This window comes from Heloderma suspectum, chromosome 7, assembly GCF_057233095.1.
Source record: "Heloderma suspectum isolate Gila_16-S chromosome 7, 16-S_ref, whole genome shotgun sequence".
Taxonomy (NCBI): domain Eukaryota; kingdom Metazoa; phylum Chordata; class Lepidosauria; order Squamata; family Helodermatidae; genus Heloderma; species Heloderma suspectum.
In genome coordinates, this window is record NC_139464.1 from 124,223,802 (window position 1) to 124,295,890 (window position 72,089).

Sequence of the window (72,089 nt, forward strand, 5' to 3'; positions counted from 1 at the left end):
GACAAGCCAGCCTAGGATTGGGGGTGCAGCCTATTCTTGGGAGGATGGCACTTCCTATGAAGAGATCCGTTTCTCAGAGTGGAGGTTCCTCTGGATCCAGCATTGTTCCTGGAGGGTCAGGTGGCTTCGGTGGGCAGGAGTGCCTTTGTACAGCTTTGGCTGGCACACCAGTCGCACTCCTTCCTGGAGAAGGTGGTTCTGGCCACAGTGATCCATGCTTTAATCACCTCCCATTTAGACTACTGCAATGTGGTCTATGTGGGGCTGCCCTTGAAGACTGCTTGGAAACTGCAGCTAGTGCAAAATGCAGTGGCCAAACTGTTTTCTGGCATGTGCTTTGCTCCCTGTATTACATCAGTCTGATACCAAAAGCACTGGCTTTAAATCTGTTTCTAGGTGCAATCCAAAATGCCAGTGCTTACCTATAAAGCCCTAAAATATTTGGTACCAGGATATCTGAAGGATTGCCTTTTCCAATATAAGCCTGCATATAGTAAAAGATTGGTTTTGGAGGCCTATTACAGGAGAGATTAGGTTGATGGGAACATGGGATTGAGCCTTTTCTGTGGCAGCACCCTGATTGTGGAAGTCCTTCCATAGAGATGTTAGATTGGCTCCTTCCTTGTTTAGTTTTAGCTGGGCTGTTAATGTTTTTTTTGTTCCACCTGGTGTTTGAATTATTTTAAATTCAATTCTGCTCTTTATTTGAAAGATTTTCCTCTCCTGGTTTAATGTGTTTATTATGTTATTTGCTTATTATAATGTTTTATATGTTTTAATTTATATGTGGCCTGGGGTGGCGGCTTTGGGCTGAAAAGCAACTAAAAAATAATTGTATAAATAAATAAATTCATTTAACATTTCCTCTCCTTACTCTTCCTCTAAACTAACACACCCTGATTTCTCTGGTCTGTAGTTGTAAAAAACAAAACAAATGGTCTGACCTCTTGAGCCAGTATCTTTCCCAACAGCCAGATTTTTCAGGCGTGGCTGAACCACAGTTTTATATAGTGGCATTACATACTGGCTGTTTTATTTCAAATCCCTTCCCTGGGATTGAAATTGCCCTTTACACTCCTGAGCCTGCCTGGCTCTGAGTGCTGCAAGGTCTCTGCAGTCACTTGAAGCTGACTCCAAATAGAAGTAACGCAGGACGTTGCTTTCCTGTGTGTGACTTCTTAACAAAGGGGCATTGCACAGTGGAACTGAAGCGTTTAGCTGGGTCACCTTCCAGACAGATCCCATTGAGCCAACCACAACTGGACATTTTAAAAGGGAATCCATAACTCTTAATATACATTTCCAAACTCTCAACTTGTGCCAAAGACTTGGGGCTTCCCTAAATTGCAACTGCTATTGATACTGATGCAAGGAAACTGGTTGCCCATTCTGACCATGATATTCCTGCATTTGAAAAAGCAGTCTTTCCATAAAGGACTGTCCTCAGTTCACTTTAGTGCTGAATTTCTGCACACCTCATAATCCTTTCCCACACCACAGAATATCAAAGCAGCAAGGGAATTTTGGAACACTATTCAAATCTTCCCTTCTTCAAGATTTCTGTAGCTCTTTGAACAGATGGTGGGTGTGAATGGGAAGAAGTTTCACTGAAAAGCAATGTTTGAAATAAACTTGGACACCAGTGAGTATGCTCAGTGGGTTTTCAATAATTTAATCTTGTTCAGCCATTGTTTTTTTAAGGCAACACCCATCATGTTTAAACATCTGCCACTTTCCTTTTGTCTGAAAAGAAAAATTCAATTCTAAGTGAAAGGAAATGTTTGAAGCTTCCCAAATATCTCAAGTGACTCAAGTATCCTGTTTGGATAGTGATCAAACCTAATGAACTGAGACTCCAAAATACGAACAAAATAGACTATGTAGACAGAAGTGGAGCAGTGGTCCAACGTTGACCTTTAACATTTGACACTGACTGTACTAAGCAGGAGATCATAGAATCATAGAATAGTAGGGTTGGAAGGGGCCTGCAAGACCATCAAGTCCAATCCCCTGCTCAGTGCAGGAACCCAAGTCAGAGCATCCCTGACAGATGGCTGTCCAGCCTCGTCTTGAATGTCTCCAGTGTGGGAGAGCCCACCGCCTCCCTAGGTCATTGGTTCCATTGGCATATTGCTCTAACAGTCAGGAAGGTTTTCCTGATGTTCAGCCAGAATCTGGCTTCCTGTAACTTGAGCCCATTATTCCGTGTCCTGCACTCTACCTACATGCAAGTAATCCCATTCCAAGAATTCCTAAGGGGCATTATTATGAACTATTTAAAGTTTATCCAGACCCATTACATCAGTAATTTCAAGAGTGTGTGCTTTGAGGGAGTTACTAGTCTGCTGCAAGAAATCAGTCGATGAATCATTTAAAAGCTCCTATGAGCCCAATGTGAAGGCTGCCCAGGAGGACATCTCTGTATGTCTCTCTGTTCTGGTCTTGTCTCCTTCCTGTCAACCTTGGCTGGAAGCAGATAATTCTGTCTCTGCATTAGGTGTGATTGGATTACTGTCTTATTGCTCCTGGTGTAGAATTACCTGTCCTCAGCGGAGGCTGTCCTTCTGGTCTTTGCAATGCTCTGGACTAGCTTCCTTCTCAGCAGAAGATATGCCCAGATCAGTGGCTCATGTATGACTGCCGTGAGTGGGCGCCTTTGAGGGTTGGTCATTCTTTTTTGTAGGTGCAAGAGGCTAGTAGTATGCCTTTAACTATTTTCAGAAAAAAGGGAGCCTTTTCTTCTATCACAAGTTTAGAAACACTAAAGTCAACTATTTGTCAAATTATTTTAATAAATAATCCTACCATTACTGTTCCTGTTGCAGTAAAAGTGACTTTCCCACCACCTCACAGTGGATGTTTAGATGATCTGGGACTTTGACCAAGTAGTCCCAGATTAAACTCTAACTCATCTCCTTGAATAGTTTGCATTTTGGAAAAGTACTTCAGTTTCACATCTTGAAATAAAATATTAAATATTGTTCCGAAGTTCTCATTTCCAGAGTAATTTCCCAGGGACATTTCAAAACCGACAATCAGACAATACCTTGATTAGGACCAACCAAGATGTCACAAAAGAGTGATCAAGCTTTCGAGTTCATAGAATTTTTTTCATCAGGCAAAATGAAAGTGGAGATTGAAAGAGAGAGAGAGAACGAAACAGTTGCTTTGATCTTGAAGCCACAAAGTCTGCATTCCAAGTCTTCAGCAGAGGGAGTGAAGGAGATTGCAGTTAATTGGATTAGGCTACACTTGGTGCTATGCAGATCGCTGGTTGAACGTAGGGCTGCTGGGAGAAATAAGCAAATAATGGCTGCTAGGATGGGGCCATAGCTCAGTGGTAGAGCACCTGCTTTGCATACAGAAGGTCCCAGGTTCATTCCCTGGCATCTCCAGGTAGAGCTGGAAAAAACCCTGCCGGAAACCCTGGATTGCTGCTGCTAGTCAGTGTCTAGAGTACTGGGATAGATGGACGGATGGTCTGACTTAGTATAAGACTGCTTCCTATGTTCTTGATCACACATTTTTGAAAATATAAAATCCAGACGTTACTCAGATACATCTCCGACCCTAAGCAAAACATACAGGATCCTTTTGAGGTAGAGGACAGAAATAAAGAAAAACACAGAGGTTTTTATATTAGCAAAGCTGGAGGTTAATTTTAGGTGGTGCCTCAGCTCACACCTACGAGCAGGATGGGTGTCGAAAGTCTTCCACTTCTGTGTATGGCAGAAGTAGAATTTTGTTGGCAGTTGTACTAAGCAATTGTACTCTGCAGCTGGCTTGCGAGAAGCAGCCAAGTGTACATCTAAAGTGCAAGGATAAGCTCTGCTTGAGAGAACTGATGGTCTTTTAAAGACGAGCACCATTGACCTGGGCATCTCTTGGCTCTGTTGCTGCCCCAAACTACTGTCTTGTCTCCAGTCTAAGACTGCAATACTACAGCAAGACTGTACTTGGGATTAAACCTCAGTGAGGTCAGTGGAACTTGCATGGGATTGTGCTGCATGGATCTTTGAAATATCAACAGTCAACTTGTTTCTCAACTATGATTTACCCAGAAGAGGCAATGCAAACTATACTACCAGTCTACAAGTTCTAATCCAGGGGTAGGCAGCTTTTTGAGCCCATGGGCACATTTGGAAATTTGAGATAGTCCTGGGCATGACCACAAAATGGCTGCCATGGGTGGGCTTGGCTACTCACAAAGGACAAGTAAACTGCCCAGAGGCATTCATGGGAAATTAAGATGGCAGCAGCTATAGGCTCCCACTTTGCTTTGAAGCAATCCCAGCTGCCAGTAAGAAAACATGTATTTTTAAAATAAAAATTGGGAGGAGTACTTTGGTGGGCACCATGGACGGTGGCTGGAGGCATATTGGTGCCCATGGGCATCACATTACCTACCTGTTCGAATCCTTTTCTTTGGAAGTAGAGGCATTATTGTGTGTGAATTACTAACAGACATGACAGATGATGTTTGAATCCTTGCATAATCCTTAGTTCCAAATTGGGCTTAGAATAACTGATCTGCCCAAGTTGGACCATTGTCCAACTATTTCACACACTTCCCCGTGCATTTAGACACTCCTGTGGCTAATACAAAGATATGACACCATACCTGGAAAGACAAGGTACCTTCAAAGATAGACGCAGCCTAAAATAGATCTACACATTCAGAAGAACAGCATGTCATGCAGCAATCTGGGTCCTGTGCTATTTCACAAGGAGAGGCGGGGGTGAGATCTCAGATAGGCAATCCCTTTCCAGGCACTTGGCAAAGCTTCACATCAGGAAGACGGTTTCTAATTAAGGAGCAGGGCTTCCTTCCAGGGCCCAGATCCCACACAGGCCTGAGGCCTGGAACCTGGAACCTTTCCCTTTAGTGATTAAAAATAGCCCTCACTTCCCTTGACAACATGCTGAGAACATCAACTCAAAATGTGCTTGAAACTTCTGAAGCTCATAGTTCACCACGGATTGAATGCATCATTGCTGCAGTACACACCTGAGCATGCCCCCTCATGCCCACCACTGTCTGCAGGGAGAGAGAGATTTTATTGGGCATTCTAGCTTATTCCTGTGTAATAGAAGTAGCAGCATCTGGAAATAACCTTGGAATGAGGTGGGAAACTCTCTCTCTAATGGACGATCTGAACAAGCCCCAGTCCATATGTTCTAAGGCAGCAATCAGTTCCTGGCTCACATGACCCATTTGTCTCCTCTATATATCTTCAGCCAAGTTTTTGTTGCTGGATGAACACTGGGGAGCTACAACTTCCTCCCCCGCCCAACCTGTCTCCATCCCTTGTGCTCTGCCTTGGGAAACGCTGGACTAACACTCTTTGAGATTGGTTTGTAGTCCAATGAAAGGCTGGAGCATTTCCTTCCATGCAGAGAGTTCTGTTCCACGAGGAATAGACATCAGTTCAGCTTCTCCACTGTCTTAGCGCCAAACACTGGAGCTCGATTATACTGTAAGTGATTTTTAACTAAAAGCTAATGTGAAAATGGAACTGAAACCAATGTAAACATATTAAGTTTAAGGACTATTTTCAGATGTTGTAAAGGGGAAAATGATTGTTCCTTGTCCTTAAAGTCCTAGAGGACACATTTCTCCCTCTGAGTCATAATATGATTGTAATTAGATTATATTTTATTGGATTTTATTTTTTTTTACAAATTGTAAAAATACTGCCTTTTTATACATGCATAGAAGAAAATCATTTTTGAACAATTGTACTTGGGCAACTCATTAAAACTGATCCAAAACCAGGAATAGTTTATTTATGTCTTATCAGCATAAGACATAATGTATATCTAAAGTGCAATATGTTACCAAAAAATATAGAAAGTCAGCAGCACCAAGATAAAAGTTCATGGAAATAAATACATCATTCAACAAAATAAATTATAGTAAATGTGACAAGAATTCTCTTAGCACAAAAAATTCTCCCAATATTCACAAAGTTCAAATGTGCAGTTTTGGAGAGCATCTGCAGCCAAGGTTTTATTTTGATACATTTACAATATTTACAGATAATAAATACTTCTTTCCATATGTTCAGTATTACAGAATTCTGCAATGTGTTTTCCAAAGATTTAAGCTAAAGATGTCAACGCCTCCTGCAAAGAAAGGCAAGAGAAAAGGGGAAAGTTAATTTTTTTCCATACAAAATAACTGGGCACATTAGTAGTCTCACAGATTGGGTGTGCCTGTTGGAAGAGAGGATGAACAACACTCGATATTCAAGCATTTTTTGTGTTCAGTCTCTACTGTACATGGCTTTCAGTACAATGAATTTAGCAATGCAAACTATTGCAGACCAGTTGCAAGTAGCTAATCCTTTGCAGCTGGGTCCTCCCCCACCCACCACGACCACTGTCATTAGCAAAGCATCACATTTTAAACACCGTTTAGTATAGTTCCACTGAAACCATTCTAAAACTAGGTGTGGGCTGAAGAAGCTCGATCAAGGCCATAATTTGGAAAAGCAACAAATTAACCTGAAAATACACTGTTAAGTCTACCAGCTGGCGAGAACAGCAGGAAAGCTGCAAAGTTGAAAAATTAATCTTCAAATAGGCTGGGCAGCCAAGTTCCATGCATGCCTGTTGAGCTTTGTTTCCTGTCTTTGCATGCATATACGACACCCTGTTCCAGATCTGTTCCATCTTTGTTGCATTATTCTATATTTCCTGTTGAGGGTGGCCACTGGGAATAGATTTATTCAGCTCTGAGCTGCATTGCCTAGTCTGCCTTGGCTCTTATAAGGTGTCTTTGAGAACACCGTAGGATGGCCATGTTTCCTCTTTTACAGAGGACAGTCCCTTATTTGAGAGGCCATCCTGTCCAGTTCTGGTCTGAAGGTCAAGCACCTAAGAACGACTGCCCACCAACAATTCACAGCAGACAGAACAGGCAGACACAGGTCACCTGATCATAGTCTTCTGCCCTATGGTGAGATGTACTGTATTTCTATTTACATTATAATAATTTTCAAATTTGCATCTATGCACACGAATCATCATATGCAATTTTAATGTAAACCATCCTCTTTTATCCTCTTTTTGGGTGAGACATTTCCTCCTTTCTGGCAATTTGTAAGTAGCCACCTTCAGAGACATGTCCCCACCCCACCTGCCGTAGCATTTCTCCTAGCGCTAGTTGATCTGTGATTGGGCTACAACTCGAGAAATGAGGAAGAAGTTCTGAGAAAGAACCAAAACAACCAGATGAGAAGCATTTTCAAAGGATTAGGGGCAGGTTATAGTTGACCATTTACCCAAATGTTAATTTATCACAACATGCATACAACCGCCTTGTTTTCTGTGTCAATAAAGATGAACAAGCAACCTATGGGCCTAGTTGTCTGTGTCAGCCTGCCAAGTGGTAACGAGGATTTTCACACATCAGCCCTCAAATGGTTGTTGGCATCCACCCTTGATTCTGACCTGAGACACACATCCCTGGGAAACAGCAGTGATCCCAGCAGGTTGCAAGCTTTCAGATTACTCTCGAGGCCCCTGTCCTCAGCTTGTTTTTGGGCAGTGAGGTAGTTTTCACTGACTTGACTAGAGCCAGGATTTCATGTGGTACATGCCAACATGATTTCTACATTAAACCTACAGCGTACCCTCCGGATGATACCAGCATGTTATTTTATTTTTGGCAAATGGAAGAGATTAGCAAATATACTTGGCCTATATAACAAGGGCGTATTCCAGAGTGCCGTCTGGAATTCCAGGTAGCTGTTACATTAATGAAATTCTCTTTCTGCTGGAAACTCTCAAAAGCCTTAGCAGCAATTTCCATAAACATCCTGTTTGGTGTGGAATTGACTAACCGTAAATGAGTTGGCATTAGGTGCTCTTGGCTCATACTAATAACTAAGCTAAAATGCATTGTAGCCATGCTGGGGTGATTACATCTGGCTCCCATAACATGTGGGAGCTGCCTGCCTCACCGTCACCCCCATTGTGCAGAACAGTTGTGTGCCAGCACTACACATTTCTGGAGGTGGTTGGCACGAAAAATTCTCCACCCCAGCCCTCGAGCCCTTGAGATAGGCGAGCAATGCTCTGAAATATTTGTTAGACTAACGTATGGGAATCAGTGGTTTATTAATATACATTTTTAAATAACGTGTCTATTTGTGTTCAGTGTGTTCTATTTGTGCTGCAGAACATTCTTAACAGTGGAAGATCCCCCCTTTGCTTCTTTGTGGTTCTCCAGAACTAAAGAGCAGAATTAAATTAGCCATCTGTTGATGCATATTAAGTCACACTGGACTAAAGTGTACAGGAGTGTGACGTTGTTGGCAATGTGTTTTCTTTTTAATAAAAGAAAGGCATCCCCTTTAAATAGCGTCATGAAATTATGCTCTAATGATCTAATTTCACCAACATGGGAATAGATGTCACAGTGGCATGTGTGTGTTTTATATGATTCAGACTGGCACTGCAGTAATTTTGGTTGTATATTATACAATGTATAAAGTTAGCCGGGACATCTGCTGTTTAGATTGTTATTCTATTTGACCTTCAGGTTCAAGGGTGATCCACCACTTGGCAGGAGGTTCCACTTCAACATGTCAGGTACCAGTGCCAGTCAAGACTGGGTAGCTTCCTGAGTGCCCCAATATGCTTAAAGGGCTCACTGAGCGCCAGATCTGATGTAATCCATAAACCACCCTCCCTGCTGTGGCCCCTGCATTTGGGGGTGGGAGCAGGGTGGATTAAGGACTGCAGAAGTACCACACTCCTGCTGGGGAGATAACTAGAAAATGCTGGAGCTGGACTTTTGCACCTAAACCGTTCCAGTGTAGCAGAGCAATACCCTCCCCAGAAAGCTATATAAATGGGGAGATACGTTTTGCAGGCTTGTCTTCCTACTGAACACATCACCATCGGACTCAAACAGGTTCATTCTTGATCCTGATTTGAATCCAGAATCAAAGGTGGTGGCTAGAAGTAACTTGGATCCTTAGAGTTCAAGTCAGGATAAAGCAAACTTGCTGCAGCAGAAGTGAGGGTACAGAAGAGAATGCCAAAGGGGTCTATTGTCCTCCCCTCATTCTGGCACTGTTTCCAACAAGACGCTCTGGCCTTGGGAGCAAGGGGGATGTGGTTGTTGAAGGAAAAAGTTTATTGCCTGATCTAACTGGAAACTGGTGGCTGCTTCAAATCATTAATACATTAATATGTGGCTTAAGTGCATCTGAGCCATCAAATCTCACCTGCCTGCCTGCCTGGGCCTAATTTTTGTTCATCGGGCCTTGCAATCGTTCAAGGTAGACCGGCACCACAACCAATGTGATTGTTTCTTTAAACATTCCAGTCTTGTTCATGCCAAGAGAAGAGGGAAGGAAACCTCAGAAAGGTGCACTGAAAACAGATGGTTGAGGCCTAACCCATTTTGAGTTGGATGGATGACTCTTCTTCGGTGGCAACTGAAGCAGCTTCAGCAAGACAACTAAGACATGTCTGTATGTTATCTAAGAAGACAGTGCAAAGAATTGTATTTAGCCGTCTTGATGAAACTGTTTCAGTGGCCGCTGGAGAAGAGAAAACTGACTCAGAATGCTTCGGGCCTCCATCATCTCTTATAAGCGCACCTATTAAGGCTTCCTCTTCTCTTCATTCCTATGCTGGTGCTTTCTCCTTCTTCTTTCAGTGTGTTTAAAGAACAAGAATTCATGAAGATTTGACCAGTTCTGTCATAGAGATAATGACCTGCTGCGTGGTTGCTCTGTGGATATGCCCCACGTGGCAGCTCAAACCACACACGAGAGCCTGTACCTGCAGGCTTTGCCCACACAGGAACCAAGGCCCCCAGTTTCATCGCATTTCCAAACCATGACAGGAGACTCATCCGGCTTGGCTTGTTGTGTGGCAGAGCATGCAGACAAATGGCACCCCGTGTGCTTAAGGGCTGCCTGTATCCAAAGGATTTAGCCAGAACTTACAAATCCATCGAGCAGGGGAATCATATAGGACAGTGAGAGCAGGGAGCAAAATATCCCATCCCTGTGTTTCATGCCAGATGCTGTGGCTATTCCTCAGGAGCTCCTCCTGCATCCCTGGACAAGTAATTGTTTCTGCAAATGGAGTGATTATTGTTACAAAGTGGGTCTATATAGTAACTCAGGCACAAATCCCTTAAAACGGGTAGGGACAGCTTGACTTCTGTTGATGCTGTTGTTGATACTGTTCTTTAAGTTTGACTTCACCCCTGCTGTGAAGGTACCCCCCCCATTGACATCTTTGCTCCTGCTCCTACTGAAATCCCAAATGGTCCTAAATTGCTTTCTTAGTGCCTAGACAAGGATGGATGCTGAGGTGGCCCAGTGCCTAGAATGAACTTGAACTGGGACAAACTGGGGTTGAAATCGTTGTTCAGCTATGTTCCAAGTTCATTCTAGACACCGGGCCACCTGGCTATGGGCACCTTCAGCATCCATCCTTGTCTAGGCACTAAGAAAGCAATTTAGGACTGTTTTGGATTTCAGTGGGAGTAACTGAGGGATTGCACCTTCAGTGACATTAGCCAGGTCACGTTCTCACATGCTAACATACCTCACAGGGTCATTGTGAGGCTTAAATGGGATAATTCTTATGTTCTTTGCTCTGAGCTTCTTGGAGGAGGGGTAGGATGCAAATGTAATAAAATAAGATATAATCCCAAGAAGCACACTTACTAGGGAACAAGCACCATTGAATTAAGTGGGACTTACATCTGAGTAAATATGCTTAGGATTCCAGTGTTAGAATGTCTGTTCCAAGAATCTGCTATGAAATTTGTACTTGCACTATTTTCCTTCTGATCCAAAAGTGAATGAAAGGATAAGAGCTTTCACAAGTATTTCAGAAAATGATCATATGGAGTCTGTGCAAAGTTGCAGTTCTTAAGCTGTTAACTCTTTTTTCTTTCCTTTTTTTTAAAGCTCTTCCTTGTCATACATGAGAGAAACATGTTTCTCTACCCCCAGGGTAATGCTCAACATTTTTCAGCAGCAATGTAATCGTTTGACAAGCTGGCAGCAAAATTGGAACTGAACTAACAAGTCCTAATGGCAGGGAAAATATTATGGCAGAAGGCTGGCCAGTTTAAGAAGATATTACTAAGAGAAAATTTCCATGTTCTCCCCTAAAGTTAAAAACAGGGTGTAAATTGTTAAAGACAAAAGAGAAAGCATAGCTGATTTTTTCTACACGTGCAAAATTCAAGCAAGGCTGTTATTTTATAATCTTAAACCTCAAACATCTCTCATGTTAGAAAAATCCTGTAGAATTTTTTAATAAGTGTAGTGGATTTGAAATGCTTTTTTTTTTTTTAAGCACAAAGTATTTATCTTGGTAAATTATGTTAAAGCAGGGGGAGTTAGTGCTAGTGCACAAGAGAAACTATTTTCCTTTCTCTATATACAACACAGAGAAAATGTGAAGGGAAGAGATCCGTACTGTGAAGAAAGGTGTGACTGCGTCAAGCAGCAGATTCTGGATGCCCTTAACTTCTCCTTGTGTAAAGCCTCATCCACCCAAGAACCAGAGGCTGCACCTGCACGGTTCTCATTCACTTCAATGGTGCGTGTACGGGAGAACCCCCCAGTGGATTCTCCCCCATGTTGACTACCGTCTGAGCTTCCCATGTTAGGCATCGTATTGCCTTGAGCTGGCACAGGAAATAGAAAATTTTGCCTTTTCCGCAGAGGCTGAAGAATTACCTTGTATTGACATGTGTAGTACTAAAGATGTCCAAGAGGGGGATCCGTGCCATTCCACTGCCGGACCCTCTTTGGCTGAGCCAAGTTGAGCGAACTCTCCTCTTTTTCTTCTCTTGCTCCTTACGTTTCCCGGGCTTCCCTTTTTTTTTCTTTCCTGGTGTCTTAATGGGCTGTTCCTTGTATGTCTGAGCTTTGTTGGTCTCCTGAGTCAGGTACTTGCCTTCGTCGTCACTGCCAAACCGGACAGCGTAGTTCTTTGCGATGGTGGCAGGTTTAGGGTTAGGTGATACTTCTGACACAGCCCGGATCTCGGCTGTGTTTACCCCTTCAATTAGGTTTTGCAGGAAGTTTCGTCTTCGTATATCTTGCAAAGACTTTCCTTTGTCATGCAACAGCTGGTATTCGGATACTGTCCTTTTGCTGCTTAAAAAAAGCAAACCCACATGTCATTAAATCAACAAACACTGTTGTTGAGCCAGTTTGGCAAAACCCATCCCTCCTCTTTTGGTAGGAGTAATGAGCCCAGAGAAACAACCCAATGGAGAAAATTGGGCCTCTGTGGGGTAGAACTAATACACCTCCTTGAGTACTACAGAAACAGAACATCCAAACATGAAATAATTAGCTAATTATCTTACACTCGACCCATTGAGCTGTGTTAAATATCAAAGTCAACCATCAAAGATTGCTAAAGACACTGGGAAAAGGGATACAACTTTTATAATTACTCCTAATTCATGGGAGCAAATCTCTCCAACACAATATCCCAAAAGGAGTCTTACGTTAGGGCTGCTTCTGACATTTGCTTTGTGGCATCAGAACCAGTGTAACTTGTCTCCTATCTGTACCACTCTGGTAACATCAGAAGCCCAAAAGAAGATGGGAGGAGCCCACAACATGGTTCCTTCCCAATTTCCAGGAGGGGGAATGCTGGAATGAGGGTAAGCTGTGTCATGGACTCTGCCCATGCGGCCTGAAGCTTCTGATGGTAGCAGAGCAGCCCAGGGAGGGAGCACACGTCAGCAGCTTCCCCACCTCGAAGGTAAAATCAGAATGGGCCCTAAGACGCACAAACTATTAATTGAAAATGTAATCATGCCTGGATATCAGAGATGAGCTGTTTCCTTTAGGTTCTAAGACACTTACGGAGCAATCCTACTGGGATAGGCGGCCGCCTCTGGACTCGGAGGTGGCCACCTAACCAATGCAGGGCAGGAGAAGCACGGAGGGGATTTTGTCCCCCCCCCCACGCTTCAGCCACCCTGCATTTGCGGCTAGACAGCTGATTTTACTTGTCTAGTTGTGGGAAGGCAGAGCGGGGGAAGCGGCTGCTGGATGACACGTTGGATGTGTCGTACCGGCATTTCTGCCTTCCCCGCCCCAGAAGGCCCCCCCCGGAACCCCCCGTTTTCACTGCTCCGCTCTCTTCTTCCAGCGGGGCCATTCTGAGCTGCCTGCTAGGTGGCGTGGGAGGGGGGAAGGTTGGTTCTCAGGGAACCGACCTCGGTGCACAGGCTCCGAGGTCGGTTCCCGGAAACTGACGTATCCTATGGCCATCTGGCTGCTGACTAGCAGCCATAGGATTGCTCCCTTAGTGATTAAACATCATAACATTCTACATCTTTTATGGCCAGGTTAGTTATGGCCTTGGAGGACGAGGTGTTTGTTTTCTTGATGGAGATGTTGGACTGACTTACAGTTTGAAGAAGCACTAAATTACTGCAAAGTGCAGAGCAAGGCACTCCCCTTCCTCTGTAAAGGGAAGCTGCGTGTTATTGGATAGAATAAATTGCAAATACTTGGTGGAGAACAGGGATGCCACAAGAAGAGTGACAGCAACAAAACTTGAGGCAAGGGAGACTACAAGGTGCAAAGAATGTATCGATCCCATTTAGTTTAGGATTCTGGATGAGTAGAACATGTATGGCTGTCTCTTATGTTCCCTGGGGACCCTCTACTTTCCAGATAGTGGTCTGGGGTTTCAAAGCGTATTTTGCCAAACAAGCTGTCCTAATAGTCAGTCAGGCCTCATGATAAAGCTATGGAGTATCATAAAGTGTTTTGTTTCTAGATTACACGTACCCAGCTACAGCTAGGGCACTACATAAAAATCCTACATAACAGAGAGAATTATCACATGGATTAGATCTCTCTCACAGCTTGAAAATAAACTTTTTCTTTTCCTTATAAGTGAAACCATGAGCAAACCTATTAGTGCACCTTGGTTAAAATATGGCAGGATGTTTGAAGTATGGCAGGGCTACCAAGGGCCAAATAAAGTTGTTTTGGAGGATGGGTATTTTGAAGGCAAAATTTGGCTTGCTGTTCACCAGTTGTCCTGGAAGACACGTTCTGGGCTAGGAGCCTAGCTGCTGGGCTGCTTTCTTGATGCCTCACTTTCACATCTTCTATTAACCACATTGCCTCTGCAGCACTCACCCTCTCATGTACCCTCCCTGCATCTTTTTCTATGTAAACCTAATACTTTCCTAACTTTCTTGAGGCAGCACTAGTTGCCTATATCACATCACGGATGTGTTTGGCTCACCGGAGATTTCTCAGTGTTAGGATAGTTTAGCAATGGCTTAGCCAGGCATTTTGCAAGCAGTTCATACTGGAATAACAAGGGAGGAAGGGAAACGTGGTCCACAGAAACCATTTTGTGGTCCAACAGGTGATCTGAGAGCTGCCTGAGAAATAATTAACTATGGGAAACTGTGTGCTTTTCCCTCAGGGTAAGGTGGATGCACTCTTAACTGCAGGAAAAAATGGGAGGTGGGATTTCAGGTTGGTTCGAATGGATGCCACAAACAGCTGTCCTTCCAGTCTGCTTTCAGTTGAATATGCTGAGGTGTTCATACAGCCTCCTTCATTGCATGAATGTAGTATAAATGGGGGAACACCTGCTGGTCAAGGAAACGGATCTTTCAGCTCTGTTTGCTTGCAGCTCATGAGCCATTTCATAATAAGGTGGGCATGTTGACTTACTGCATTGAAGGCCATTAAAATATGTCAGTGATGGAAACCACGTATCAAGTCATTGCTTGTCACATTCATCTCCTTAGCAACTATTCTGAATTTGGTATTAGAACTATATAGAGACTGGCAATTATCTGTGTAACTGTGTAACTGTCTATGTAATCCTAGACAGTTTGTTTGTTTGTTTGTTTATTTATTTATTAAATTTATTAATTGCCCATCAGGCTGGTCACGCAGCCACTCTGGGCGATGCACAACAGTGAAAACAGTTCATACAATAAAATTCAACATTAAAAACATCACCTTTCTAAAATTACCCTAGCCCACGCCAAATGCCTGCCTGAACAACCACATTTTTAATGTGTGGAGGAAGCTTGTTGAAGAGGGGGCATGGCGGAGTTCCCTAGGGAGGGAGTTCCACAGAGTGGGGGCCACCACAGAGAAGGCCCTCTCCCTCATCCTCACCAGCCTAGCTGTCCTGGCTGATGGGACAGAGAGAAGGCCATCTGAGGCTGATCTTGTTGATCGGCCTGTCTGGTGTTGCTGGAGGCACTCGAGATGGGCTGGGCTGGAACCGTATATGGTTTTAAAGGTCAAAACCAACACCTTGACTTTGGCCCAGAAAACAACTGGTAACCAGTGCAGCTCCTTCAGCACTGGAGTGATGTGATCTCGCCGGCGGCTGACTTTAATCAGGCGAGCCGCCGCGTTCTGTACCAGCTGCAGCTTCCGAACCGTCTTTAAGGGTAACCCCACGTAGCACGCATTACAGTAGTCTAAACGAGAGGAGACCAGGGCATGTACTACTGATGGGAGCAGATGGTCGGGAAGGTAGGGACGCAGCCGCCGTATCAGATGGCGTTGGTACAGCGCTGTCCAGCTCACAGCTGACACCTGAGCCTCCATGGACAGCTGGGAGTCTAAGATGACCCCCAAGCTGCAGACCTGGTCTTTCAAGGGTAACCATACCCCATTCAATGCCAGGTCAATATCCCCCAGCCTCCTCTTGTCTTCCACCAAAAGTACCTCAGTCTTGTCAGGGTTTAGCTTCAGCTTGTTCCTCCCCATCCAGCCACTCACCGTCTCCAGACATTTGGACAGAGATTCTACGGCCAACCTTGGTGAGGATTTGAATGAGAGGTAGAGCTGCGTGTCATCCGCATATTGATGACACCGCACCCCAAACCTCCTGATGATAGCCCCCAGCGGCTTCACATAGATGTTAAATAGCATCGGGGAGAGGATGGAACCCTGTGGCACCCCACAAGTAAGTGGCCACGGGTCCGAAACCTCCTCTCCCAGTGCTACCCTCTGGTACCTGCCAGAGAGGAAGGACTGGAACCACTGCAATACGGTGTCTCCAATGCCCAACCCCTCCAGGCGGTCCAGGAGGATACCGTGGTCAACGGTATCAAAAGCCACTGAGAGGTTGAGGAGAACAAGGAAGGGGCATTCGCCCCTATCCAGAGCCCTCCTCATATCATCCACCAAGGTGACGAAGGCCGTTTCTGTCCCATGCCCAGGCCTGAAGCCTGACTGAAATGGATCTAGATAATTGGCTTCTTCCAAGTGTGCCTTCAACTGCATTGCCACCGCCCGCTCAATCACCTTGCCCCAAAACAGCCGATTCGAGACTGGGTGAAAGTTGTTCAGGACCTGGGGATCCAAGGAGGGCTTCTTTAAGAGCGATCTTATCACTGCCTCCTTGAGGGCTGATGGCATCACTCCCTCCTCAAGGGAGACGTTACCACTGCCCTTATCCCCTCACTCAGCCTCTCTCTGCAGCTCATAATGAGCCAAGGTGGGCAAGGATCAAGTAAGCAGGTGGTCGGCCTTACAGATGAAAGCACCTTGTCCACTTCATCAGAAGGAAGAAGCTGGAACCGATCCCACAAAACCGCCTCTTGCTCACTAACTGTATCCACAGCGCACGGAGTAACACTCCTAATCCAATCAATTTTATCTGCAAAGTGCCTTGCCGAGGCCTCACAGGAGGCCTTAGAATGCTCCAGCGGTTCCGGAGCAACTGGACCGACCAGGCTCTGGACCACTTGGAACAGCGTCCTGGGACAGCACTCTGCAGACGCAACAGAGAAATCCAGGGTATTACTACCCCAAGCACCTTGTGGCTCATATAAAGAGCTGGGGACTCATTCATTACTTTCTCATTGCTTACTTACTCAGCACTTGATGGCTTGCGTGTGTGAAGTGCCTATTGAAAAGTATTATGTTTGAGGCTACATCAAGGGTTAAAAAACCCTGTCTGTGGTGTGTGATCTGCAATGTTCCTTAAAACAGGTTTGGTGTTAGTGGCCAAGAGACTGAGTTACAAACTAGGAAGTCCCCACTTTGAATCTCACCTCTGCCCTGAACTTAGGTGGCCTTAGGTGGCCCTTCTCTCCCTCTTAGCCTCATTTCCTCTCTGCAATAATAATATACACCTGTCTTTCAGAGTTGTAACAGTTACTGAGATAATATACAGAAATGTCTTAGAACTTTAAGTGCTACATAAATGACAAGTGTTTCTGTTGTTACAATTAGTGGCTTGTTCATCCATGGAAGTTATCATGACGTTATAGTCATCAAGTGAAAAACAAGCATGTGTAAATCAGTGTTTTAGACACTGGGATCAATCGTCAATGCAGTGCAATGCCATCAACCTAAACAGAAGGCAGGCCTATGGGCCCTGAGACAGCCTGGGGAGCTGATCCTTGTTAATGTTGGCAGTATAGAGCTAGATAAGAAGCCTTGCTGTGAAGAAGGCGCCTTCATACCCTTCCAGTGAAAATGCTGGCAATCCACTTGGCTTTGTGTGAACATATGCTATAATGTCTGGTGTTCCCACTGATATGATCAGTTTAACATTTTTGTGGAAGTTCTGTGTACTGCTAGATACCTTGTTAAAGATGGCAGCAAAGCACCCCCCCCACACACACACACAATAAAGCAATTTATATTGGCTGAGGTTAATTCCAGTAAAACTGTCTGTGCTTTCTAGCTCAAAAATGGTAATAGTAATATTTATACTGTGGGAAACCCTTAATTCAAGCACCGCGTTATGTACATTCCATTCCAGAATATTAATATTAGAAATACATGCATGTCCTTTAAAACAAAAACAAAAAACATTTATGTACATCATGGAAATGCAAAGAGACTGAAGAAAAGACATGTATGTACTTAAAACATACATATTTTGGTCAATGCACAATGCAGGTTTCTAACCTGTATCGTATTAAAATTGCAATATTAAAGTGAGTCATAAAGGTGAGGTTCTTAGGACAGCCATTCTGACATTCTGTTTGTGTCTCTCCATCACAGTCACCTGTTGTGTTCTCAGAACAGGCCCCTTGACAAACCTAGTACTTTGCTGCCATGTTAGTCTAGCCTACATTTATCATGTTTATCAATCTGCCCATGGTGACTCATCTTACAGTCCTATTTGTTTTTCCCAGGATGCTTCTATCAGAAATCTTCTCCTGACTTAACATTCCAAATTCTTAGTTTTATTTAATGTAAAATACTACCCCCAAAAGTCTGGCTGTCACTTTCAAATAATTGCGCAATGTCACTTCACCTTGTTCTCTCCAACTCTCACCTCCCTCTCCCTCTCCCTCCCTCTCCCTCTTTCTCCTCTTGCCTCCTCCCCCTGCCCCACCCACACACAATATCCTGCCACTAGGCTCTGTTTTTCTCCCCATTGTCTTTGATCCTTTACTTCCCTTACAGAAGTTGCACCGTGTGTCAGTATTCTATTACTCCACATTATTCCTTCAGCAATCAGTTTGTGATCATGACCTCACAGCAGTTCAGCCAATGGGCTGGTGGGCACTTTTTAGGCCATTATATAATGTAGTATAATGCTTAATTTGAGAGAGGCTCTCCTGCTTTCCTCTCCATTAAGTGTTTTTGCCACAGATTCAAAACTACCTTAATCCCATGGACCTTCTCTTAATCATGTTATTCAAAAAACATCAAATCTAAAAAAGGGTATTGATGGATCAGAGAGAGAAAACTGTTCTGTTCATACATAGGTAGTATAAGCCTACACATATGTTTCCTGCTACACAGAATACAGTCAGCCTCTAATATGCAGCTGTATCAATATTCAGCATATATTTCCAAAACAATTTATCAGAAGATGTGACATTTTCATGTGCTAGCATGGAGTAGATTTCAGTTCAAACATCTATCTGATATTTAGCATGCAAACCTGGGCCCATTTTATGAGACTGTATAACATTACCTGACGTTACTCTGCAGACATAAGGATACCATTTTGCATAAATATTTCCTGCGCACATTATGAAACCAAAATCTTTTCAAGTGAAAAATTTGGTAGATTGAAAATGCTTTAGTGTAGCAATTGTAGTGATTTCCCTGTTTATCAGGCTGAAGACATGTGTCAAACACAGACACACTCTGAGTCAAGCTGAGGTCGCTGCCTCAAGGATGTGGATTTGGGGTGCTATTTAAGGGTAGCAGAGTAGGAGGTAGACAGATTTGACCCATGTGGCACAATCTACAGGGATGCTCTCCTGGGCCAGCCTCATGGAGCACAGTTGTGCTCTTGTATCGTTCCCATTCATTGCCACAAGGGTTGCACAGGATGACTTCCCAGTGAATTGTGCTTCATGTTAATGAGGTTGAAGAGGGTACCATTTGGGTTTTCCACCTCATCATTCCAGCCTTCAGGTGGGAGAAGACAAGGCTATTAGCAAGGTTTGGCTACGGATTGGATATAGATTCAGTATTACAGATTCAATATTAAATTGTTAATAAATCCAACATATGCTTTAAGATATTGTGCTGCAGCTACCTTCTATACTTCACAGTAGCGACAGTATCAGCCCATGTTAAATAGTCACACACCTACACATACATTTTTAAAGTGAAACATGTGTGCCTTTGGCATGCACAGCTTTCCTCTCTACATCTTACATGGACCTTTATGTACACTGACATAGTTCAAAGACCCAGTAAAAAGTTTAAAAATAGCCATTCTGTGTGTTCAACTAGTAAGTTGGCCACAAATATAGACACTTCTGAGGAACACTCATCTGTGACTTAAAGGGAGGGGGACAGCCCCTTCTACAGTCTCTAAATGCCCCAACACCCTCAATGTCAGGCACCAAATAATCTGTTGAAACATTTTTTAAAAAATACTGGAACTGAAACACTGACTATAAACAATGTAGTTAAGAAATCCATCTTCCAGCATTATTTCTCCCATCCCATGTAACTGTATGGAGTGAGAAAGGATTAAACTTGGTTAGGTGTGCCTAAGCCCTGGGGTGGATTAATTGTTGAGAAATAATCCCTAAAAAAGAGTGCCAGGAAGATTAAAGATTTGGGAATTGTTAGGATAACCCACTAGAGGTCCCTTCCAGCCTGCAAGCTTAACTTGTTAAGTGAAAAGAAGTCTGACCCCAAACCAGATGCAGCTAATGCAATGCTAACATGCGGTAAGCAATTTTGAGAGAAAGGTTGAGAGCTTATGGTTTCTCGCTGCCCAAACGTACCCACACCAATTGCTGTATACATTGTATGCTGCATTCACAGAGCTATCCTTCTAACTCATGCAAATGACTCTGACTGCTATGCATTCAGTATCATAAACATGCTGGTTGGGTTAAACTGCTAATCCCCAAAGGAAAATGGTTAACCAAGTCATCATCAGGAAAGTTTCCACTTTTGATGTCTTGATCACCATAACTTCAAACAGTCCTTCTGGCCCTTGTCTTCTTTCACTGACTTCCAAAAGAACCCATTCTCCGTGACTGCAGCTTGCCTCCTGTCTCCAGTCTTTAGGGATCTGATCTATATGCCAAGAAACTATCTATTTCCAAAATGTTTACAGATCGGTAAGGTACTTTGTGGGTTTGATGGCATTTTCATGTTTATTAACTCACATCTAGCCCTCCTCTACAATTTACCCTTTGATTCCACCGTTGGAGTTTGCCATGGAGTTAGTGTTATGGGATGGAGCCTAAGGGAACAATTCTGTACCCAAAGCTTGCTGTAACCATCTATATTCTGTAAATTCTGTAACCATCCTACAGCTTGCTGTATTCAGAATTCCATCTATTAAACCGAGTTACCAACCTGAACTTAAAACAGCTGTTCTATGTGATATGTTATGGGTTATTTATTGTTGTTTGTTGGCTTTATTCGGGAATATCACTTCATGCATAAAGAGTGCATTAGGATAGATTTCAGCATTAGCACCAAGTGGAGTGAGTGTGAGTTTTGCTAGTAATGTTTACATTAGAGAGACTAATCTGAGTGTTGAAGTAGAAACAACTGCTTCTGAAAAAGGCAGCACTGATTAATCCAAAGGTTCCAGTCCAGAATATCTTAGCCAAGGGAAGAAATCAACACAAATCCAAACATGGATTTTCTGCAGAAATATAGTGAAAAGCACGCTTTCCAAATAATAAGCTGATCATGGCTGGCAGGTAACGAGTGTGATTGGGGAGAGAGCGCTCTGTAGCCTTCCCTTCAGTGCTCTCTACCCAAGTTGCCTAAGGAGGTGAAAAGATTATCCTTTGGAGCAAAGTTCACGTATGTAACTCCAGATCTAATTTGAATGGATCCTTTCATTATCTATCCCCAAACCTAATATACTGCATCAGACAAGGTGCCTTTTATGTATCTGTGTGCCCAAATACACATTTATTTTACTGTATTGTGTTCATTACATTTCTATACTGCTCCATAGCCAAAGCTTTCTAGGACTTCTGTGTTTAGGACAGATACTTTCTCTAAAATGGTTGCTTTACGGACATCCCTCCCCCTGCTGAATAATTAGGACAGAGTAAAGAGATTTCAGGATCAGGGCCTGAAGTAACTAGAGATCTACAGAGCATCAGTATGTAACCACAGTGTGGGATTACTGACCTGGTGGTTTCTCTGAGTTTTGTTTACACTACAGTCACATGATTCATATCAATAAATGTGGTGGTAAGTGAGGGGGGAGTGCATGTAGGCTTGGAGCTGTGGGTCCTTTTTCAGATTCTCTTATCTCAAAACCTCACTGTCTCTCCAAATCAGAAGTTTAACTCAAACTGGAGAGCTAATACTGGAATAACAAGGGAAGAAGGGAAATGTGGTCCACAGAAACCGCACAAGCCCCATAAGGGTGAAAGCAATGTCTATGATTTAAGCGCCATGTATATTCTCCCAGAGGGCTATCCACATTGCTGGGACCGATGCCAACATGCCTATAGTCCTCTTTTAGCATCTGAAGTCTATAACGTGCCTGCTATTGTAGCACTCATGTGCGTGTAATATGAACAGAGTCTGTGACAATCAGACGCACTTGAGGCTCTCATGCGCGCGCGTCCCCCGCCCCTGTGTCCTTTAAGGACAGCGATTGTCCCTCTTATGCAGTGCCAACAATCACTGAGAGAGATTTTTCCCTCTGCTGTTCTTAGTTCTTCTAAATATTATGCCACATGTCTCCAAATTTTCTTTGTCATTAATTTTTTTTAAAAACCCTTGTTGTGGAGATAGAGAGCCATTTTGACTTCAAACAAATGGAAATCTGTGACGGCTTTTGTGCCTTTACTAAAGTTAATCTAAACCAATTATTATTATATTATTATTAGTTGGGTAAGGTCTGTAACCTGAACAATGACTCCATAAACTAACCTGGGCTGTACACACTTCCCAAGAAGGAAGCCCCCACTGCACTCAACAGGACTTACTTCTGAGTAGACGTTCACAGTGCAGTGTCACTGTCTGAAGATGATTCAGGCAACTTTTTCCCGGTGAGAAGTGGGAATACCACTGGAGATCAGTCCTAGTTCCGAGGGCTCCCGATTCACATGCGTGCCCGAACTCCCCCTCTCTCCCGCTCCCCTCCTTGTGATTCGAATGACAGAGGAAGAAGAAACTTACAGCCGGCGGCTGCTCCCCTCCAGCGATCTCCCAGAAGAGGGCACGCAGGAGCTCAGCAGAAAGACCGCGAAGCTCCACTGTCGAAAGAGCCTCGGGAACATCGTCGCTTCGCTGCGGGGCTCTGGGACCTGCGGAGGAGAAGGGCCGATGAGCGAGTGCCCGCCTGCCCGCCTGCCTGCGCGCGCGCGCGAGAGAGAGCGAGAGAGAGAGAGAGCGCGCGCGCGCGCGAGCGAGCGAGCGGGGGGAGGAAACGTCGGAGCGGCGAGCGCGGATTCCGCCCTCCGCGAGCCCGGCCGAGCGCCTGGGCTTATCGCGAGCGGCGGAGGGCAGAGCCGGGGGCGCGGTCCGGGGCGGATCTGCCGTTCCAGGGGTTCAGCTGCGGGAGCGGGAACCCCCCAAAGCAGCCCCAACACCGCCGCCCCTCCTGCCCGGCCCTTTGCCGGGCAGCGAGGCGGCGCCCCCCGCCCCCCGCCCCCTCCCTCTCGGGGGGGCGCCGCCTCCGCGAAGCCCGCGGGAGGCGGCGCGGCATCTTCGCGAGGAGACGGCGCCCCAGGGAGGGGCACGGGCCCAGAGCTGGCCCTGGACCGAGGCCCACAGCTGCCAACGGGAACTTCCGGCCCCGAAGCCATTGGAAGGCGACCCTGGTCCGCGCGTGCAGTGTGGCCCACGCCGTCCCAGGCGGCGAGCAGGTGAACGTGTTTCTGAACGAACTCCCCGCAGCGAGGAGTCTGGCACAGCGGGGGGGGGGGGGGGGCGTTAGAACCGTCGCCCTCGACACGCTAGCTTTCTACTTGCGGGAAGGAGGTCTTCGTTTTAACATTGATAGAGCGGGACGGTCCATCCGCAGCCTGAGGTGGGGCTCTCGGAGGGCGCTCCCACCGCGTCCCCGTGCAGCGGGGACCTGACCTCAGCAGTCCACGCACCAGCCCCTCGGAGCCCCGCACGACAGGTGAACGCCCCGGAACCTCGCCCTTCCGCCCGCAGCAACGCTCACCCTCGCTGCTAGGACGGCGGTGCCAAGGAGCCGCCTGAGGATGGGGGGGAGGCACCCACTCCCTCCAGCCTGCGGGTCCATTGCCCACGAGCTGCTGATTCCTGCGGTGGCGCGGGGAGGGGTCCAGGGCGCGCCAGCCCTCCGAGTGGGAGCCCCCCAAAGCGCCGACTGAGCCACCCCTGCGAGGGAAGCCGCCCGGCCGGCCCCTCTGGCGAGGCGTCGCGAGGGGCTGCCGCCAGTCACCGGGGAAAGGGCTCCCCCCTGCCTCCCCTCATGCTCCTACGTGAGGAAATGTCCGGGACCCCCGACAGCTGGTGCGGGGCTGCGCCCCCGGCCCCTCCCGCATCTCCGCCGCGCCGCGCCGCGCCAGAAGCGCCTGCGAGCTCGGACGAGGCGGCGGGCCGGCGAACGGGGGGAGGCCGCGGCGGTCGTCGCGCCACACCGGGCGGCGACCCGCGGAGCTCGAGCCAGGGGCGAGCCCCGGCCGCCCCGCGACCCGCCGCCAGCACGACCCCAGCGCCGAGCCGCCGCGGGCTGGGCGCCGTCCCTCCGGGCCGCTCCGGCGCGGCGGGGCCGCCGGCTCCTTGGGCCGCGCAGCCCGCGCTGCGCGGGCGGCCCTCGGAAGCCGGGCCCGCCGCGCCCGAGGGGCCGATCCCGAGGAAGCCTCCCTGCGCTCCCGCTGGTCTCGGCCCTGCGGGAAGCGCCCCGCGCCAGCCCGGGGAGCGAGGGCGGCGGCGGCGGCGCTGCGCCCTCCCACCTGCTCCGGCCGGCGTCCGCGGGGCGCCTCGACGCCAGCCTGAGATCGCGCATCTCCGACGGGGCTTTCTGCTTCCGCTGCAAGCGCAGGCGCCCCGCCGCCTCCCGCCGCGCGCCCCCTCTCCGCCTCCCCGTACGACAGTCGTCCACGATCGTTCCCCGGGCTTGGCCTCTTCTCGCCGCCTGCCCGCTTTCGCCGAGGGAGCTGGAGCGGGGCGCCGCGGGGCCATCGACAGCTCGTCGCCTGCGGTGTATTTAGAGGCGGACCACGGGGCACTGGCTGCAGGGGCGCCCCGGAGGGCCACGGCGCCCCGGGAAGAGCCCGCGCGGCGCCGTCTCAGCCGCGGGAGAGCAGCTCCGCGCGAGGAACGCCGGCGCCCAGGCCGGAGGCTTCGCGCGTGCCGTCCGAGCCCCCCGGAAGGCGGCAGCCGCGACTGGCTCGACGCGGGCGCCGCGCCCTGACAGCATCCCGGCCCGCCCGAGCGCGGCGGTCGCCCAGGCTCGCACCGGCGAGGCCCCGCGGCGCAGCCCCGGGCAGGTGCTTCGCCTCCCCGCTGAGAGCCGCGGGCCTGTCGAGCGCGGCCGGTTCCGGGCACCCTTGCCCGCGAGTCAGCCCCCCGCCGCCGCGGGCAGGAGCTCCCGGGCAGCCGCAGGCCACGGGCGGCGTGCTTGCGCGGAGGAGAGGCCCGCGGTGCCCCGCCGCGCTCGCCCTGGCGCCACTGCGCGGAGATGCCGTCGGGGCGCCGGCCAGCGGCGAGCCTGTGCTCAAAGCCAGTTCACATTTTCTTCGACGGCAAACGGCGTTGCCAAACGACCCGCTCCCCGGCAGCCCAGCCCAGGCACGTGTGCGTGCGCTGCGCGGACACACGGAGGAGGCTATGCGCTGATCGTCCCTCCCCAGCTGTCCTCTCGCTACGTTGTCCTAGACTCTGGGCAAGAAAGCTCATCCCTCCCACACCGACGGGAGAGCTCCGTGGGTGCCCGGCCGCCGCCTCCCGTCAAGCTGCTGTCAAGCAGGCCGGCGCGGCTGTGCAGAACGATTTTTTAAAGAATCCCCTGGACTTAGGAAAAACCAACAGGTTCTTTTTAAAGGGAAATTCAAACTTGGAAAACTGACGTCCCCCCGTAATTCATTACTTCACCTTTTCCTTGAGCGCTGTTCCTCTGTGCCTTCTCAGAGATCAGCCCGGCCAAGACAAGGTTGAATTTCTCAGCAGTTGCTTCCAAAATGTATTTTGTCTTCTCTCTCTCTCTCTCAGTCTCTCTCTCTCCCTCTTTCCCTCCCACGAAGTCAGGCCAATGACAGTAGGAGAGATCTCCCCTTCCCGATCCAGTAATCCAGCCCTAGGAGTTTTTATTCTGCATGGGATAAAGGAACAGGATCTAGAAAATGGAATAACATAATAAACGAAGAGAAAAGCAGGTGCTTCCTCGACTCTTTCGCTTTGATCACTGAAGGAGCAGAGCGGGATTCTCCTAATATATACGGGAACCGGCGTGGGGTGGGGAGACCCCCGCGTCTCGTTTGCCCTGAACGTGTGAAGTCACGCAGCCCCGGCTTCCCTTGAATGGGCCGTGAGATCACGTGACTCCCGTGATGGCTCGCTGGACGTGCCCGAGCGTCTGGAGCTGGTTGGACGGCGACCGTCACGTCCCATCGCCGCCTCTGGCAAATGGAGGTGAGAGGCAGCGGCGGGCGGCACCCGCGCGCGTCACCGGCCGACGTTAAACCGGCCCGGATGCCTGAGCCGTGCGCCGCGCCGCGCCGCGCCCGTCCTCCGCCCGCGTCATCGCCCGCCCGTGCGGCCCCTCCGGCAGCCCCGCCGGCCCTTCCTTGCGCGCCTGCACCTCGGCAGCCCCGAGCGGGGACGCGCCGGCGGAAAGCGGAGCCAGTTCCTCTGCTCGCCGCGTTTGCTGGAGGTGATGCCCGGGGCGCGATACTTTTCTCTGCGTGCTCGTGCACGGCTCCAGAGCGTGAGAAGCTCCTGCCCTTGTCCGATTTCACTCCGGAGCTTTCAAAGCCTTCGCTTCCGAGCGCCCCCCCCCTCCCAGTTCTTGGCATCCTAGAAAGTCAGTCTCAAATCTCGGGCTAATGAGCTGAGGAACTGGCCATGAAATAACTCATGGGACCTTTTCCCCGAGTCAAGTGGGGCTGAGGATCACGCGTGTATGAAGAATATGCCAACACATCCTTAAGGGGACTCGGCCGATCAGCCCGAAGGGTTCCCATTAGCGAACTTTGGTTCAACACAGCCCTACAAACGAGTCCAACTCGAGGCCGTTCTAATACACGCCTTCCAGGCTTCTGGGAGACACGTATTCCCCTTGGCAGTGCCTTAGTTCCCGCTCTCTCTCCGCATTCCTGCCCTACGCATACCTGTACCTATGCTAGGTACCCAGACCGCGCTGCAGACCCCTTCCTAACTCCCCCTTATCTCCCCCCTTCAAGAGTATTTGGGCAAACTGGCCTGGAATGGTGCATTTGACTCCTGGAACAACGAAACAGCTTTACTGCCGGATCCTCGCCATGTTTACTCAGAGGCAAGTATCACCGAGTTCAATGGAACTTACTCCCAATCCCAAATAGGGAGTTTGCCGAAAGGTGTCTCCCCAGCTTTTTTCCACAAAGCGGATTCCCTGAGCAAAATACTCCAGGAGGCAAAGTGTCTTACAAATCACTTGAAAATGCTTTTCCTGTATACATCTTCACTGAAGTGCAATTCACCCAGCAATTGCAAAAGTTCATGATGATCTATCGTGCCTGCTAGGAAGTGGCCCTCCCACATAGATGTCTGGTACAATCATCCCCTTGTTTCCTGTATTCCTGTATTCCTGTAATCAGGAGCAGCAACGCCCCCCCCCCTCAGTACCCAGAAGCTTCCTGATAAACTACTTGCCTGTTATTAAACGATGAACTGGTTGGTTGAACAGGGGGCTTTACTTGCAGGAGCTGCTCCCACTTTGTTGGTTGTTGCAACAGTTTTCATACAACATACGTTTCTTGCTGGATGCCTATAAACATTTAGGTTAAAAAATGCAAATAAGTGAAGTATGTTTTGCCAAACCTGCTGTCTGGTTCTAAGAACCTAATAGACTCTCTGCTCTACTAGTAGATTGACTTTCAATTCTGAGGAGGGCAAGAATTCACTTATTTAATTCATAAAGCCTGTTCCGTCTATATATAGCTCCATGGTGAATGCTTTTGGCATCCGAGTCTGGTGTGTAGACTGTGGAGCCTGGCGACACGCCAGAGGGATGAAAAAATAAAGCCAGGCTGTGGCTCCGGAGGGGTTTATGGATGCGCTGGGCTGGCTGGTTAAGCCCGGTGAGCTGTCCATGGTGGTGGCAGCCCAGGACTACTTGACAGGACTGTCTCTGCTGCCGTGGCAGGCTGCAGGCAGCCCCACCCGCTCTGGCTGGCTCCTCCTCACCAGGTGACTTTTCTGTTCGCACCACCCTAAGGGCGATCACTGAGGCACAAAGGCCGTTGGGAGGGTCAGACTTGAACGGCGCTCCAGTGCCCTCAGCTATGCATTTGGGAGGGAAACGAGCGCACAGCCTGAGAGGGCCGATTGACTGTTCTGTGTTGTTATTTTATATGGTGCCATCAGTGCGCATCCCTGGTGAGCGCCTGGTCTTGCTGAAGGGGGAGGGGTGGCGGGCCAGGGGCCTCTCTTTGGACCGTCCTGTGACGCCCCCGCTGCGGGCATTGGCCCCCTGGCTCTGCCACTCTCCACAGCTCAAGAGTCTCCAGCTCTCTGAAATGACTCCCCTCGTTTTCCTTTGCCAGTTCTCATGCCTGGAATTTTCCCCAGAACCTCTGCACATTCTCACCTTTCTTCACATCTCTCCTTAAAGCCCATTTTTTTTTGTGATGCTGATTGCTTCGCCCCTTAGTCTATATCCCCAATCGTAATAAACTGTAACATTTAGGGATGTCAGAGAATTCCGTGACAGATCTCAGTGAGGCCGAATGCCAGTGCATTCGGCTCCCCGAAAAATGTCGTGGAACGAAGGCCCCTGTCCCCCCAACCCACGAAAGGGGCGCAGGACGAACTGCCTGCTGCCCCCATCCCATGAAAGGCGCGCGAAATGGAGCACTTACCTGCTCCTGTCCTTGCTGCTGTGCGAATGGAGGCCGTCCTACGGCTGCCATTCGCTTCCTCCTCTTCAAGCCGTGATAGGCTACGTAAATACTTACGTAGCCTATCACTGCTAATGCAGGGACGCCATTTGCATCCCTGCAGAGGCCATGATAGGCTACATAAGTATTTACATAGCCTATCACGGTGGGGGGGGGGGAACCCCAGCGTACACAAATGGCGGCAGCTACCACCATTTGCGTATGCTGGGTTGTTTTCCCCCCTGCCGTGACAGGCTACGTAAATATTTACGTAGCCTATCACGGCTCACTGCAGGGACACAAATGACGGCGGCTACGACAGCTGCCATTTGCATCCCTGCAGGGCTGCCCAGCAGCTGGATGTCCGGCTGCGGGCAGCTGGAGCCGGCCGGCAGCTCCGCAGCTTGACCACAGAGTGGAGCCGGCTGGCCAAGATTCCAGGGGGAGGCACGGAGCGCCTCCCCCCCGTTGAGGATTCCGGGGGGAGGGACAGAGCACCTCCCCCCACCTGTGGAGCCCGGTGGAGCCAGGTAAGTGGGGTTTTGTACACCCCTAGTAACATTACAGATAGTGTTTTACCCTCAAGGTGGCCTAAAAATAAGTTTAAATGAGATAAAGATTATGTATCAACAATTGCCCACATTCGTCTCTTTTTACCTTTGCCTTTTCCTTTCTTCACCCAACCTTCCCTTTGTTGTCAGCCCCCAGCAGAAAGAAATACACTTGCATGAGATCATGGTTAACCAGATGGGAAGTTAATTGGCTTATTCTTTGAAATTCCAACGTTAGGAAACAGCAGATGGGAGCAGGAGGAAGCTATGCAAAACCTTTGGTTTCTGTCAGCCAAGTCAGGTTCATACATGTACAGATTTCATATCAGGGAGCCCTTAATCCAGATTAACTAAAACCATATATTACTATACATTACATTGTTACTTACGGACAATGTGTGTGTTTTGTACATTAAAACTTATATCCAAACATAAAACATTTCTTGGGTTCACATTTAAAAAGTAAGGCATGGTTCACAGTTGATTAATTTTAGAACCTGGAGCAGACAAACCAATCCAGCTAGCAGTCTGCAGATCAGTTGCCAAGACTGTGAACGCAGAACTTTTGTCAAGATGAATATTTTTACATAACCTTCCTATTTTATTTTTCACTTTACCCACAACACCAAGGAAGTGATTTGGAAAGGAAGGGAAGGGAGGGGAGGGGAAGGAGAGGGCTGTCACTTAGTGGCAAAACACATGCTTCGCTTCCTAAGGCCTCGGACTCAGTCCCAAAGACATACAGGTAGGGATGGGAAAGATTCCTCTGTGAAACCCTGAAGAACGCTGCTGGTCAGTGTAGTAGGCCATACTGGACTAAAGTTCTGATTCAGGATAAGGCAGCTGGCCATGTCCAGGATCAGGGGTGGGCAAAATGTGGCCTGTGGGCTGCATGCAGCCCCTGCCACCCCCAGTGCCTCCACTAACCTCAAATTCAAAAAACATGTTTATCCCAAAATGGCGTCGGTAGCAAAATCAGAGCACCCACATAGTGCTCTGTAGCATGGCAGCATGGTTTGCTGCTGATTTTTCATCCTCTTAGAGGGGGTGCCCTGTAGAGTACATGGCACACCATGGAGTGTAGGTCAGAGGGGAGGTCCGGGGGGCAATATGTCCCCTGGACCTCCCACAGTTCTTGATTTTGCCTGTTGTCTTGATTGAGCCTGTTGTCTCTTTACCAAATGAGTATTGGTAAAGATTGCAATATTTGCAAATATTCAAAATTTGCTAACCCTTCAATATTGCCACTTATCCTTTAAATTAAAAACACATTAACTTTAGAATATGAATTTACCTTTTGTGAAGTTTCGCTTCAGAACTTAGAATTTGCATGCTTTGGACTTTTTCACCATTTTTGCTTGAACTTCAGACTTCAGATATGAAATGGTACAAGCTGTCAATTGGCGACCATAGTGAACAACATTATGTGGCAGCTATCAATAGTGATTAAACATTAGCCATCAAATACCACAGTTGGAAAGCAAGTGTTGGATGTCAAATATGGATATCAAATATCTGGTGAATGGTCTACCAGTATTTGGGTGTTGAATACCTAGACATATTAGTCAAAATTAATTGAGAATAATTTTGAAGAGCAAACCTATTTCAACTCTGTGTAGAAACATGGTGAAATTATAGAAGGGAGTCCTCAGACCAATGGACAGCATTCTGCACTGCTGACAACAACTGTGGGGCTTCACATTACATTTATAATAGGGCTGTGCATGGCTTCAGTACCAAATTCAAATCTCAAAGCAAATCAGGGTGCTTTAGGGGTGCCTCGGTGATATCCGAAGCAAATCAGACCAGCACCACAGTGCTCTGAAGCGAAGCAGGTCACTGACAAAGCACCTTGGTCTGCCTTGGAGATTCAGAGCTATTATACTGCCTTCTGAAGCCCAGACAGCCTGTCTCCAAAATGTATCAACTTGAGAAAGATCAGGGAAGGGGAGAGGAGGAGGAGAGAGCGAGCTTTGGGGAATGGCAACTCTAGTTGTCAAATTAGGGCTGAACATAACCCAGAAGTCTCCAATCAGCGACAGTGGTGGTGGAGGGGGTGGGGATACTGGATATATTGGAGAAAAAAGCCTGTGTTTGTTCATTGCGAGAGAGAGAGAGATCTGATGGTGTTATTGGAGAGAGCTCTGAAGTTATTTGGCTAGATCTTTGGTGTGTGTGTGTTGGACTCTTTCCCACTCTTTCTATGTAGTTTTCCAGCTAGATCCTTATAAAAAACATACAAAAATATTTAAAAGGTACTTTCCTTGTTCTTGGCTCTTCCCCCCATCCTTCTCAATTCCTGTATTCCTTCCTTTCCCATTTTTGAACTCTATATCTTTTCCCTAATAAAATAAAATATAAACCCTTTTCTCTGCTTGTAGGTAGTTCTGTATTAGCTTTTCTTTTGCTCTTGGGTGTCTGTGCTTGTGTTGTGGTCAAGCAAAGCACTGCACACATCCACATTTCAAAATACAGAGGGCAAAGCACTGCATCTCTTATTTAAATAACACTCCACTGTGTGGCAAAGCAAGCAAGGCCAATATGAGGCATCTTCGGGGTCCTGAATCTGTTGCAGATTTTTCCAACGTCCCTACTGTTACAATCAGACAGAGTACTTGAGAGGGAGAGAGAGGGAGAAGGAAGTTATATGGATTTATAAAAGATGGAGCTTTAATGGCACATTAAGTTGACCAGACTTTAGAAATCCAGCAGATTTTTACCACAGGGCAGTTGCATGAATCAATCATCTCTTAAGCCCAAGATGGTAAATTGGCAGTCCACAGCTGCCATTTGGCAGTCCACATGCCAACTTTAACTGGCCCCGGATTACCAAATTTAGTAGTACTAGGGGAGAGAGGTTATTTGTACTTCAAAGAAACCTACAGCAGAGATTAGGGATAGTTCATTGCTTAAACACCTAACTTCTCTGATTATCCCTTTATGACCTTTGGTTTGAGTTTCTGAGAACAGCACATTTTATTTAACCTCTAGCATAAAAACTACAGGGCCAAACTGTCTGAAATTGGGCAGATTGAATACCCTCCATGGGGGCTGAGAGGTCCCCAAATTTCATGCACTTCTGTGGAAACAGTGAAAAATTATAGCTCTTTGCTTTGAGTTTTTTTGTTGAAAAAAAATCAAATTTTAACTCTACCTAGCACAAAAACTACTAGGCCAAACTATCTGAAATTTGGCAGGTAGAATCTCCTCCTTGGGGGCTGACAGGTTTCCAAAATTCATGCATTTATCATGAAAACTGAAAAAAGTATGGCCATTTCTATTTTCCAATGCAAGTCAATGGGAAAACATCATATCAGAATGATTTGGATATCTGAACCTCGCTTCAGATCCGAATCCGAAGCAAAGTGAATGGGGTCCAAATTGGTCTAAAGCAAAGCAGGCTGCTTCAAAAGGTCTGAAGTGGCATCTGCAGTGAACTGGGGGATCTGCGCAAAGCCCTACTTGCTAGGCACTTCCAGACTTAAATCTCTTGCATCTCCCAGGTCTTATACTCCAGTGTTGCAGCAGGTGAATCAGGTGAGGTTCCCAGAGCACAGCCTGGTCCAGTTTTCTTGGATAAGTTTCAGCTGGTATAGTGCAAACCCATGAACATGCTCCATCCACTCAGAAGAACACTCACGAACAGTATCTCAGCCTTGTGTGGATTGAACTTCATTTTATTAGCCCTCATCCAGCTCAGTGTTGCAGCCAGGCACTGATTTAGCACATCCACAGCCTAGGGATAGCGGAGAATTCTGCCACAGATTCCAGTGAGGCTGGATTCTTTAGAATCCGGGCCCCCGGAATCCGTGGCGGAACGGCCTCCTGCCCCCCCGCCCCCCCTAAGGAATCCCCCCAGATTCGGCGGCGGCTCCTGGCTTGCAGCCATGATAGGCTACATAAGAATTTATGTAGCCTATCATGGCTGGGTAAAAAAAAAAAACAAAAAAAACCCAGCGTACGCAAATGGCGGCGGCTATGGCGGCCGCCATTTGCGTTCCCTATTTTTCGCTGTTTTATCTTACGTAAATATTTATGTAAGATAAAGTGGTGGAAAAAAGAGGAACGCAAATAGCGTAGTGGGTGCTATTTGCGTTCCCCTTTTTTCCCCTGTTTTATCTTACGTAAATATTTATGTAAGATAAAATGGCAGAAAAAAGAGGAATGCAAATAGCGTAGTGGGCGCTATTTGCGTTCCCCTTTTTTTTGCTCTTTTATCTTACGTAAATATTTACGTAAGATAAATCGGCGAAAAATAGGGAACGCAAATGGCGGCCGCCATAGCCGCTGCCATTTGCGTACGCTGGGTTTTTGTTTTTTTGTTTTTTTACCCAGCCATGATAGGCTACATAAATTCTTACGTACCCTATCACAGCTGCAAGCCAGGATGGCTATGGTGGTGGCAGCAGCCTGGCCGTGGCCGGCCAGGAGACCAGCCGCCGCCGGAACCGCTGCCGCCACCACTGGAACCGCCAGCCATCGAGGATTCCAGGGGGGGAGGACCGGATCGCCTCCCCCCCCGTCGAGGATTCCGGGGGTGGAGGACTGGATCGCCTCCCCCCCCACCGTGAAAGATTCCACAAAAAGGTGAGTTTCGTACATCCCTACCACAGCCTCACCCGATGAGGATGAAAAGGAGAAATAGAGCTGTGTCTCATCAGCATACTGATGGCCATGCACTCCAGATGACCCCATTCAACCGTTTCATGTACATGTTAAATAGCATGGGAGACAAAACTGACCCCTGAGGAACCCCATGCTGGAGAATCCATGGGGCCAAGCAATATTCCCCATGCACCACCTTCTGGAGCTGGCCATCCAAGTAGGAGGCAACAAGGGAGAGGGCCTTCTCAGTGGTGGCCTCCCAACTGAGGCCCACTTGGCACCAACACTGTCATCTTTTCAGCACCTGGTTAAGACTGCCCAGGCATTTATTGGCATTTAATGGGATATAATGGGGCCCTTATGTTGGCTGTCTCGAACAGGTCTGTTATTGAAATTGTGAACTGGAATTGGTTTTCGCTATTTAATTGTTTTAAACTTTGTACCTTAAATTTTTTAGATCACATTATAATGTTGTATTATAATGTTTATAATGTTGTAGTTTTTGTATTTATTTTTATGAATTATGGTGAACTGCCCAGAGAGTCTCAGCTATTGGGCAGTATAGAAATGAAATTAATAATGATAATGATAATGATAGGGGAATATAATGCCATTGCTGGCCTGGAGCTGGTTATTCTGTTTGCAACCATTGTGGGAAAAGACTTGCATTTTTTAAGCAGCATGTGTTGCAAAGACTTGTAATTATTGCTGCCTGATATGCTCTCTCAACCATCTTTTCATTTCAGCAATCTGTTTTTAAACTGATCATCTTAGAGCTGGTTTTTCAGCTCTGTGTTTGTTTAACAGCATAAACTTGCACATCCTTTAGATGCTCACTCGATGTGGAGTAAATGTGCTCTGGAACACTCAGCATGTACCAAGATAATTGAGGGGCTCTGCACTGAGCAGACAGAAGTTACAGGAAGCCAGATTCTGGCTGAACATCAGGAAAAACTTCCTGACTGTTAGAGCAATACGACAATGGAACCCATGACCTAGGGAGACGGTGGGCTCTCCCACACTGGAGGCCTTCAAGACGAGGCTGGACAGCCATCCGTCAGGGATGCTCTGACCTGGATTCCTGCATTGAGCAGGGGGTTGGACTCGATGGCCTTGTAGGCCCCTTCCAACCCTACTATTCTATGATTCTATGAAATGTACGGAAAAGTGCTGGTGGATAGAAGTTTGTGAACGAAGTCGGCCTCCACTGTGTCAAACACATTCCTGACTCTGGCCTTTCAAATACTCTTCAGTCTTATTGTCCAGGTTCTTGGACTTCCATTGGTGTTAAACAATAGACTATATGAGACATTAATCTTGGGATCTAAATGTCACCTTTCCATGTATTGTTAAAGAAAGAAGCTCGCAAACTGCAAAAAGAAAAAGAAAAAATGGACACATTGGACCAGTGTGCGTGTTGCTCACTTTTGAGGGTGCTTCCAGATGGACAGCTAGCACTACCAATCCAATGACATCATGCAGCCATTCCGTCTTTTCCTCCTCCATGTGTTTTGTGGAAAGAAAAGGAAGATGCGTTGAGAAAACACAGGAGGGTTACAAGTGGAAGCGGCCGTCTAGACTTCCCGTAAAATTTCGTGAATGAGGGAGGGCAATTGCATGATAACAGCCTCATCTGGAACCACCCTAAGAGTAGCCATATTAGTCTCTCTGCATGGGGGGAAGGGTATATTTGCTCTGTGTATTCAGGGCTGGACTCCAGTAACTGATGGATGACTGATGAGTGAGGTGTGGAAGGGGGAGAAGGCGATGAGCTAGCCTGCTGCTCACTGCCATTTCCCCTCCGTCTTGCCATCCCTCCCCATTGCTCACTGCCTTCCAGTCTTTGGGGCAGGAAGCCAAACAGACCTCTTCTTGTACAGAAGATGCTAGAACTGTGGCCAGATGAACTCGCTGCAAGATAATATTTGAAGGGCCTCCCGCAGTAGAATAATTGTCAATGCTTTTAAGCAGCCCTTCCCATTTTTAGTTCATCTGAGTTTAATTCTAGATCCATTCTGTAACACACTACTTTGATTTCTAGGAGAAAAATAGAATATAAATAAAATGGTCATAAAAATGGGTGAAGAACAAATATTCGAAATCTCTTTTGTTTCCAAGTCAAGTCAAACCAAGGGTTGTGAGAGTAAGCCCAGCAGGTGTATGTGGATGGTTTGTCCTAGCTAACAGTAGGGTCAGCTTTACCACAATTGCACTTAACTTGTCATTTAATAATAACAACAACCAAGTCTTGTATCTCATAGATGACTTTAATAACAGAATTTGATTTAAAGGGTTTCAATGTTCTAACTACAGACACATAGGGAGACAGAGAAAGAGGCAGCATCACTGAATTTCATGTTAATTAGTGTGCCAGCGTGGCATCATTAAGCATAGCTATTGTTTTGAGGGTGCTCTGTGGCTTGCAAAAGTTCAAAGTGTGGCCAGTATAAATTGTAATCCAAACTGTAGCATGCTCTTATAGATTGCTCTTTCCTTGTCCTGTAAGTTACACTCTTATCTAAAACATATTTCCATGGAATGATGGAGCTGACTTGTGGAATTTACCTCCTGGGAATGTAAGAAGGGATGGCCAACATCTTTACCCTGAGAGTGCCGTATGTTTTTGCATCCTGAAGGGTGGGATCCCATTCATTTATATAGTCTGCAAGGAGGGCTGGCATCCAAGGAGACCACTTTTTTGTGAGCCTACAATTTGGAGGAGTCGTAGGCTAGAAGGGAAATGTTTGTTGCTGCTCTGAGTGGCAAGTTCCTCACTGGAAGGAAGACCTGTTTCACTAACCTTTTAGAGCTCTTTGAAAGTATCAACAAGTTTGTGGAGAGGGGTCTTCCGGCAGTCACTGGGTACTGGACTTTCAAAAAGCTTTTGACAAAGTTCCCACTAAAGAGACCTGAGCAAACTTAGCAGTCATGAGATAAGAGGTCCTCTGACAGATTAGTAACTGGTTAAAGAACTAGAAACAGAAAGTAGGCATAAATGGACAGTTGCAGCATCAATAAAGAGACAGACATCAGTAATGGAAGGAGTACTGTCACTACCTTTACTATATACAATTACAGGAAGATTAACTGCAATCTGCTAAACTGGGAGAGAGGAATTCCCCAGGTTTTGGCCTGGCTTGTCACCAGGCCACAATTTCCCCTTGGGTGCCATGCTCATGCTTAAACTTGTAGTAAACCCTTGTGAAGCTGCGCAAGTCAGCTGGCCAGTCTCTGCTTCCTGAGGACAGGGATCTCCTCATCCCTGGGGGAGCCCCTCCTGCCTCTGCATCAAAGTGGAGCATAACTTCCATTGATGGGCCTTACATCTCCCTTCTTTACTGTCCCACCTGCCAAGCTGCAATGGTCATTAAAGCAAGGATGCTATGGGAAGTCTAACTAACAGCATAATAATAACAAGTAACAGTTTTTGCCGAAGGAAAGAAGAAACTTGTCTATCCCTGGCCAATCAGGAAGGCATGACAAAAATTCCTTCCTGGTCCCCAAAGGAGCATCCAGCTGATGTTCATTGCAAACCTGTTATCAAGGGCAGGAGGATGGGCTGTGCGCTTGCTGGGCAGCAAAGAAGCTGGGCAATGTGAAACACAGGCTTTTATAGCCTTGCTGCCTGTCTCACCACGAAATCTCATGAAAGCACCAACATCCAGGTCCTCATGAAATTTCCCCACCCTTTCAGTCTCATGATGGCTAGAACCCCCAGTCACTAGGAAAATAGCCACTATTTTGGAAAATAGGCCACAGTGCACAGGACCACTTCCCTCAGCTGCCGCAAGACACCCTCTTTCCTACAGTGAATGCTGCATATTGGGGGGGGGGATTCTCCAAAGGAAGAACATAAGACGTGGGGTCTCCCAAGGCTGGTGCTTTTTAACTTGTTCATAAATGATCTGGAGTTGTTAGGGTTCAGCAGTGAGGTGGCCAAGTTTGCAGATGACATCAAATTATTTACGGTGATAAAAGAGCTTTCAAAGAGCTCCAAAAGGATTTCTCCAAAGTGTGTGAATCAAATGGAAAATGCAGTTCAATGTAAATAAGTGTAATGAGATTAGTGATGGGCAAACAGAACGCGTCACAATTTGTAATTTTCTCACCAGGTTACAAATCCGATGTTTTAAGTTTGGATGCTATTCTCTGGAAGTAATAACAAATTAAACTTATAGTAATATAAGGTCTGAGGGCTTTAAAACCACTTTCCTCTTTATTTGCTTTAACTTCTTTAAGGGCAACAGCCTCTCCAAGCTGCTAGGACACATGGCTATTGTCATGGATCAGAACTGTGCTGCAATTGTCCCTGCATACGATGCTGCATGATTATATAACATTGTTTCCAGGGGCTGAAATTATACCAGAGCCAGAAAGATGAGCCCAAATCTGTGGGCAGGGATGGCATTATGGATTTTCTCAGTGCCAGTCAGATATGGCACATCCAGTGCTGAAAGAATCCTAATGGATCATTGGCCCCTCCCATCTGATGGCACTGAAGATTTATGATTGAAAGGTGGAACTGAAAGAGCACGGGGCCCATATGGGTCTTTTCCAGTGCTCAAAGAGTGCAAATGTTGCAATTTACGAGGTCTCATGGGGGCACGGCAGAGTAATTTAATTGCATGGATCCTGGGGGTGTCTCCATGAGCGACTTACTCCGAGCTGGCCGCATTTGGAGGTCATTAGGGATACATGACATCATGGCCATCCCACAGCCACCCTGGAGCTTATCGCAGGAAAACTGGATTTCCTGAGACCACTTATAATCTGATTCTTTTCCTTAAGTGGGGTTCTCCGCAGTATAGCTGTTGTGTGCTCCAACCCCTGCATTTACCTCAGGTATGCCAGCCGTGCCCAGGGGTGTGCCTTTCACCCTGACCTCGGTCAAGGGGTGTTTCCTGTCCCTGTGTTTCCCAGCACAAACATATGTGTGTGTACTCAGAAGTAGCTCCCATTGTGGTCAATGAGGCTTGTCCCCTGAATGCATACTTCAGAATTACAGAGATCTCCATCAATTGAAATAGGACATTTTAAAGCACTAAGTCCCTACAGGCTGTAAACTGTGATCTTGATGCTGCTGCAATTCTCTGTTTGGTTTATTGCCATTCGGAAATTAATACATCCACCTTCAATCATCCAATCCTCTGCAGCATGGGGTTAGAAAGGGGGCTGGTTTCCCATCCCTTTGTTTCCCATCCCTTTCTTTCCCAGCACAAACATATGTGTGTCTACTCAGAAGTAACTCCCATTGTGGTCAATGAGGCTTGTTTCTGAAATGCATACTCCCGAAGTTACTGAGATCCCATGAATCGAAATAACGTAACTTAGGAGCCTTAATGTCAAAACTTCGAAGCTTCAATTGATTGCAACATGGCAGGGAGAACACTGTGTTCCTATATTCTTTGTTGCTTTAAGGAAGTAAGGGAGTAAGTAATGTGGGGGGGTAAGGGGGAGAGAAGGAGATTGCTCACAGGTTCAAGGCAGAGAGAACATGGTGTTCCTTCCTGTACTGCCTGCTGCTTCAAGAGAGTAAGTAATGTGGTGGGAGGGGAGAGAGAGAGAGAGAGAGAGGCAGAAAGTGGGAGAGAGCATGGATGGGGGGAAGCCTCTCTTACTGGCTGAGCAGCCCCTGCCAGTCAGATGATGTTCACTCCCCCCTCCCCCCAGAAGTATGTTCTGTGAAGTGGCTTATACTGCTGTGGTGCACTCACATGGAGCCCTGCACAGACCAAAGCCGGCTCCTTGAAAAATCCGGGTAAGCCACCTTTCACTTCTCCTTCCATTGTCTTGGAGACACCCCTCATGTCTGCAGTGTGTGTGTGTGTATTTTAATGGAGCAGCGTTCAGACACTTGGTCTCACTGGCGCAGGCCATTTCAGTGTTTTGAATTAGTCTGCCATGTTTGCTTATTTATTACACTAATACGCTGCTGTTCCTTGGAAAGCTTCAAGCAGCTTCGATTATCCATCCACATTGTTTAATATGTTTGAGACCATGACTCAGATGAGGCATCTATCTTCAGAACTTAGAATCTGATGTTATTGGGAGCCCATAGAGGACTTGCAGTATAGTCTGAGACAGAGATTGTGACTTATGTCTGAAATCATTTTGGAGGCTTTCCTGATTCTGACACCATTGTAACATATGAAAAGCAGTACAGGATACGGACTAATCAAACTAGCAATCATAAAACAACAGAAATGCCATCCTTGACAGTCTGATGTTCTGCAGCACTGACGTCATGTTGTCTCTGCTGCTGATGAAATGTCATGCTGTGTCTGTAATTTATGACTTTGCTATATGCTTTAACTTAATTCAGTTATTATTTTAAAACGTTTGGTCCCGCCCATTGCCATCCAGTTTCTTTCATTTCATGTCATCGGAAATACTTTGGCTATACCTTGCACTGATACGAAAAAAAGGAGGTGGCAAGTTGTACAATGGAAAAAGAATAATCTGTTAGGGACTTCTGAAATGATTTGTCATTTAAAGTTGCACAATTCATATTCCTGCAGTAAATTAATGATTCTTAAAAAGTATAGGTTAGTGCACCTTTGTATATTTAACTTCTCTCCATTTTTCTTTATCACTGAAAATATAGCTGGTGGTTTTTCTCCACGCAAGTTGGAAACATTCCTTCCTTGATTCCCCCCGCCCCTGCCCCTTAAGCTCAGATACTGGCCTATACATATAGAGGCCAATCTTTTTTTTAGCAAAGGTTCCAAGAAGGTAAACATGTGTGAATGTTTATATCAAGAAAAATGGTGCTGGAAGGTGCTAAGAACTACCTTTAAATATTGGAAAGGAACTCAGAGTAAATTTTAACTAAAATGAAAGCAGGCTATTGAAGGAGTAGTCTTATTAATGTGATGTGTGGTATATTTTCGGATCCAAGAAGTCAGCCTCGATTGCATCATGGCACCATTACAGGATGCAATAAGCCAGTCAACGTTTTTGGTTGAAACACCGGCTGAGTTCTTTTATGAAAAGGCAAGGCAAAAAACGGTTGAACCAGAAATCTATGGAACTGTACAATTATTTGTGGTTAGGACATGTCTGTGTAAGAAGACCCTTCTCTGGAAGTTCCAAGGTACCCAAAACTGCTCTGTTGCTTAAGCAGTGTGAAGTGTTTGGAGATCTATCGCTTGAGTTGCTGACATAATTAATGATTTCATTAAGACCGTGAAAGGGGGCACTTGTATTCCGTCTGGCATGGAGAAGCCTCGTTCATGTCTTAACCCATGTTGCCTTTGCCGATCTAGAAGGCTGCGTCTCTAACTGCCAGAGTTAAAAGCCAAATATTATCCTGGGCTATGATATTCTCCACCATGTCAAGAGCCTGACACATACGCGTAAACAGCTACTGCAGATCACATGTTGGCAGAGAATTGCCCAAATCTTTCAAATAATACAAATGTGAGGAGTGTCTTTCCAATGGTCTGTCCCCTCCCTCTTTTTAAATAAATGATCTATTTATCACTCAGTATGTGCATATAAGGTTTGCTTGGCTAGCCTGCCCTTTGAAGGGTGATGTTGATCCTTGAAAAGCTATAGAAAAAACTAGTATGTTGCACCACAACATACATTTGGAATACATTTATGAAGCTGAGATAGTTCATTGGGTTTAGTACAAGAGTTCATCACTGGAATTAAACTAAAGGAACTGCATTACCTCATACTTAGTAAAGAACCACCTCCTGACTGTGATGTGTCCCATGACATCCCCATGGGCCTTTGGAGAGTCCTTTCTCCTCCCCTTAACCCTGGTGCTGCAGGGGTCACTGGTAAGATGAATGAGATATGGTGGCCCATTTGGAGCATGGTAAATCAATCATCTAGTGCAGACACCCCCAACTTGGTCCCCTCAAGATGTCTGGACAATGACTCCCATCAGCCCCAGCCAGCATGTGCAATGGTCAGGGATGATGGGACTTGTTTAAAACATTGGGAGGGCACCAGGCTAGGGAAGGCTGAGCATTGGGTGACTAATTGAAATGAAGAGTGTGCACTGACCACATGATGCGGCTTAGACCCCACTGGGTGATCTGGATAACAGCCCGATTCCATTTGGACTGATTCAGAGGCTGCCTAATCACTTCAGGTCCAAGCTGAATTTAATTTTTTTAAATTTTTAATTTAATTTAATTAATTTATGTGAACCGCCCAGAGAGCTTCGGCTATTGGGCGGTATAGAAATGAAATAAATAAATAAATAAATAAAAAAATAAAAAAAATAAGCCCGCAGCAAGATTCGGAATGAAGCTTCCTGTCTCCCGCTGACTACTCACTCCTCCAAAGCACAGTGGCTGGAGACCCCCCGCCCGGATAACCCATTCCCCGCAAGTCACGCGACTCCTCTTCCCCCTCCCCCACCTTGGCGTTATCCGCGTATGGCAAAGCAAAAGCCCGGTTGCTGTTTTTGGCAGCCTGCCCGCCTTTCCGCAGCCCTCTGAGGCACTGAGTGGCAAGCGACGCTTTGGCCAGTCCTGCTTCAGTTCAGGCCACTTCAGGGGAACTGTGCTCCACCTTGGGGACCCTCAGACTGCTGGATGTTGCGGGACTTTTCTCGCTGTCTAAACACGCATAGGATTGCACCCTAAGAACTTAAGGCTGACTATTAAACTACACCAACATGGAATGTCAAGTTACATGCAAAGAAATAAGAAGCAAAACTTTGGTTCTAAGTGTAATTTATTTTATTTTATTTATTTTATATATTTCATTTCTATACCGCCCAATAGCCGAAGCTCTCTGGGCGGTTCACAAAACTAAAACCAAACAACACACAATAAAACAATTTAAAATATATAGAACATTAAAACCACAATATAACAATACAACCACAATAAAACCTAGCAGCAGTACAGGAGTTTAAAATACAGATTTAAAACAGCAAAGATAAAAATTTAGAAAGCTAAAATGCCTGGGAAAATAAAAAGGTCTTCACCTGGCGCCGAAAGGAGTACAATGTAGACGCCAGGCGAACCTCACTAGGGAGCTCATTCCAGAGCCGGGGTGCCATAGCAGAAAAAGCCCTCCTTCTAGTAGCCACCCGCCTCACTTCCTTTGGCAGGGGCTCACGGAGAAAGGCCGCTGAGGATGATCTTAAGGTCTGGGCAGGCACATATGGGAGGAGGCGATCCTTCAGGTAACCTGGCCCCAAGCCATTAAGGGCTTTGAATGTTAACACCAGCACTTTGAATCGGGCCCGGAAATGGACTGGCAGCCAGTGCAGCTGGAAAAGTACTGGCGTAATATGAGCTCGCAGGCCAGTGCCTGTTAACAATCTTGCTGCCCTATTTTGGACCAGCTGAAGTTTCCGGACCGTTTTCAAAGGCAGCCCCACGTATAACGCATTGCAGTAATCCAGACGAGAAGTTATCAGAGCATGGATAACTGTAGCTAGGCTATCTCTGTCCAGATAAGGGCGTAGTTGGTATACCAGCCTAAGCTGATAAAAAGTGCTCCGTGCCACTGAGTTCACCTGTGCCTCAAGTGACAGTTCTGGATCCAAGAGCACCCCCAAACTACGAACCTGATCCTTTAGGGGGAGTGCAATCCCCTCCAGAACAGGTTGAATATCACCTAGCCGGGCAGACGAACCACCCACTAACAGTACCTCCGTCTTGTCTGGATTGAGTTTCAGTTTATTAGCCCTCATCCAGTCCATTACCGTGCCCAGGCACTGGTTCAGAACAGCCACTGCCTCACCTGGTTTTGATGAGAAAGAGAGGTAGAGCTGGGTGTCATCCACATATTGATGGCACCTCAGCCCACACCTCCGGATAACCTCCCCCAGCGGTTTCATGTAGATGTTAAACAGCATGGGGGATAAAATAGAGCCCTGTGGAACCCCATGGCACAATTGCCATGGCACAGAGCAATAATCCCCCAGCACCACCTTCTGGAATCGGCCATCCAAGTAGGAGCGGAACCACTGTAGTGCAGTGCCTCCAACTCCCAACCCAGACAACCTATCCAGAAGGATACCATGGTCGATGGTATCGAAAGCCGCTGAGAGGTCCAGGAGAATCAACAGGGTCGCACTCCCCCTGTCCCTCTCCCGGCAGAGGTCATCCCACAGGGCGACCAAGGCAGTTTCCGTTCCAAAACCAGGCCTGAAGCCTGATTGAAATGGATCTAGATAATCCATTTCATTCAAGAGTGCCTGGAGCTGTCCTACAACCACCCGCTCAAGCACCTTGCCCAGGAAGGGGATGTTGGCCACTGGCCTATAATTGTTAACATCCTCTGGGTCCAGGTTAGGCTTTTTCAGGAGTGGTCTAATTACTGCCTCTTTTAAAGCGGCAGGCACCACTCCCTCTCTCAAGGAGGAATTTACAACCTCCTGGACCCAGCCGGACACCCCCTCCTTGTTTGATTTAATAAGCCATGAAGGGCAAGGGTCAAGCACACAAGTGGTCGATCGGACTTGGCCAAGCACCTTGTCTGCATCCTCAGGCCTCAGTAACTGAAACTCATCCAATAAAACTGGACCAGACGGTGCTCTGAACGCCTCTACCAATGGAACTGCATTAATGGTGGTGTCCAATTCATGACGAATCTGAGCGACTTTATCCTCAAAGTGCCGCGCAAACTCGTCACAGCGTGCTACCGAGGCTTCCACCGTCTCTCTCCCTGGCCCAGAATGTAACAGGCCGCAAACCACTCGGAAAAGCTCCGCCAGACGACGCTGAGAAGATGCAATGCTGGTGGAAAAGAACTGCCTCTTTGCCACCCTCACCGCCACAGAGTAGGCTCGATAGTGGGCTCTTACTTGTGTTCGGTCAGACTCAGCACAAGTTTTCCTCCACCTGCATTCTAGCCGTCTCCCCTCTTGCTTCATTGCCCTCAGCTCAGGTGTATACCAAGGAGCTGGCCGGGCTCTGCTCAGAGGGAGAGGGCGCTTGGGTGCGATCGTGTCAACCGCCCGAGTCATCTCTGCATTCCACAGAGCGACCTGGGCTTCGACAGGAGCACCAGCCATACCAGCAGGAAAATCCCCCAGAGCCCTCTGGAATCCATTGGAATCCATTAATCTCTGGGGGCGGACCATTTTAATAGGTCCCCCACCCTTGCAGAGGGGAAAGGCCGCCAGAAGTCTAAACCTCAGCTGGAAGTGATCTGACCATGACAAAGGGACAGATGTTAATTCCTCCACTTTCAGATCACCATCCACCTGCCCAGTCGAGAAAACCAGATCAAGCATGTGTCCTTTTATATGCGTTGGGCCGATGACATGTTGGGACAGCCCCATGGTTGTCATGGCGGCCATGAAGTCCTGAGCCGCCCCGGATACAGCGGCCTCGGCATGGAAGTTGAGATCCCCCAGGACCATCATCCTGGGGGTCCTCAACACCAAGTCCGAGACCACCTCCGTCAGCTCAGGCAGGGAGTCCGATGGGCAGCGGGGTGGGCGGTACACCAACAGAATCCCTAATCTGTCCCGGGTACCCAACACAAGGTACAGACACTCAAGATCTGCGCTCGAATGAGCGGGAAGCCTGGAGAGGGAGATTGAATTCCTATAGACCACGGCAACCCCCCCTCCCCGACCCTCAAGTCGGTGTTGGTGCTGCACCGAGTACCCAGGAGGGCACAGCTGGGAGAGAGTGACCCCTCCCAGTTCCCCCACCCAGGTCTCAGTAATACATGCCAGGTCAGCCCCCTCATCCACAATCAAATCATGGATGAGGGAGGTCTTATTTTGGGCCGAAATAAACCGTGTAAACGGTTTCCCTAGATGATTTATGCTGGTATTGATTTATTGTTTACATGATTATGGAAGCCCCATAGCAAGGAGCAGTTTGAAAGCCATGCCAGCGGATAATATGGTGGGTAGGGATGTACAGATTCCCCACTGTCCGTGCGGAGCGCTTCTGCTCTGCGAGGATTCCGCAGAGCCGAGGGCCGCCCCGTTCCACCATCCGCATGCCCCGGATTTCCCCGTGTTTTTTTTTCCAGCTCCCCAAACTTATGTAAGTAATTCTGTAAGTACTGCTGGAAAATCCTTTTCGTGCACCCGCCATCAGTCTCTGTAAGCCTCGGGTCATAGGGAAAATGCCTATTTATTTTTGTAAAAAAGGGTAAAGCCCTTCATGGGGATTCTCCACGTAACTTCCGGTCACCTGACCTCACCTGTCCTCACCTCACCGGACTTGACCTCACCTGACCTCACCTCCACAGACAATTAACTGAAAAGATGGAGGATTTCCATGGAGTTCAAGACTCAGCCCCAGTGCAAGAAAGCCTCGGGTCACAGGGAAAATGCCTCGTAAAAAGGGTAAAGCCGGTCGCATTCTTCTGCCTCCATTTCCGATTTACGGATTTCTTTTTGTAATTATTTTAGTAAAATCTGCCATTCAGCGGGCAAAAAAAAAAGGGTCTGCATGAGCTCCAGTCCATGTCGACGGGGCCGTTCCATTCCGAGGAGGATTCCACAGATCGGATTTGTCAGGATTCGATCTCATTTAAAATTTGTGCGGAATTTTCTGACATCCCTAATGGTGGGTATCATTTTCATTAGTTCTAGACTGAAGACTTTCAACAACTGCCCTTGTTGTATTCTGGCAGGAAAACCCATCCAATAGTCAGGCAAAAGAAAAATTAGAAGAACAGACTTGACTGGGGGGGCTTGAGTTGTTTCTCAGTGCAAGGTGGCTGTTTTTATTGTCCAGTTTCTCTGGTCCGATATGATTTTAGGCTACTTTTATTGCAGTAGATTTTTATTGACTTCTTTTATTGTGTTTTTATTGTTATTTTGTATTGAATGTTATAAACCACTTTAGATTTTTTTTTTAATTAAATTTATTAATCGCCCATCTGGCTGGTCACCCAGCCACTCTGGGTGATGTACAAGCATATAATAAAACAGTTTAAAACAATAAAATTCTACAATAAAAACATTTTCTAAAATACCCTAGCCCACCCCAAATGGCTCCCTGAACAATCATGTTTTTGATGCATGGCGGAAGCTCATTAAAGAGGGGGCATGGCGGAGTTCCCTAGGGAGGGAGTTCCACAGAGTGGGGGCCACCACAGAGAAGGCCCTCTCTCTCATCCCCACCAGTCTAGCTGTCCTGGCTGATGGGACAGAGAGAAGGCCATCCGAGGCTGATCTAGTTAAGCGGCCTGTCTGGTGTTGCTGGAGGCGCTCCTTAAGATAGGCTGGGCTGGAACCATATAGGGTTTTAAAGGTCAAAACCAACACCTTGAATTTGGCCCGGAAAACAACTGGTAACCAGTGCAACTCCTTCAGCACTGGAGTGATGTGATCTCGCCAGCAGCTGCCTTTAATCAGGCAAGCCGCTGCGTTCTGTACCAGCTGCAGCTTCCAAACCGTCTTCAAGGGTAACCCCACGGAGAGCGCATTACAGTAGTCTAAACGAGAGGAGACCAGGGCATGTACTACCGATGGGAGCAGATGGTCGGGAAGGAAGGGGCGCGGCCGCCGTATCAGATGGAGTTGGTACAGCGCTGTCCGGCTCACAGCTGACACCTGAGCCTCCATGGACAGCTGGGAGTCCAAAATGACCCCCGGGCTGCGGACCTGGTCTTTCAAGGGTAGCCGTACCCAATTCAACACCAGATCAACATCCCCCAGCCTCCTCTTGTCTCCCACCAAAAGTACCTCGGTCTTGTCAGGGTTCAGCTTCAGCTTGTTCCTCCCCATCCAGCCACTCACCGTCTCCAGACATTTGGACAGGGATTCTACGGCCAACCTTGGTGAAGATTTAAATGAGAGGTAGAGCTGCGTGTCATCCGCATACTGATGACACCGTACCCCAATCCTCCTGATGATAGCCCCCAGCGGCTTCACATAGATGTTAAATAACATCGGGGAGAGGATGGAACCCTGTGGCACCCCACAAGTGATTTAGCTTTGCTGTTTTAAATCTGTATTTTAAATCTCTGCATTGCTGCTAGGTTTTACTCTGGTTTTATTCTGGTTCTATTGTTATATTGTGTTTTGATGTTTTTATATTTTATATTGTTTTATTGTGTGCATTTTGGTTTTAATTTTTGTGAACCACCCAGAGAGCCTTGGCTATTGGGCGGTATAGAAATGAAATGAATGAATGAATAAATAAATAAATAAATAAATAAAATATATTATCTAAAGTTGTGTGTGTGCCCTGTCACCACCACCTTGTGGTCCCTCCATCCATTTGTTGAACTAGGAGCTTCTCATGGACCAACAGCAGCTCCCAGAAGTCTCCTCTATAGTCAGTAATGCTGCCTAGGAAACCACAGACTGGTCTAGGAGCCAGCTAAAGAAGCTGCAGAGCAGAGGCCAGGAGGAAAGGGAAGAGTTAACTGGCAAGGAGTCATAGAAGCATAGAATAGCAGGGTCAGAAGGGGCCTACAAGACCATCGAGTCCAGCCCCTGCTCAGTGCAGCAATCCAAGTCAGAGCATCCCCGACAGATGGCTGTCCAGCCTCGTCTTGAATGCCTCCAGTGTGGGAGAGCCCACCACCTCCCTGGGGATTGGTTCCATTGTCGTATTGCAGAAAGTTTTTCCTGATGTTCAGCCAGAATCTGGCTTCCTGTCACTTGAGCCCATGATTCCATGTCCTGCACTCTGGGATGATCGAGAAGAGATCCTGGCCTTCCTCTCTGTGACAACCTTTCAAGTCTTTGAAGAGCGCTATCGTATCTCCCCTCAGTCTTCTCTTCTCAAGGCTAAACATGCCCAGTTCTTTCAGTCTCTCCTCACAGGGCTTTGTTTCCAGTCCCCTGATCATCTTGGTTGCCCTCCTCTGAACTCTCTCCAGCTTGTCTGCATCCTTCTTAAAGTGCGGTGCCCAGATCTGGACACAGTACTCCAGATGAGGCCTAACCAGTGCTGAGTAGAGGGGTAAAGTACTTCCCGGGATTTGGAAGCTATGGTTTGATTAATGCAGCCCAAAATAGCATTTGCCTTTTTTTGCAGCCACATCACATGGTTGGCTCATATTCAGCTTGTGATCTACAACAGTTCCAAGATCCTTCTCACTTGTAGTGTTGTTGAGCCATGTATTCCCCATCTTGTAACTGTGCATTTGGTTTCTTTTTCCTAGGTGCAGAACCTGGTATTTATCCCTATTAAATTTCATTCTGTTATTTTCTGCCCAGAGCTCCATTCTATCCAGATCACTCTGAATTCTGTTTCTATCTTCCAAAGTATTAGCTATCCCGCCCAATTTTGTGTCATCTGCAAATATGATCAGCATTCCCTGCACCTCCTCATCTAAGTCACTAATAAAAATGTTGAAGAGCACTGGGCCCAAGACTGAGCCCTGCGGTACCCCATTCATTACCTCTCCCCAGTTTGAGAAGATCCCATGGATAAGCACTCTTTGAGTCCAATCCAGTAGCCAACTGTGGATCCACCCGATCATTGTTTCATCTAGCCCACTTTGAGCTAGTTTGCTAATCAGAATATCATGGGGCACTTTGTTGAAAGCTTTGCTGAAGTCGAGGTATATTATTTCGGCAGCATTCCCAGAGTCCACAAGGGAGGTTACTTGATGAAAAAATGAGATCAGATTCGTCTGGCAGGATTTGTTCTTGACAAATCCATGTTGGCTTCAAGTAAGCACTGCATATAGATGGATTGCTTTATCATCTGCTCCAGAATTTTCCCAGGGATTGATGTCAGACTGACTGGTCTGTAGTTCCCAGGTTCCTCCTTTTCGCCCTTTTTGAAGATAGGGACAACATTAGCCCTCCTCCAGTCATCCGGCACTTCACCCATCCTCCATGATTTCTCAAAGAGACTAGACAGTGGTTCTGAGAATTCTTCTGCCAGTTCCTTGATTACTCTAGGGTGCAGTTCATCTGGCCCTGGAGATTTGAACTCATTCAAAGTAATTACGTGTTCCTTGACCATATGCCTATCGATCTCAAGCTGCAATCCTGCCCCTTCAGCCTGTACTTCGCCTTTGCCGGGGGGTTATAGATCCTCTTTTGGGAGAAGACTGAGCCAAAGTAGGAATTGAGGACCTCTGCCTTTTCTTTGTCATCTGTTATCATTTTGCCATCCTTATTTAATAACTGAACCACCATTTCTTTCCTCTATCTTTTACTATGCACGTAGCTGAAGAAAGCCTTTTTGTTGCTTTTAGCCTCCCTCGCTAACCTCAGCTCGTTCTCAGCTTTAGCCTTCCTGACACCATCCCTGCAATTCTGTGCTACCTGCCTGTACCTTCCTTTGTAGTCTGGCCTTCCTTCCGCTTCCTATATGTGTGCTTTTTGTTTTCAGGTAATCTCTAAGCTTTTTGTGAAGCCACATTGGCTTCTTCTGTTGTCTTCCACCATTTTATCTTGTTTGAATTGTTTGTAATTGTGCCTTGAGAATTTCTTTTTTAAAAAACTCCTGCCCATCTTGGACTCCTTTTCTCATTAGAGTCACTTGCCACAGGACCTTACTTATCATTGTTCTGAATTTATTAAAATCCAGCTTCCTTTAGAACCAAGAACTCAAGTACAATATGGTCGCTTTCCCCCAGAGTTCCTGTAATTGCTACTTTCTCCACTAAGTTCTCTCTGTTGGTAGGATCAAGTCAAAGATAGCTGATCCTCTAGTTCCTTCCTCTACTTTCTGTAGGAGAAAGTTATCTGCCACGCAAGTCAGGAATCTCTTGGAGGGGCCATGTTTTGCAGAACTGGTCTCCCAACAAATATCGGGGAAATTGAAGTCCCCCATTACTACATCATGCTTTCTTGAAATATTGGCTATTTGCTTTTCAAAAGCTTCATTCTTGTCTTCTCCTTGATTGGGTGGCCAGTAGTAGACTCCGACCACCATATTCCTTTTATTCTTTGCTCTGTTTATTTTGATCCAGATGCTCTCGATGGGGCTACCAGGCTCATCCTCCTGTATTTCTGTGCAGAGATATGTATTTTTCACATACAGTGCAACCCCACTTCCCTTTCTGTACCTCCTGTTCTTTTTGAACAAGTTATGTCTTTCAATTGCTGTATTCCAGTCATGACAGTCATCCCACCAAGTCTCAGTTATACCTACCAAGTCATAATTTCCCTCCTGTATTAAGAGTTCAATTTCATTCTGTTTGTTTCCCATGCTCTGGGCATTAGTGTATAGACATTGAAGACCATGTGCTTCATAGTCTGGCTTTCTTCCTACATGTGTCTGAAGACTATTATTGGGCGCTATTAGAGCTGTTATCTCCGTTGCAGTGCATGAGCCTACGTCCATTGTTACCCCCAACTTTACGTCTCCCTTCCCCGTAGAGTTCAATTTAAAGCCCTCCTGATGACGTTCTTCATGCTGTGGCCAAACACATTCTTCCCAGCCCTTGTGAAGTGCAACCCATCCCTTGCCAACAGTCCATCTTACAGGAACTATAGCCCATGGTCCCAGAATCCAAATCTCTCTCATCAGCACCACCTTCGTAGACAGTCATTCTGGAGTCAGCTCCAGAAACACAGCTGAGGCCATTCAGGGAGGCCAGGGAAAGAAACAAGGCAGCACCAAGAGATAAAAAGGAGGCAAGCCAGCTGGGGAGGTTGGTTAGAATGTAGAGAACTGAGCTAAGGAAGAGGAGGTAGCTATTCTAAAGACAGTGACAGAACAAATGGAAAAGCCAAATTACCCAGACAGAGTAAGAAGGTCCATCTTTGGGCCAGAGAGTGGAAGAGATCCCCAAAAGGTACTTGTGTTGGCAGGGAGAGGAAGAAGAATTTGTAAGGTAAAAGAAGGATAGAATGGCAGAGAGGGTTGACCCAAGGCACCTAGAGACCTCGGCTTCATCTCAGTCTTCGGAAAGACATCAGGGGCTAGAAGGGCTCTTCCCTAGTTTAGCTAGTTTACCATAGATTATTTTTGTGTACTAAAAATACAGCTGAAATGAAGTGCTTTTTAATTTGTGGAATCAACCAGTTTTGTGTTCTGTTCATGGAATCCATGGAGGTGGATGAGTTTGAGGTGCACTGCCACTCCTGTCCATGGGCACAATGCACATACATCAAGTATATTCTATTCAAGGCTCTTATATAAGGGTTACCATAACAAAGGGCAGGAGAGACAAAACACCTAACAGTTGATCAGCTCACAGTTGACAGCAGCCCCCTGGCCACCTAGTAATGGAAGTAACTTGGCCCATGAAGTAGGGATGGGGGAGAATTTCTCCCCGAAACTTCGGGGGGCCGAGTGCCAACGTGTTCGGCCCCCCGAAGTAGTTTCGGGGAGAAATTCTCTGCACCCCCCTGCACCCCCCCCCCGGGACGGGACTTACCTTTCCCGAATGTCCCTCCCGGCGGCGGCTCCCGGCGGCGGTTCGTCAGGTCTTCGACGGGCAGAGGCGGCAGCCGGTCTTTTGACCGGCTGCCGCTGCCGCTATTCCAATAAAAGTAAAAAAAAACCAAACGCCCCTGTGATAGGCTACGTGACGATTAACGTAGCCTATCACATCTAGATTTGCAAAGTCAGCCGTGATAGGCTACGTAAATTGTCACGTAGCCTATCACGGGTGACTTAAAAAAAAAAAGCGCGTACGCAAATGGCGGCCCCCATAGGGAGCCGCCATTCGCGTTCCTTATGTGGTCGCTGTAGTCTACGTAAACCTTTACGTAGACTACGGCGAAAATAAGGGCAACGCAAATAGTGTTGCCCTTATTTTCACCGTAGTCTACGTAATCTTTACGTAGACTACAGCGACACATAAGGAACGGAAATGGCGGCTCCCAATGGGGGCAGCCATTTGCGTACGCGCTTTTTTTTTAAAAAGTCACCCGTGATAGGCTACGTGACGATTAACGTAGCCTATCACGGCTGACTTTGCAGATCTAGCCGTGATAGGCTACGTTAATCATCACGTAGCCTATCACGGGGGCGGTTTTTTTTTTAACTTTTTATTTCGCAGCCGGGCGAGGCGAGGCGCCTCCTCCCCGGCCTGAATTTCGGCCGGGCGAGGCGGGAAGCCTCCCCCCCCGGCCTGAACTTAGGGGGGAGCAGCGAAGCGCCCCCCCCACCGCGAAGCAAGCTGCGAGACCCGGTAAGTGGCTTTCGCGCACCCCTACCATGAAGGCTCAGACTTAATGAAGGATTGTATTTAACTCAAACCACTTTATATTCCTAACTCTTTGTGAGACCCTTTTAAAACAATTCAGAAGAATGGAACAGAAATCAGTTGTTATACTGCATGGAGAGTTTCCAGGAGATTGCAAAGTGAATATCTGGACTTCAGAGCATTCCGAGGAAATAATCATTTGAACTCAAAAATTATGTTGGTTACACCCACAATCTTTCTGCTAACATTTGGCTCCAGGTCTGCTGGGTGAAGCTATCCAGTCTTGCCTGGAACACTTTGTTAACCATTTACTTTATGGCCACATCTACACATGCACGTAACTCCTGCTTTACAGAAGTACTTGGCAGATAGTGCATGTCTGAGTGCTGACACAGGAAAGCTGTTTCAAGCTTTAGACTGTTGTGGAACATACAGTATTCTTGTTCCTTCAGCTGGACCTTTGAGATCAAACAGGTAGTGGGAACTGACAATCTTGTTGTAAAATGGCATATACGTTTGCTCACGTTTGTGTCCCCACCTGTACATACCCGTTCAACTTGGCCATATTTACATTTAGGAATTAATGTGCACCAGTGTCGAGTAGATCTTAAGCATGTGAGACATGGCATAGGTGCTCCTTGATGCTCAGGCTTCCTGCATTGAGCAGGGGGTTGGACTCAGTGGTCTTATAGGCCCCTTCCATCCCTATGATTCTGTGATACTGTGATTCTATTTGTAAAGGTAAACTTTGAAGGAGAGCATCTTTCCATGAAAACTTGCTGAAGTACCCATTTTGATGACAACATTGATGATGATAAGAAGCTATCAATGTGCATGGTGCTTTACTGAGTTACAAACTCTGCCTTAAGGAGCTTATAATGTAAGAGTGAAGGATCTCTGTATTAACCTCATACTCCACCATTACAATGCCTGTGGGTTGACTGAACTGGGCTATTGTTGTGCTGTTGTTGTTTCCCTCCCCCCCCCCGCTATAGTTATCTGTGACAACTGGCACAAAAGGTCACTGGTTACCAAGTAAGGCTATGTTCCATCTGTGCTGGATGCTTTTTCATTTTATCCTCGACTTTTGTACAAACACAGAACTCAGAAGTAAGCCTCCAGACGACGTCAGGCTGGCTGCTGCTCTCCCCCTCCATGCCTTATCTGTGCTATGGTGATAACGATGATCTGCTTTTCAGGGTTATTTCAGCATTGTTATTAACAACAACACTACAGGGTTAATGTATAATTCTGCAAAAGCACATTGTGACAGATAAAGGCAAAGAACCTATGAAGCACTACCATAAAGTAGGTGAGAAATGAGGCTTGGGAAGCTTCTCCATTTAGCAGACTGGTTATAGCAAAAGTGTCCATCTTTTACATACATAAGCAGTACCCTACTGTTTTAATTGCCTAAGGTTAAGCTAGGGCTGCCGGAATGTTCTTTACAGACTGGGGCTATGCTAGGCAAAGCGCTGCATGGAAAATTCTGTGCTTGAACTCAAAATGTGTCATGAAGAAATTCTCCTGGGAGGGCTTCATGAGTGGCATCCCATACCTGCTTATTACACCAAGTTTGTATTTATTCATGAGCCTTGTATTTTGCTTGCCTGTTCCTGAACTGACATGTTTGACCAGACATATGTCCAAGTTTCTGTCCCCCCACTGTTTGGACTGTAAAGGAAACATGAACTTAAATATTTTTCTGACTTGGTCATATGGTCAGTTCCCATTGGTAGTCAGTCATGCACATTATCCATGTTGATAGTTTGAAAAGAGTTTGGGCCAAAATATAAATTAACACGCTCCCTCTATCTCTCTAAGTGAACAGTGCAAAAAGTCATCATTTGGGCTATACAGCGAGTGCCTGCCTGCCGTGGGCTGGAAAGAGGGAGATGAAGGCTGGAGCTTCACATGTAAATTGTGGTATTTTTTCAAATGCCAAGTGGAAAATGAAAAAATTGTTTCCAAGCAGTGATCGAGCATGGAAAGCTCTCTGTCTCAAAACAAATTCCTGACAAAATTATAGCCACCAAAACACAGTGGTTAAAAGAACACATGAACCTTGGCAATCCTCACCACAAATACTAGACTTCACATCTGTTTCTAGGAAGCTGCCATCCCAATGACTTTCAGGTTCATCCTAGCCTGTCACCAGGGGCCAATTAATAATCCTTGAGGCTCTGAGCATTGTGTGTGTGTGTGTGTGTGTGTGTGTGTGTGTGTGTAGAATGATACACATACCCATCCCATACCTAAACTATCCCATACCTAAACTTCAAGTTCTTGAAAAAGAACTTGAATATAAAGTACAGCCCCACATGCGAAGAAAAAATAAAACTCTCCACCAAATAGAACTGTATCTGAAACATGCTCTGCAAGCAGTTTACTGGTGGTGGTGGTGGTGGTGGTGGTTGTTTAAAAAAACCCAGCCATCTCCTAAAGTGGATATCCTTTGGGTGTGTTTACTCTGGAAGCAGTCAGCTCACAGTAGCCTTGCATCAACACCATGGCCATATGAGGTGAAGTTCTGCACAAGAGGCTGTTGCCTAGCAAGGCCAGGTCCCCTTCCGTCCCCACCCAAGCATCCAGCAGCTGTGGGCCCACTCCCTCACCTGCTTGGGGACAGGTTGCTCACAGCTAGAGGGCACAGAGGGCACACAAGCCCAAACTGGCAGCCCAAACAGTCAAGCTGGGGCCCGTGCCAGCAGGGGCTGGGACACTGCCAGACCATTTCCATGGAACAGCCACAAGAGGACTCAGGGGAAGACCTTCTACATGTCAGGTCGTGAAGCAATGGAAGGGCTGGGGGTTGGTTGCGCTTGCAACAGCCAGCTCAGTCCAGTGTGGGCATTTAGTTTGCCTTCCCAGTCTCTGCTCAGCTGAGGAACCTGGCCGCAATTCTTTTCCCTGCCCCACCACCTCAGCATGGGCTGCATGGATCTACTGAACCATCTTTTATTTCCCCCTACCTTTCTTACAGGAAGTCAGAACAACAGCCAGGCTTATGAGGAGAGCGTTCAGCTGACTGCTTGGCCTAGGAAGGTTGCCCAATTAGGGACAGGTGAGGTAATGGCTATTTAAGGCAGCCATGCCTCATCCTGCCCCCCACTAGAGTTTGGGCAGTGCAGGCTTAGCCAGTCACCAGTGCAACCAAGTAAGGTTTTCTGGTTCTCATCTCTGAATTAGCTATAGGATGGGAGGGCTTTTTTGTTTTGTTTTTGCCTATTCTGCACTCTTGCATTGGCGAGACTCATGGATGGCCTGAGTTTCTCCACACTCACCATAGAAATCAATCACAACTGAGGCTTCAGGGAGGGAGGGGCAATGTGGACACAGGACACCCCTCTGAGGCACTGGCATGTTGAAGGGAGGATTGCCTCAAACAACCTCTCAAGGCATACTGGCCCCAGGAGGCTTGTAGGAGGAGGAGTGGACTCATAATTGCAGGGCTGTGCAAGGGCTTCTGCCGCCTGAGGTGGGGGGGACACACCGCTGGCCTCTTCCCTGCCTCTGCCCCCAGCCTCCTTCTTCTCTCTCCTCTCCCTGCCCACTCCTCTTCTTGCTCTTCTTCTACCCCCCTCCTGCCTGACTCCCCTCACTGTTTGGCCAGGCAGGCTTTCTGGAGAGCCACACTGGCCACTTTGGGAAGAGTTAGCAGGGCTTGTCAGACAGGCCAGCTGCCCACCCTGGGCCTCGCTCTCTGATGAGTGTCGCCACAGAACTGGAGTAGACTGATGATGCACTTGTTCCTCAGCCTCAGCGCTAAAAGCGAGGAAAGGGCTGACCTCAAATCTGCACGGATTCGGTGGTGGTGCCACCTGTGTGGAATGCGCAGCGTGGAGAGGTTTGCTTAGCACATTCACTGCACGTATTTCGGGAGACGATTAAAACATTAAGCCTTGGTCCGGCTCAGAGAAGATCCACACGTCTAAACAGGCTTCTGCACATGCATCGCTTGCCTGCTATGCAGGAGCTTCAGCTGTGCTGGCTCTCTGTTCGTGGGTATTGTGTGCTATGGGTTACCCTGACATTTTGGCTCAGGAATCCATTTTGTTCCAGAAGGCACAGCCTGACAACTGCCAGGAAAATAAAGGCTCTGGAATGCCCCATAGCCATACAGTGCACCCAACTCCATCTTGACTTAATTAAAAGGCTGTTTCCCTATAACTAGGAGACACATGCAAATGGCCACCAAATTGCCATGTCACTAGCCAGTTGGTTAACTCACAAAAGTACCTTTGGATTGGCCATCAAAGGCCCTGGCAGGGAAAATGACCTTGACCCTCACCTACTTACCCATTCTGCACAGGCAAGCTAACTAACGCAACCAATCCGAGCACCCTTGATGGTCACCGTCTGTTCTGAATATTGGGCTATGCTATGGATGTAAAAGTAATCAAGAGGCAAGGAGCCTTCCTGAACCTTCTATTCAGTAGCAGGAACAAATCTTCATTCCATTTTTTTTAACTTATACTGGGTAAAGCCACTGAGCAATCAAACCCTTTGTAATGTTCGTGTGAAACGCTACAACTGGCGGGGAATTTGAGCAATCAGAGTAAATTTGGGAGCGGGGGGGATAACATTAATAAAATGGATTCTGTGTCCCTTGATGGAGCCATAGAAGAGCGCATAGTTTAACCACACCCTGAACAAGTATTGCTGTGTTAATGGGATAACAGTGACTGCCACCCCTTTGGGTATTAATCATAGCGGAGGTGTTATGTTAATTATCCGGACTGTCAGATATAAATGAACACATCCTCTTATTCTTACGGAACAATCAAACACTTCTAAAGAGGACAAAGAATGAAACTGATTCATATCAAACCTGAGTAATTTCCCCCTCTGAACGCCTTAGTTGAAATAATGGAAATTCTGACTTAAGGAATATTTCTCTCTCCTGTTGCTCCGGTAATGTGATAACAGTCAAATCTTTTTCTTTTAGCACTTTTATGAAATAGAGATTCATAAGTGCAGGACATCAACTCCCTTCTCTTTATCATGCTGTTGATATTGTTAGATTAGATGAACTCATTCTTTCAAAGGATATTAAAAACGTTCACAGGTTGCTTCTCTGCTAGAGAGGACTACCCTTAGGGGAGACTTGCCCATTCTTGGGAAATGGAATGAAGACAATGCAGGTGCCTGTTTCTATTCATGCCTTTTGGCACTGGAAGCTACATGACATTTGGTATTGCACCCCTAAGGTGCAATATTTGTTAGCGCATTCCAAGTACACATTCATTTTCTAGAAATGTGTGTGGTTGAGAGAGGCTAAGGAAAACACTGAATTCCCACTTGAATATGACAGTGTTACAGTGAAAGAACAGTATATCCTGTGGGCCATTTCACACACTACATAGCAGCAAATTCAGGTTTGCCACCAAGCACACATTTGGCATGATAGAGTGCTGTACCCCATCCTAGCCTCCTGATGCGTTTGTCTTTATTATCCACGTATTTCCAAATCTAGCCCCTTTCATGTGTTAACTGCATGATGGGGGGGTCCTCCTGCTGTAAGAGGGGCAGTGGGGCTGTGCTACTGGCCTCCCAGAGGACAGGCAGCTCCCTGCCCTCCAGTCCTCATGCATGGATTGTGGACATTTTAGCCAGGGAAGGCTAGGCACACCATCCTTTGTGTGTAGTAGATTTCCACAGGAACCAGAACCCTGCATGACCAAGGTTCCAACTCCTGTGGAAGCTTATGCACATCGAGGTCCACATGTATAGGCTTCCCCAGTCCATATATCCATATTCAATGGATGAATGTTGGGGGTTGGGAGCCATGGGGTACAACTCCACTGCCCCTTTCAATGAGTGGGCTGCCTTCATGTAAGAGGAGCCCTGCTGGATCAGACCCAGGGCCCATCTAGTCAGCATTCTGTTCACACTGTGGCCAACCAGCTGTCGACCAGGGACCCACAAGCAGGACATGAGTGCAACAGCACCCTCCCACCCATGGTCCCCCGCAACTGGTGTACATAGGCTCACTGCCTCTGGTACTGGAGGTAGCACATAGCCATCAGGACTAGTAGCCATTGATTGTCTTCTTCTCCAGAAATTTGTCCAACAACCCCCTTTTAAAGCCGTCCAATTTGGTGTCTATCACTACATCCTCTGGTAGCGAATTACCTAGTTTAACTAAGTGCTGTGTGAAGAAGCCCTTCCTTTGATCTGTCCTGAATCTCCCACCAATAAGCTTCATAGGATGTGATTAATATATGAAGGGGAGGGGAATCCTGTGTTTGTCATAGCCACACTTCACATTTTTTTGTGTACACCTCAAATCCAAAATGTTTTGGAAAATTAGTTTGAAAAGCAGGGTATAAATAAGTTACATAAATACATAATAATAGCAGATTATTTCTCTTGATGAAATCTCTACACTCCAGTGCAACACATGACTGGCTGAAGCATGCTGGGAATTGTAGGACGTTTTCCTGCCTAATCATGCATAGGATTGTGCCCTAAATTATCCAAATCAGTGTTTGGGTGAATGGAAGTTGAAACATGAAGACCCTATGAACTGTTTTGGGGATACAGTGGGATCATATCACGTGAAGGCTGTCAAACAGAAGGCCCAGGAGCCTTATTATGCCCCTGCAGTCCCCAGTGGAATCCACAGCAGCTTTTCCCACACTCTACATAAATGGCTGAACCATCTTCAGGACTAGGAAGCTTAGCAGGGAAAAGGGCTGATTCAGGATCGGATCCTCCCTATAGTCTCTTGACATTATAAGCGCAGTTGTGGAGAAGGGAAGAGAGAAGAGGACAATGGCCAGGCAGAGCGGAATGTGACATTTTCTATTGGTCCATATTTGCAGCCAAAGGAAACGGGTGGCAACAGAGTACATTTGGATGTCAGAAGTGTTTAAGTTGGCAGTATGGGTTGAGGGGCAGAGGCAAAATCCTCTCATTTGGCACGTGAGAGGATTTTGGAGGGCAAGCCATGGCATGTGGGAAGGGGGCTGAAATCATGGGGAGTTCAGAGCTGCAAGGAAGAATGCCACTGAGGAATCTGGGGAGGCAAGATGGGGAAGGGTGGAACATTGGGACTGGATGGTGAGGGGCATTTTTAGACATTTGTCCTCTGGTCCTTTCACAGCCTTCATCAAAACTGGCATATTCTTGGTAAAAATGTTCGGGTTTGAGTTTGCCACTTCTGTTATAGAAGAGCCTAACCTTTTTTAATACTATTCAGAGACTTGGTTAAAATTAACTGCAAGTATGTTTCATATTTGTATTGTTGTTACCCGCTTTGAGTTGCTGTTTTGGAAGGAATGCAGATATAAATTTAAAAACTGAAACTATCTTGGCATTATTGAAATGAAACTTGCTTAGAAATATATAACTATTATTTAAGTTGCACTTTCACGGCCTTTGGAATATTGCCTTGAGAGAAATATTACATGAACATTGCTTGGAAACAAGGACACACAAACTTGACTAGTCTCAGCTGAGAGATCTGGAAATTGCTAGTTTCCTGAGTTGCTGTTCCTGTTACTCACTCTGGTTAGGCAGGTTATCCAGGACAAAGACAAACCAGGTCAGTGAGCTAAGACTCCTTTTTTCAATACGGACTCAGAGCTGATTCACATTTAACTCTCCCAACTTTGGCACAAAAATGACACCTAAGTTAAAATGTCTATATTTGTGAAATATTCACCCTTCTGGTGATTACACACCACTCAGGGTGGCTAGGAACAATCAATACCAATCAGAAAATACGATAAAATTCCCAGAGGCAAAAAAAAAAAAAAAAAAAATCATAATAAAACAGACAGAAGCAGCAGATAAAACTGAGACGTTGTATAAAACATATCCTTCTGATGAAACAAATGCTTTCCTAAAGAAGCAGTGTTTTGCCATATGGTGAAACACCATAAGAGAGAGTGCCAGGTGAGTACCCCGAGGGGCAAAGAATGCTACAATTTAGATATGGCCACAGTGAAGATGCTCTCTCATCCCCATCAGCCATACCTCCACCATAGGTGGGACCTAGAGAAAGGTCTTTTCCATCAGATCTTAGGGCATGGGTAGGTTGGTATGGGAGGAGGCGGTCCCGAAGATATCCTGGACTGAAGCCACTTAGGCATCATGAACCCTGAATGGTGAGCATTCCTGTAGGGCCCTGGGCTTCCCTGCAATGAACACAGAGGTGCAGAGCCTGATATTTCCCAATTGCTGTTTTTGTGTGTACTGTAGGAAAATGCTGCCATTTCAATATGCCTGCAAGATTCAGAGCTGATGGTACTACATATAGGAAGCTGCCTTATACCAAGCCAGACCATTGGTCCATCTTGGCAAGTATTGTCTACAATGCCTGGTAGCAGCTCTCTTAGATTACATATAGGGCATCTCTACACCAGCCTAAAATCCTGCATTTAAAACAGGTCTTTCTGCTTCTGTTTTAAATGCAGGATCACAATGACTCCCTTTTTCATGTGCTTCCTTTTCCCCTACCACCTTCCCCCTCCTTCGCCCCATATCTGAGTCTTCCATTATCTTTCATTGATCTCACTCCTCTTCTTGCCTCTTTTACTCTTTTCACGGAGGGAACTGAAGAGGAACACAAGGGGGTAATTTGATAGCTCATTATCTGCCATCTATTTAAAAATGGAACAAAGGGCATTTAGGGGTTCATCACATGGAGCTTTTTTCCTGCTATTGAGATGGCTCCCTCATGGAAGTTTGCGGGCTCTTTAGATGACGCCGTTACCCTCCAGGGTGTCTCCCACAATTTTCCCCAGCCTATCCCATGTTTTCCCCAAACGCAATAAATGTGGGTTTTTTTTCCAGCCCACAGAGCAGGAGAGGCATGACTTCCCCGTGAAATTCTCCAATCGCAGAATAAACTGCTCCGTCCACCTGCTGTGGGCATTTGTTTTCAGTTGCTGGGTGCATGTGTGGTCAGGATGACGAAGGCATTGAGGATGGGAGTGGGGTGTACAGGAGCAGATTTGACCTGCGCGGGGGCAAGAATTGCCTGTTGATTGCAACTCCTGCCTCTGCTCAAGTCTTGCTGAGGAAGGACTTTCCTCGATTCCCAGGTGTCTGCCATGTAAATGCTTGAGCACATTTTCCCTCCCCCTTGGAGGGAGAAGAGAGTAACATGCTTCCCTGTAATGAAGGGAGACACATCTGATCCCCACCCCACCAAGCTCAGAAGCAACGTCCTCTGTTGATTCAGAGCACCCCATTAAGTTCAATGGGGCTTACTCCCAAGTAAGTGTGCCAAGGGTTGCAGACTTAAAGGGCGATCTTATGTCTACTCAGAAGTAAGTCCCACTGAGTTCAATGGGGGTTACTCCCATGTAAGTGTGCCAAGGGTTGCAGACTTATGGCACAATCTTACATTTTATGTCTACTCAGAAGTAAGTCGGAGGTTTCCTGGGGGCTGTGAGAAAAGAGTACAGCAGAAGTTAAGCTACAGAAACAAGAAATACCCCACCCCTTTGCACACATGCCAGGGAGGGAGGGAGGGAGGGAGGCACTCCCTCAGTTCAAACCATGTGGCTACTGTGTAAAGGAGCCCTTCCTCATCCCACAAAGAAACTGAAAGCAGGAAGCTCCGGAGAGGATGTGGAGTTTTGTGTGTGGGGGGGCTTGCTTAATGTAGAAACACCCTTAGTGCAGGAGACTCATTGAATGATCACGGCATCATCTAAAGGGCCCTCAAACTTCCATGATGAAGCAATCTCAATCGCAGGAAAAGCTTCGTGTGAAGGAGCGCATAGACTAAATCTGGGATCTGCATCCAAAACATGGGCTCTCTACCACTGATCTACAGCCCCATCCCAAATGTATTTTGTAGGGATGGGCGGATTACTTACCCCATTCCGGTCCGGGGCATCCGCAGTGGGGGGAAGGTGATCCGTCCCTACCCCCGGAATCCTCCACAAATGGCATCTGGCGTAGCAGACACCATTTGCATCCGTGTGTTAGCCGTGATAGGCTACGCATATATTTACATAGTCTATCACAGCAAAGAGTAGCGATGCAAATGGCGTAGTGGATGACATTTGTGTCCCTGCTCTTTGCTGTGATAGGCTCCATAAATACTTACGTAGCCTATGATGGCTAAAGTAGGGAGGCAAATGGCGGCCACAGACCGGGGCAGCCATTCGCGGCCGCAGACCGTGGCAACAGATGGACTGGACCGGCCGACGACAGGTAGGGTCCGTCCCGGGAAAATTTCGCGTGGTGGCAGGGGGGACTGCTCTGTTCCGCCGCCACGGACTCCGGGGGGCCGGATTCTAAAGAATCTGGCCTCATTGGAGTCCGTGGCGGAATTCTCTAACATCCCTAGTATTTTGTCATTTAAACTTGGGTCCATTTTTCCAACCAGTATTCAAAATGTAAAGTGTGATTTGGCCATTAGTTTAAATCAATATTATTATGTGAAATATATTTGAGAGGAGACTCAGATTTCTACTGAGACCAGTATCCCAAGAGTGCAGCACCCAGTCACTGCAGTTCAAAGAAGAGAAAGTCCAAGAAGAAGTACAAGCAGGAATTTTTGAAAACCCAAAGTGTGTTTCAAGCTTTAGAAGATGACTCTTTGGGGAGAAAACTCAATTCAAATAGTAAGATGTCTTACCAGAAGTGTAGTATTACAAAAGTGATGTCCTACTTTCTGATGACTATATAGACGATTATAGCAGCTGGATATCTCCCTGAGATTAATCAGAATCGTTTGCAACATTATTTAGAGAAGTAAAGAATCTTTTGCACGTCACTAGCTGAGTGAATCCTGCAACATGTTCTCTGTGATACTGGATGTGACAGCAGGCATGTGCAAGCAGGTGTGAAATTGACTTGCCTAGCTACTGAAATATCTGAAGAAGAACTTGCGAGGATATATGCATATGAGAGATGAATCTGCACCTTAAACTTCGTTTCTCCATAGGCTTGCCCATCAGATGTTAACAGTGGACCTATGGAAAGAGGAAGTGTAAGTGATTTGCATAAGTATTGGCCCTTACTGTTACTTCTGAAGCCACTCAATCGGACAGGTTGGGTCAGGCATTATATAACTTGGCTTTCCATCTATGAAATGGGAATAAGAGGTGTGCAAATCTTGTGTTAGATGATACTGAGTTCACATCAAGACCCAGATAAGCCTGTAGAAAGAACAGTGCAATGTCCATAGGCAACCATTACTAAGAGTGCAATCCTATGGCCACTAGTCAGTGGCTAGACGGCCATAGGATGGGTTGGTTCCTGGGAACTGACCTCGGAGCTGCGTTCCAAGGTCGGTTCCCTGAGAACTGACCTTCACGCCCTCCCGCACTGCTCCACAGGCAGCGTGGAACAGCCCTACGCCGTGCTTGGAAGAGGAGTGCAGAGCGGCGAAAATGGGGTGTTCCTGAGGGCATGTCGGGGCGGGGAACTCGGAAATGCTGGTACAACACATCCAACATGTTGTCCAGCCGCCACTTCCCACAGTCCGAGGTCCCTGTGGCTAGACAGCCAAAATCGGCTGTATAGCCGCAAATGCAGGGTGGCTGAAGTGCGGAGGGGACGATCTCCTCTGTGCTTCTCCTGCCCTGCATGGGATAGGCAGTTGCCTCGGAGTTCGGAGGCGGCTGCCTATCCTAGCAGGATTGCTCCCTAAGAAGAACACATTAACTTCCCAGACTAGATACTGCCTTAATGAAAATCTGTCCAATTACACAGCAGAAAGATGAGGAAGCGATACATCCACGAGGGATATGGGAGATCTTTGCTTTTACGTGATGTGGGCAGTATGCGGGATGGAAATGGAGTTGCATTAAAGTCAGGGAATATATTGTGTAATAGGAATATAACTTTGTGCTACTTCTCTTATGGCCTGAGATTGGATTGCTCTACAGCGTGTGCATGTGTCTGTGTAGAAATATGATGTGCCAGCCTGGGGGGCAATTCCGCAGCACTCTCAGCTGCTTCCTCTTAATGAAATAGCAAGATGGGATCAATAGAGTGTTTCAGATAAACACCACTGAAGTCTTTGGCATTCCCTACCTGCTTCAGATCATAGAATCATAGAATAGTAGGGCTGGAAGGGGCCCACAAGGCCATCCAGTCCAGCCCCCTGCTCAGTGCAGGAATCCAGGTCAGAGCATCCCTGACAGATGGCTGTCCAGCCTCGTCTTGAACGCCCCCAGTGTGGGAGAGCCCACCGCCTCCCCAGGTAATTGGTTCCATTGTCGTATTGCTCTTACAGTCAGGAAGTTTTTCCTGATGTTCAGCCGGAATCTATAGATCATGGGGCCTTTTGTGTTTTCACTGTTTAGGACTAGGAACAGCACTTTGAGAGGAGTGGGACTGAGAGGAGAGGCTGGCTGGAAGAGGAAAACACATTTCTGCTGTCCCACGTGACTCCCACTGGGGAAAGTCATGCATGTGGATGGGCAGGAATCCATTTTTAGCTGCTCTCACGCAACCGTTCCACGTGACCTTACCCGCCTCCTCCTTATGTCATGAGAGAGTTTTTTGCTTGCCTGCTTGCCAGACTATCAGTTGACATTCTGTGTTGCTCTGCATTGTGAAGCAAAGTTCACCACTGACAACTTGTTAGTTTAGGCAGAGTGGCGGATATCTGATGAGCTAAGATCTCCATTCCAGATGCTGCCAAAGGATTTTATCTGTCATCTTTAAAAGAGGGGACTGAAACACAGGCCACACTTGCTGGCAGCCACCGCATATGCACCTGGAGGGCATGTGCCAGGGGATGAGCTGCCCTCACATGGAGGTGCCTTTTTTAATGGTGCTTCCACATGGGGCCTGCATACACAGGCACAGCCATTGCAGAAGCATTCTGCTGGAGCTGCCGGAGCTCCCGTGCCTGTGCAGCGGTCAGGCTGTTGGCTTGGGAAACGTGATGGTGTCCATTAATGAAAGTTTCCCACTTTTCTTGTATCTTTTTTATCGGGAGGCATTTCAGACATACAAAACAATTAAATACGGAACAGTACACGATCTGGGCTATATTGTTCCAATATAAAATAAAAAGAGATCAATTCTGTACAAAACTCTCTCTTCAAATAATGAGCAAAGGACTGGATGCGCCTGATCTCATCTGATCTCGGAGGCTAAGCAGGGCCAGCCCTGGGTAGTACTTGAAGTGGAGACCACCTGGGAATCAGGCTTCCTGCATGGAGCAGGGGGTTGGACTCGATGGTCTTGGAGGCCCCTTCCAGCCCTATGATTCTATTAATTTTATATAATATTAGAATCACAATGTCTCAGACTTTCCTTACCCATTAATCCACTGAGGACTGTACATTTTCTTTCCAGTGCTTAGCTAATTCAAGTCTAACAGCAGCCACCAGTTTTATTATGGGTTTTGTTTTTTGCCATTGGGACAAAGCATTTCATCATATCCGACAAAAACAATTTAAGGGAAAATTATATGCTATATCCATGATTGCTGAAATACTTCTAATAGTTCTCAAGTTCTGATCACAGAATCATAGAATAGTAGGGTTGGAAGAGGCCTACAAGGCCATCAAGTCCAACTCCCTGCTCACTGCAGGAATCCAAGTCAAAGCATTCCTGGCAGATGGCTGTCCAGCCTCATCTTGAATGCCTCCAGTGTGGGAGAGCCCACCACCTCCCCAGGGAATTGGTTCCATTGTCGTATTGCTCTAACTGTCCGGATGTTTCTCCTGATGTTCAGCCGGAATCTGGCTTCCTGTCACTTGAGCCCATGATTCCGTGTCCTGCACTCTGGGATGATCGAGAAGAGATCCTGGCCTCCTTCTCTGTGACAACCTTTCAAGTACTTGAAGAGCGCTATCCTATCTCCCCTCAGTCTTCTCTTCTCAAGGCTAAACATGCCCAGTTCTTTCAGTCTCTCCTCATAGGGCTTTGTTTCCCATCCCCTGATCATCTTAGTTGCCCTCCTCTGAACCCTCTCCAGCTTGTCTGCATCCTTCTTAAAGTGTGGTGCCCAGAACTGGACACAGTACTCCAGATGAGGCCTAACCAGTGCTGAGTAGAGGGGAACTAGTACTTGCCAGGATTTGGAAGCTATACTTCTATTAATGCAGCCCAAAATAGCATTTGCCTTTTTTGCAGCCATATCACATTGTTGGCTCATATTCCACACAACATACTCAAAGGGTAAGAAAAAGGTGCCCTTGCTTAATCCACCTTTCTGGAAAGTAGCAGAGTCAGTCCCATAAATATATTTAGTATAAATATAAATGAAACATAGTTTTAAAATAATTCTCCTTTAGTCTTGCCCAGCACATACAGTCAGGGCCAGAAATACTGGAACAAGGATAACTGTTTTGGCAGTTGGCCTCTGTACACCACCACATTGAAGTTGAAAGGAAACACACCCAGATGGGAGCGAAGTCAGGGCTTTCAGCTGTAATGCAAGAGGTTTGACAAAAGTGGGGCACTAACCATTCAGGAAGGACAGCCAGTGGCATACACACACACACATCCTTGGTGGCTCATAAGTAATGGAATGAATGGCTGACAAGCAGCTGCATGGCCAGGTGTGGCCTGTTTCCTGGGTACCCCATGACCAATCAAGCAGATAAAAGGCCTGGAGGTGGTTCTGAGTGTTACATTTGCATTCGGTAGCTGTTCACTTGAACTCCCAACATGAGGTCTAAAGAGGTGTCCATGTGAGTGAAGGAGGCCATCATTTGGCTGAGGAAACAACATAAAGCCATCGGAGAGATAGCAAAAACATTGGGAGTGGCCAACAACAGTTTGGAACATCCTGAAAAAGAAGGAATTAACTGGCAAGCTCAGCAACAGCAAAAGGCCTGGAAGACCACGGAAGACAAATAAAGTGGATGACCGCAGAATTCTGCTCATGGTGAAGAGGAATCCTTTCACAACATCTAGCCAGGTCAAGAACACTCTTGAGGAGGTAGGCATGTCATTGTCAACATCGACAGTCAAGAGACGGCTTTATGAATGTAAATACAGAGGCTTCACAACAAGGTGCAAACCACTGGTAACGCTCAAGAACAGATAGGCCAGATTAGCCTTTGCCAGCAAATACCTAAAGAAGCCTGCCCAGTTCTGGAATAAAATTCTTTGGACTGATGAAACCAAGATTAACTTGTACCAGAATGATGGGAAGAGAAAAGTATGGAGAAGGAAAGGAACAGCTCATGATCCAAAGTATACCACATCATCTGTCAAACATGGTGGAGGCCGTGCTATGGCATGGGCATGTATGGCCGCCAATGGAACTGGGTCACTGGTGATTATTGATGACCTGACTGCTGATAAAAGCAGCAAGATGAATTCTGAAGTGTACAGGGCTATACTTTCTGCTCAGATTCAGCCGAATGCTGCCAAACTGATAGGGTGCCGCTTCATATTGCAGATGGATAGTGACCCAAAACATACAGCAAAAGCTACCCAAGAGTTTCTCAAGGCAAAGAAGTGGGATGTTCTTCAATGGCCAAGTCGGTCACCTGATCTCCACCCAACAGAGCATGCTTTTCACTTACCAAAGACAAGACTGAAGGCAGAAAGACCCACAAACAAGCAGCAGCTGAAGGCAGCTGCAGGAAAGGCCTGGCAAAGCATCTCGAGGGAGGAAACTCCACATTTGGTCCTGTCCATGGGTTCCAGACTTCAGGCAGTCATTGACTGCAAAGGATTTTCATCCAATTATTAAAGGTGATCCTTAAGTTTGAAATGATGTTGGTTTGTTCCATTACTTATGAGCCACCAACGATGGGTGTGTGTGTATGCCACTGGCTGTCCTTCCTGAATGGTTAGTGACCCACTTTTGTCAAACCCCTTGAATTACAGCTGACAGTCCTGACTTCGCTCCCATCTGGGTGTGCTTCCTTTCAACTTCAGTGTGGTGGTGTACAGAGGCCAACTGCCAAAACAGATATCCTTGTTCCAATACTTCTGGCCCTCACTGTATATGTATTTTCTATCTGCCTGAGATATTGCCATATGGTATACCAGTTCCCAAGTCATCATGATGCCATTTAGCCACAGAATAAGTTTCTGTTAACTTCCTTTCAGTAACGTAGGGCGCAGTCCTATTAACGGTGCTCTCAATGTTCAGAAGCTCCTGAACTTGGAGGCTTCTGATCATCCAGTGCAGGGCAGGAGGAGTGGCAGAGCCGATCTTTGCCTTCCCGTCCTCCTGCCTGCAAGTTTTGCTAGATGGGCTTCTTAGCCGCTCTAGTGAGGGCACATCAGATGGGGAGGGAAGGAGGCTGGCAGAGGCTCAGGATTAATCATATCCTGCCCTCTCTGGTATTCTCCCCTCCCTGCCCATCAGAATGCCCCCTTTCCCCCACTCTGAAGTCAATTTTGTGACCTCAAAGGGAGGCTGGCGTGGTTCTTTCTGCCCTGGCTGTGAGGCGGCAGGGGACGGGGTCAGATCTCTGACTCCCCCTTCCGAGGTTGGAGTGCTGGAGACAGTGCTGTCTCTGGCCTCAGAGGGGGAATCCCCAGTGTCCTGTGGCCCCTCAGACAATGTCTAGGGGCGTTAGGATTGTGCACTTAGCAAATTAAGGACATATTGACAATAAGAGCTCTTATTGACTGAAAATATTTTTGTACTTGGATGAATGAGGGCATGATTTCTTTTAACAACCATCACACTAAATAAGGGTAAACCCCCTATTTCTCAAGGGGAACGAAAAAGTAGTTGCCTTCCATTTAGACATCTAATATACTTTTATACCACTGCCACCTTGTACTAACATATCAAAATGGATAGCCTTTTCCTAGGGAGGTGGTGGGCTCTCCCGCACTGGAGGCATTCAAGACGAGGCTGGACAGCCATTTGTCAGAGATGCTCTGGCTTGGATTCCTGCATTGAGCAGGGGGTTGGCCTTGACAGTCTTATAGATCCCTTCCAACCCTACTGTTCTATGATTCTATGATTCCCCCTGCCACTATTTTTTTTCAAATAGACCAAGATAATAAAACTTAGAGAACCATGATACAGGAAGTGTAGTGAACGTTTATGGTCAGAAGGAACATCGGAAGCTGCCTTATATCAGGCCAGACTATTTGTCCATCCAGCCCAGTATTGCCTATTCTTACTCGCAGAAGCTCTCTAACAGTCATGAGAACTGGCCTTTAGTGGTCATAACACAGAATAGTATCAGCCTAACCCATTTCCTCTGCCAGAGACACTGGAGATATGTGTACACCAGAGTTTAGCGGTAGGCAAGGTGAAGTAAATGCTATGAGGTAGCGCAGAACTCTGACAGCCAGCCCTGAAATGGCGGAAACAGCGGGGAAACACAGGCGGGGAAAACACTGGGGAAACACCCCTTGACCCGGGTCAGTAAGGTGAAAGACACACCCCTGGGCAGGGCTATCATGCCAAAGTAAATGCAGAGGGTGGTACACACCACAACAGAAGCACAGACAACCCGAAAACAATCCGACTAAAAGTGGTCTCAGAAGAACGTTTTTTTGGCATGAAACTCCAGAGCGGCTGCACGATGGCCATGACATCATGTGCCCCGAACGACATCCGAACGCAACAACCTCGCAGTGACCTTTCAGTAAATTGCTCATGGAGACACCCCGCAGGTGTGCCGTGTGCTACATAAACTGCTATCAGCTGGAAATGCCAGGGATTGAACCCGGAGCATTTCCTTGCAAAGGATGTACTGCAACATTGAGCTGTAGCACCACATTTTAAACTGTAGAATAAATTAAGAGTATACCAATCATAAGTCTAAGTTTAGATTCTGTAACATTTTTTAAAAGTCTATAACGGGAAAGTTGTTCCTATGTTCACCATGAGATTTCGGAGAAATTAGAGTAAGATTTTGACTAATGGAAAGACTACTTAAATTTGAAAGTGTTGCTTGGAGGTATTTTCAGCTGCAGCACAAGGCTTCAGGAAGGAACTTTACCTGATATGATGTAATAAAATAAATAGCACAAATCCATGAATGGACGGCTTCTCAGTCTGGTTCTCAGTGGGTGGCGAACATCTACATTATGAACACAAGCAGAACTCCTCTCCCCTTGGCAGCTTCACCAAAGTCTATGGACTAATTTGGCACGGAGATTACGCTGGCCTTACAGGTGGTCCCCCACGGTTGAAGGAAGTTTAATGAAGTAGTCCATAAGAAGGAAAATAACAGGGTGCTTCCACTGGTAATGCCAATCTACTTCATGCTCTTTGAATGATTAGCAGCACAATAATTGCTGCTAACAATTTCCCTGGAGCTCTTGGCTTTGCTCCTCCAATTGAATGTTCCTCCAGCCAGCATGAAGCCTTGTGCCCTCTTGGGTTTAGGGTGCTGATGGCAGCTGTGGGAGCTGCAGGGGATGGATGGATTGTCTCCCCCGCTGCCGCCCCAGCTACACTTTTTGGTGGAAACCTGTCTCTGGTCATGGTGTTCTCCACTGGATGGTTGCCTGCATCTAAGTCAGCATTTTGCACTCAGCTGGATTCCAGTTGGAATCAACCTGAGCCACAGTCGATGTTTCTGCTCTTGTGCATGTGGCAGCCACAGATGCTACTGTGTTGGTGAAGAGAGGCCATTCGGATAACATTTTTTGAAACCTTCATATGCACAAGGGTTTTTTAAAACTCCACAATTCATAAAAAGCACTCCATGGACACCAAAGGGTTCAGAATCCATTCCAGTTACAAATCTCGAGTAGCAGGAAATAGTACATCTTGAGATATTAAAGAGCTTACGCCAGTCACCCTAAGCAATAATCTGGTTCAAGCCATGGGGTCCTTATTTGAAGGTGGGGCGTGGGGAAGGTATGGATATAAGTTGAAAGAATAAATAATCCATTTGCCAAAAAAGTATCGGACATCCCTTAGAAGGAGTCCCATTCTGAAATCCTCTTGCATGTGAGAATAGGGAATGGGGTGGGGATCCTGGTAGCGGGAGACTTGATAATCAGGAATATAGAGAGCAGTGGGGATGCACAACAACATTTGCAGGGTAACCCCACCTCAGCCCCTAACAGGAGTGCTCCTCCTTACGGCTTTAGTCACCCTAGAACAGGAGTCTTGTTGTAGTGATGTTTGTAGCATGCAGGAGGTTTCAATATGGGGAAAGGAAAGGTTTCAGTATGCGGGAAGAAAAGGGACCACTTTCTTTCCATTCCAGTGTCCTGAAATTTCTTTCCATTGTGCTGGATAGTGCTCAAAGCTTCAGGTTTGATACTGGCTACCAGCCCCAAACCTAGTGCTTTATTGCTCTATATTAGGGAGGAGGAGGTTTCTTGAGAGTGGGAAAGGGAAAAGTTTCATTTTTCCTTTCCACTCAGGTGCAACTGAGAGAATTGGTGGAGTATTCTTATCCCTGGATATAGAGCCTAATAAAAGGACAAAGAAGGGCACAATGGAATATGTGTGTTGCTCCATATGTCAAAGACAGCATAAACTGGAAAACAGAAGAGGAATGAACTCCTGCACAGAATCCTTGTGGGTGGAAATTCCAGGCCTGAAAAGTAATTTAGTC

General features: G+C 46.9%; 1 protein-coding gene across 1 annotated transcript; it reads right to left on the reverse strand.

Annotated features, from left to right (window-relative positions):
* Positions 1 to 11,747: 11,747 nt before the first annotated feature.
* On the reverse strand, positions 11,748 to 22,714 carry PTHLH (parathyroid hormone like hormone). The gene is given in 3 exon segments (XM_084811384.1): positions 11,748 to 11,773; positions 11,776 to 12,149; positions 22,608 to 22,714. Coding segments are annotated over 3 exon segments (501 nt in total). The 5' UTR covers positions 22,709 to 22,714.
* Positions 22,715 to 72,089: the final 49,375 nt, after the last annotated feature.